Source organism: Aphelocoma coerulescens (assembly GCF_041296385.1).
Source record: "Aphelocoma coerulescens isolate FSJ_1873_10779 chromosome Z unlocalized genomic scaffold, UR_Acoe_1.0 ChrZ_unloc_scaf_3, whole genome shotgun sequence".
Classification (NCBI taxonomy): Eukaryota; Metazoa; Chordata; class Aves; order Passeriformes; family Corvidae; genus Aphelocoma; species Aphelocoma coerulescens.
Window position 1 is genome coordinate 624,721 of NW_027184088.1, and position 71,149 is coordinate 695,869.

The 71,149-nt window shown below is 48.1% G+C and overlaps 1 protein-coding gene and 2 long non-coding RNA genes across 3 annotated transcripts; 1 reads left to right on the top strand and 2 right to left on the bottom strand.

Annotated features, from left to right (window-relative positions):
* Positions 1–3,385: 3,385 nt before the first annotated feature.
* Positions 3,386–5,811, bottom strand: LOC138103992 (uncharacterized). Its single transcript, XR_011147911.1, has 3 exons — positions 5,521–5,811; positions 4,820–4,933; positions 3,386–4,442 (listed from the first exon to the last, which is right to left on the bottom strand). It is a non-coding gene; the product is annotated as an uncharacterized lncRNA (long non-coding RNA).
* A 16,913-nt stretch (positions 5,812–22,724) lies between these two features.
* On the top strand, positions 22,725–29,384 carry LOC138103980 (uncharacterized). The gene is made up of 6 exons (XM_069002657.1): positions 22,725–23,721; positions 23,975–24,162; positions 25,804–25,924; positions 27,005–27,589; positions 28,182–28,295; positions 28,673–29,384. The coding sequence occupies exons 1-4, from the start codon at positions 22,725–22,727 to the stop codon at positions 27,013–27,015; spliced, it is 1,317 nt and encodes a 438-aa protein (XP_068858758.1). The 3' UTR covers positions 27,016–27,589; positions 28,182–28,295; positions 28,673–29,384.
* Positions 29,385–48,698: 19,314 nt separating this feature from the next.
* On the bottom strand, positions 48,699–53,742 carry LOC138103995 (uncharacterized). The gene is made up of 2 exons (XR_011147913.1): positions 50,182–53,742; positions 48,699–49,568 (listed from the first exon to the last, which is right to left on the bottom strand). It is a non-coding gene; the product is annotated as an uncharacterized lncRNA (long non-coding RNA).
* Between the last annotated feature and the right edge of the window lie 17,407 nt (positions 53,743–71,149).

Consider the following 71,149-nt stretch of genomic DNA (forward strand, 5'->3'; position numbering starts at 1 on the left):
TGTTCCTTAACACAAATGGGCTTGCTGCTGTTGGCAGTCAGCATGTTGGAAGTGGTTAACATAAATAGCTTGAGAGACCAGGAGGCTCTTGCCCCACCAGACCAGCAGGAGATATGTAATCTGTCCTCTGGGCTCTCATATCCTCAGTGTGTATTGTTTTGTCATAAATTGCTGGAAGACCTAATTTATACCACGACTTGGGGGTTTTTTAGCAACATAAGGAAGGGAAAGCAAATCAAAAATGTTGCGGTGGACGTATCTGTAAGTCCCACCAAACAAAAAGGTCTGACCCTGCTCTGTCAAGGCTTGCCAGAGTAGTTTTCCTTATTCCCTGGAAGCAAACTGTAACCCAGCATCATGTACTGCAGAATGTCTGTAGGATGTTCCCTTGGAAAACTGCTGACAACCAGTTCATCTGAAATAAAAAGTTAAAAGGGACATTTTTCTGTAGGACCAGTTTTACTGGCTGGTACCGTCCTTCTCTCTTACATGTGTAAGTGATACAGGGTATTACAGAATAAAAATCCAAATACATAAAAGTCTCAGTTCCCTTCTCTGTGGCTGTCCTAGCTGTGCTCAGTAAATGTTACTTTACACTTTGCTAATTAGTAAATGACTCCTAATTTTCTGCACCACACACAATTTCATACATCACACAGGCTCTCCTGGCGTGCCCTTTCTCGTACACGAATTTCCAAGTACCAGATACCGGCCCAGGACTGCCAGCTGTGGGTGGTTCCTCCTCGTGCAAACGCAAGGAAGTCACTTAAATCAAATGTCCATCTGCCAACACTTTCAGTTGTGAGAGAGCTACAGAAGCTGCAGCCCACAGGGGAAAAATCAATGGAATGTGCATTCAAAGCACGGAATCACAGAATGTTTGTTGTCAAACAGAAGTGTTTGCTGTCAAACACGTGCTAAAATATTGTGGAGAACTGTGGCTGCATTCACTAGACAGACTGGACTAGTATGTGCAGGCTTTGAACAAGGCACAAAGGGAAGAACTACCAGTCCCACTGAATGAGGCACTGAATATTCATCACCCCAGGATATGATAATATAGAACAACAGAATCATTTACACTGAAAAAGACCCTTAAGGCTGATAAGCAACTATTAGAGCATTGGCTTTCACAGGTAGTGAAATGTAAGAAATATTATGTATTAGAATATGTTAGGAAATATGTGCAAATATGTTAAGCATAGCTTTGCTATGCAGATATTAACTAGTTAACATTATAACTGGGGTCAAAGTTACAAGATGCTCATATAGCTTGAGTTATAAGATACCAATATAACCTGAATCATAACTTTCTATACAACGTAATAGCTAGTATATGGTTAACTAATCACTTAATGCTTAAATAAACAGAAACTCGCCAGGTGAATAATCTCAAAAATAGAAAAGTATAGCTAGATAGGGAAGCAGCAGGATGTACTAATGAGAAGTTGGCAACAGTGGAACCAATTAGCCACAAAGTAAAGAATTTAAACCAGTTGGATCCAGAAAGACCTAGGAACACCATAACTGCGCATGCTCCAAAGTTGAAAAGTTCAAGATGTGAGGAAAACCTGAGCCTTCATCTGAAAAGACCCCCAAAGACCCTCATGATCACATTACACATGCTCTAAAAGGCAGATCAGGGGAGGAACTATGTTAATCTCTTCTAAAAAAAATGTAAATTAGTTCTCAGGGAAACTATGCACATACACTCTGGTTTATTAATATGCATAATGTTAAAGCATATAAACAGGAAGTTTGTGTAAGTGTGCGTGCCTCTGGCTATGAGCTATGCAGCCAGTGCTGTCCACTTGCTTTAAGTGACCTTTGTCCCCTATTAAATTTATAAAACCCCAAAAAGAGGAGTGGGCTTTGTTTCTCACAAGGCCAAGTTCAACCATAAAACAAATGTCTTGTTTTAAGTGTAAATCCAGTTATTTAAAGCTCAAAGTCTCCTTGAGGGAGGGAAAACACACTGCTTTCAAAGGTACAGGACAAATGCCCGTCGACATGGCAAGCCAGCCGGTGCTGCTGCTGGCCATGGTCCTCAAGGTGAGTCCTCCTGAGCTGCAGCTGCAGCGGCTCCTGCCTGGGCCACCGTGCTCCAAGGCTCACCGGCAGCCCTTGGCATTGCAGGACTTCCTGCAAAGCATCCCCAGCAAGCTCCTCGTCACCGACCTCTACGAGGACTGGACGGCTGCGATGCAGATGGCCAGCAGGGAGGACAAGATCTGTCAGCTCAAAGAGTAAGCGTGGGCAGCAGCTTCCAGCTCTGCAGCAGGCACTGCTGGAAGCCTGGCACTCTCCTGAAAGGGGACACTCTCCTGAAGGGGCTGTGTTTTCGGACAGCTCGCTCTTGCTGGCTGGCAGTCTGATTTTGGGGCAATGCACGGGGAGCGTTCCCTTGCGTGGGCTCGGGGGATATCAGGAGCTGGGCAGCAACGCCCTGCATCGTTCCCGCGGGAGCGCTGGAGCCCTGAGCGCTGGCCGAGAGTGCCTGCAGAGCTCCAAGTGAGCTACTCTGGATATGTGGCCAAAAAGCCTATTCAAAGTTACCACCAAGATGGCGTGGAAGTTGCACCCTAGGGGCAATCCAACCAGGTTTTTTCCTGCTATTGGAAGAAGCAGGACAAAATCTGGGAATTCCCCTTTACAATGAATTAAAAAGAACCAAAAGATACGCCATTGGAGGAACACAAAGGTGGGGTAATGAAGAATGGCCACCTGAGCGAATTTCAGAAACGTATGGACCGGCCACTTGGGACCAAGACAGAAGCTGGGGGTACAGAACTCCCATCTATATGCTAAATAGAATAATACGGCCACAGGCACTTATCGAAATAATTACCAACCAAACCTCTTCAGCTTGAGAGTTAGTGAGCACATAACAAAGTCAAACTAGAACTGCTATATATCAAAACCGACTTGCATTGGATTATTTACTAGCCAAAGATGGTGGAGTATGTGGTGAGTTTAACAACTCTGATGGCTGCCTGCACATAGATGATCATGGAGAGACTGTATTAAATGGAGCAAAGAATATCCGGAAAATCGCTCATGTTCCTGTCCAAAAATGGCACTCAATTACTACCGCCGAGTGGTGGGAAAATCTTTTTAGTGGCAAATGGTGGAAAAGGCATTAGTTATTATTGGATTCTCACTATTAGGCCTCATTTTTCTTCCCTGTCTAATCCCTTGTTTTATACAATTAATAACCTCTGTTGTCCAAAATATGCCTTTAATTCAAGACCTCCAAGCCAATCTTCCACCCCCAAAACCAGATAGATAGATATTAAACATCAAAGAAAAGAGAATGGACAGGAAAACTGCTGAAAAAGCAAAACAAATTTATGATAATTTCAGACATCTTAATACTATCCAGGAAGAATTATCAACCTTTGCCTAATGCAAAAGCCAATCAACCATGGCTAAAAGGGGGGAGTTGTTATAAATAAAAGTTGGAAAAGTTGGCTTTTGCATTAATGAATAATAGTTAAGTAGTTTGTGTTATTAATTAAAATTGCATAATTAAACAATTAATTTGAATTATAAAAGTTAAACTCTCTGAGTTTTACTATTGTTACACTTTTCAAATGTTCATGTTAAAGTTAAGCATTAATCAAATGTTCAGGTTAAACCGAAAAGTTCAGAATGTGCTATAAAGTTATATTCCTTTAACTAATCTATGAATTAAGTTGTGCTTCAGTAGAAAAGAAAACTCAAGAGGGATTTTCCAGCCAGCTGTATTTAGAAACCAACTGTTGGCCTGTCAGCAAGCTCCGTAGCAACGCTGAATTTTAATGAGGAACTTTCCCGCCGAAACCCTGACAGCCTGATGACTCCACCCTGAGGAGGGAGGACCAAGAGACTGACACCCCTAGAAATGGACGAGTGATTGGACAAAGAGACTTTACCAGTGGAGTACCTCGAAACATCATTCCTAAACTTGAACCAATTAAACAGACTCTTACATGGATCCCACCAATCACTTCGGACCTCAAGGGAGGAAGAGTGGGCGGTGATGGGAGGGGCCATGAGGTGATAAAACCCTGTGTCACAGACTGAAGAGGTGTGCTCCTGCTCGGGACTAGCTGCAGGAATGTGTAGTGTTGCGGGTGCTGTACCTTGGGTTCATAGCTGAATTAGCTTAAAGTGTCTCTAATTGCTGTAACCCAGATGAGTAATTTCAATAAGGGAATTTGGCCTGTGACTTTAATAAATTAAATTATAAAGTTTAAATTGAGTGTGGCCTCATTCCTGACACCACACAAGTATCAATCTACTTACATAAATACCCCTACACCTCTAATTATCCAACTCTACAGATCTATAAACAGAACTAAATCAGGAGGGACTGCAGATGCTGATGTTCCTAGGCTCTCCCTCTGTCTCTTCCTCCCGTGCAGAGCAGCTCTCCTGGACAGCGACAGCAGATGGGACATCTGGGAAGCAAAGGGAACACTGAGTCAGGATCGGGACGTTTCCCTTGGCAGCAGCTGCACTTCCATCAGGGAAGAGAAATCTCAGAGCCTCCCCAGGAGGCTTAGAAAGAAAAACCAGGCCCAGCGGGCCAGGCTGTGGCGAGCGCAGCCCCGGCGGGACCGTCCCGCAGCCCCGGCAGCGCGGCACAGCCGGCACCGCTCCCGGGCCCTGCCGGCACAGCTGCCTTGCCCAAGGACAGCCCCTGTGCCGCCCGGGGCAGCCGCGCTGAGCGGCCCCAGCACGGGCAGGGCCCGCTCCTGCCCAGCCGGCCAGTGCCTGCGGCCAAAGCCCACGCCAGCCTCACGCCCACCCTGCCTCAGCGGCCCTGGGGCCTCACCCAGGCTCTCGGGCGGCAGCAGCAGGTCCCCGTTCGCTGCTCTTGCTGGCGGCCTTCAGCTTCTCCCTGCTGCCTCCCGTCACTCTCCGGCTCTTCTCAAGGAATTCAGGGCAGCTGTGGCAAAAGTGGAGGCTTTGGAATTGGTTCCACAGCCTGGCAGAGTCACAGTCCCAGACCCCTCTGTGCTCCCTGCTGGCCCCCTCCATCCCCTCAGCCCTGCCATGCCCTCAGCAAACCCCCAGTCCTGCCAGTTCCTGCAGACCCTCAAATTTTTCTCACCCCCCCTCACTCCCTTCAGACCCATCGAGTCCCCTTAGACCTGCCACCCCCCTCAGCCTGTGCCACTTCCCTTGCGGAACTTCTGCCCCTCAGTCCCACCATTCATTCCCCACTTTTCCCAATTCCCTCAGCCCCACTGGTCCCCTCAGCTCCCTCTGAGCCCTCAGTTCCTGCCATTCCGCTCAGTCCTCCCAGCTCCCTCAGTCCTAACACCCCCCTTAGCCTGTGCCGCTTCCCTGTCCCCTCAGTCCCCACCATCCCCAGCAGCTCCTCCACACCTCTCTGCTCCACCATTCCCTTAGTTCTCCCAGTCCCTTCAATCCCCACCATTCCCTTCTGCACCCCACCATCCCCTCAGCCCCACCAGCACCTCAACATCACCGTCCCTTCAGTGTCACCTCTCCCCAGCCCCTCTGGCTCACCGCCCTCCAGCAGCTCCTCAGGGCACAGTGCCTGCGGCCGCCGGCAGCTCCCACTGCTCCAGGGACACCGGGGCTGCAGCTGCTGCTCCGCCCGGCCCGGCCGCCAGCTCGGAGCCAGCACAGAAAGAGGGGACAGAGGGGGCACAGGGGCAAAAGGAGGAGGTGAGAGAGGAAGCAGAGCAGGGAAAGAGCTTAAAAAGCTGCCTATATTTATTCAAAAATCAACCTATCTATCTAAAGTTCCATATACCTACAGACATATAAATATAACTGTGACCATTTATAACGTAATTAAACTTCTATAAATGCAACTGTGCACATCTATAAATACAACTACACATATAAAAAACAACTACAACTACTACAACAAATATACATCTACAACTGCCTATATCAATTTAACTACTCAGATCTATTACTACAACTATATAGACATAGAAATACAACTATATAAATCTATAAATACAACTACATAGATACATAAATATAACTGTACACATCTGTAAGTGGAACTACAGAGGGATTGCACCTGCCTGATCTCACAGGCTCTCCCTCTGTCTCTTCTTCCCACTCAGGACAGCCCTCCTGGAAATGTCAATCAGATGGAATCTGGGAAGCAAAGGGAACACTGAGTCAATATTGGCCCTTGTGCACATTTCCCTTGGGCAGCAATGGTCCTTCTTCTGAGGGACTGTTAAAGATGGCCTCAAGGCAGACTCTCACTTGGGAATTTGAAGGTTGCTCTTTAAAGAACAGGGATCCTTTCAAGTTTTCAAAACCTCCAAAGGTTTGAAGTGTCCCAATAGAGTCTCAGCACGCGCAGTGCAAATGGCACCCACGAGAGCTTGAAGCACAGACAGTCCCAGCTCCCACAAAGAAGCCCAGCCTTGTTCCTCCTCTGTGCTGACAGAGACACCTCAGTCCTCACTGAAATGGCTGAAGCTGACGGGTGCTGTGAGCTGAGTTACGAACCAGCGCCGTTCCCTGCCATCTACAAACTGCCCTCTGCAGTGAGCAACAGCGGCTCCAACTCGACCATCAGCTCTGGCAGGAAGAGCTGGGAGGGAAAGAGCTCCCCACGAGGCCTGCAGGCAGCACCAGCTTGGCTAAGGAATGGATCCAAAGTGCTCCCTCTCTCCTCTTAGGTCCTGCTGATCTGGGGTCATTCAGGCTTTTCCTTTTGTGACCGGATTTGTGATTTTTCAATGGGTTGGCCTCTGATGTTCAGCTCCTTGTTTTTCTTGTGTCTCAGGACAGATACCAGCAGACTGGTACTACCTTCAGTCAGTGATTTGAGACCAAACGTTTGGACTCCCAGCCTGACTTTTTGCCCTTTTATTTCCCCTGTTCCTTCAAGAGTCCCTTGGCCCAGCCTCTACCCTGCAGCAAATTCATCCAAGGACTTCAGCGCAAAATTGGGACAGCCAGGTTGGTGACACAGCTCCCACAGGCTGGGTTTATTCACTGCTCTCTGGCCACAGCACAGCACTCGGTGTCAGTGCCTCTGGAGAAGCGTGGAGGGCAGGGCTCGGGGAGGCTGTGCCAGGGCAGGATTTGACCTAAAGGCACCAGGAAGCACCAACCCTGCAGACAAGAACTCAGCTCTTCTCATCTCCCTTCCTGCCAGAGGCAGGCTCAGAGCAGCCACCTCAGAGCTCTCTAAAGCAGTGGGGGCTCTCTCCTTACCAGGCTCCTGGGGGAACTGTTCCCGCAGCTCTCGGTGCCCGGCAAAGCTCCCTCTGCTGCAGCCCTGTTCCCGGCCTCCCCTCCTGAAGACTCGGCAGCAACATTAGCATTCCCCTTGGAAGAGAGCCAGAAAGAAAGAAACCCAAAGATCACTCACTGTTTTCTTGGAATGACTTCAGGGATACGTCAGAGCCTGCCACATTTCCTTCTCTTGAGGAGGAAAATGCTTTTGAAAACTGCTGTGTGTGAGTTTCCAGAAGACAGAAATTCATCACACTTGGCAATGAGATAGTGGGGATCCCAAAAAAATCCCACTCACCACCTTGACTCTGCCCTTCCTGGCTAATAAATCTGCAGTGGGTCTGCAAACTAAACAAAACAGAGAAATTCTTTGGCAAAGTTGCATAATAATGCACAAAAAGGCCTGTGCCAGCACAGAAACTGAAAAGTCCGGACACGTCTGGGAAGAGGCAAGAGTTCAGAGCAAGGGGATTCCTAATCCAAAGAGGGAATCTGTCAAACACGAGGACTCATGGTCCCTGACTGCTTTTCCACACAGAAGAAGCCCCTGGGCTTAAAGGAGTCCTTAACCCTTTCATGTCCAGCATCATCATTGTCCTGCTCACCAATCACATAAGTCATGGGGCCTCAAAACAAACACATCTGCCCCCTAAAAGCTCCACTGCTCACACACTTTCATCCCTTGTTCCTAACAGTAAGTCTGGCCCCCAAAGGCCTTCAACAGTGGAGAAGATTGACTTCTCAAACACAGTCAAACAAAGCTGCCAAAGCTTCCACTTCATCACCACAAATGCCCCTGCACCGGGGATTCTTCCCAGCAAAAGGAGCACCCAAACGTGGCCACCACAGGCTCACACCTCTCATCCTCACTAAGGGGGGAGACTTTGTCATCCCTCTTCTTTTAGAAATCTTGCTTGATCAACAAGAATTCAATCACTAAATAATCATGAAATCAACTAAAGAAGCCTTTGCAGCAACGTTCAGAAGCTCTCAGCCCAGCCCCTTCATTCCCATCCAGTGGGGTTACCTGAGCAAAGGGAGACCTTTCAGCCACGGATCTCCTGATCTCCTGAATCATTTGCTCGACCTGAAGGCCCAGATCCGCTGAAGGCAATTCCTCTTGCCCAGGTGCATTCCGTGTCTCGCTGGAGGCCGTCGATGCTGCACAAGCAGCACTGCCAGCTGGAGCACTGGAGGCTGAACTGCCCGGTGTGGCTGCAGGAATCCAAACACATTGGTCAGGCTCCAGAATGTGGCTTTGGGACACAGAGCTCTACTGCTGCCTTGCAGTAAACATCACAGGAAGCACACAGCAAACTCAATTCCAGAAATGTATTCCAACTTCCCAGGGGATTGGAAGACTGATTTCTTCCTCTCAAATAATGTTTCTTCTAATTGATGGGTATGTATATTAAAGGATGGATTGTAAAACTGATCTACACACACACACACAAAGACTTTATAATCACAGCCTTTTCCATTTCCCCAGCAGCTTTTGGATGTGGCTGCTTCTGAGTTTCTCATCACAACCGACCACAGAAAGTGGATTCAGGAAGAGCCCAGATCTGCAGACACATGTGCTAAAATTCAACTGTGATTGTATCGTAAAAAGCAACCTTGTGGGTGAGGCTGTATTCTGCAGCTGCAGCAGTTCTGGGGAGGCACAGAGCTCACTGAAATTTAATAGCCTTCTTTGCAGGAGAGACAGTCTGTAAGCTCTGCAATATCCTATCAGCATCCTAGTTTGGGCTTCATTCAGTGAAAGATGGGAGTTCACCTAACACTGAGCAGTTGTGGACAAATGCTTTTTGCCTCACCACTGGCAGTTCCTTCCATTCCCATCAGTTGTGGGCAGCCAGGACCTGGGGCTGAATGTGCTGCTTGGCCCGGCCCGGCCTGGCCCGGCTACCTGCCCAGAGTCTAGTATGGCCAGAGGGGACAGAGGCAGCAGAGTGGGGACAGAGGTGGCAGAGCAGCAGATGCCTCGACAGGTACCAAGAGACGTACCTAATTATCCATTGACATAGAACATGTGAAAGAGCGGCCTCTAGAATGAAAACCTTAGCTTGATAGGTGTCACTATAAACATCTACAAGCAGAACTAGAGGGAGAGGGGTTCCAGCTGCCCCACCTTCACAGCCTCTCTGTTGCTATCTCGAGCTCTGCAGCTTCTGTGCCGGAGCACAAGGGGTTGTGATCTCTTAAAAGCATCTTCAAAGCGAAGCGGCTCAGCAGGATCAGCTACACACTCACACGCGTGCACGCACAAACGCACGGATAGCTTCAGTAATAAGGGTCGATGGCAAAGAGGCAGGAAGAATCTTTGTGTAGAGTTCCACAGGAGCAGTTCATTGCTTCCACACTGTGAAGAATTCCAGAGGCCAAGATGAGAACAATGGAAAGCTCAAGTTTAAGTACGGGAGTGGGGCAAGCGCCAGAAACCAATGGTCTGTGGGCATGGGGGCGGTACAAAGGCGGGACTAGGGAATGGAGACTAATAGTGAAGCTCTGGGGGAGTGGTGAGGGGCAGAGGCCAATGGGGGGAACCTGGAGTGGAGAGCTTCCTATGGAACAGGTAAGGCAGCAAGGGGGCGGAGCAGCCAACAGCCAACCGGGGAAGCAGAACTGGGGTAGATGACCGTAACAGAACAAAGCATTTTGGGAAAGGCTTCTCTTCTCACCCTAACTGGTCTCTGGTACTAGGGACTGTCTTACTCTAGAACTCTCTTTGTCCTTTGTGCCACAGGCTAACTGGCCACCACAGCTTTCCCTGGGCTGCCCCGCCCAGAGCCATCCTCCTGCAGAGGTTCAGCACGTGGGCATGGAGGAAGCCAAGGGCTGCAGAGCCCCTGCACAGCTGCCATGGAGCTCTTGCCAAGCCCTGCCCAGCACCAGCCCCTGCCAGCCCTTGCCAGTGCCTTGGGCTGACTCAGGGCGGTGTGGAGAGGAAGGTGGGCAGCAGAGCCTGGCACATCCATACCTGGGCTTCTTGGGCTGCCGGAGCTTCCTGCGTTTCTCCAGTCTTCTTTGGTGTGTCCTCCTCCTTTTCTTTTCCAGCTGGTATTCCCTGTCTACTGGCCAGGCCTCTGCTCGCTCTCTTTTCCTTCTCTTTTTCTCTTCCTGGGGCTGGCAGCCTACAAGCCTTTAGCCACAAAGTTGGATTAGAGAGGCAAAGGCGGGAGGCACGAGCGCAGCCCCTTCTTGTTGGAACCAATGTGGGCTCCTTTTACCTTCCTGACACAGAAAGGCTTGTCAGGGCTTCAGCCTTGGCCAGTGACTCTGGGGAGCTCTGCTGGGTGTTTGGAGACAAAGCTGGAGGTGCTGGAAGCAGAAATTCTGGAGGTGAGAGGTGGCAAGGGACAGCCTGGAGGAGGAAGGGAGTGATTTCCAAATGGCCCCCTTAGCTCCACAGAGAAGATGCTGCTTTGCATCAGCCCCCTCTGGCACAGTGCAACTGCCCCCAAAGAGACTGGAGGGAGCTAGGATGAGCTGGGGTCTGAGCAAAAGGCCTCTCAAGTGACAGCTCTCCCCCTGCCACTTTAATTTGCAAGTATTTTGTACATTGATGAAGCACGTGCCTAAGGCTGGGCAAGCAACGTGTGGAGTTTTCGTTAGCATGTGCCAGTGTGGGGGGCAGGAGGGAGGGAGGGAGGAAAGGAAGGGATGAATGGAGGGAGGGAGGAAAGGAAGAAGGGAAGAAGGGAGGGGGAAGGGAGGGAGGGAGTGTGCCAGTTTGGCCAAATTTAGAAATACAACCTCTGAGAGAAGGCTGGTTATAAACCACTCCTCCCCCACCAGGTTCAGGAAAAAAAGAAACTTTTTCCTTGAAGGAAAATGAAAGAGATAAAAACTATTTATTTAACAAACACACAGGAAAAGGATAATACTGCTAAATAATATAATCTCTCGCTGTGGAGAAAAACCTGGGAAAATTTTAGAGTCCTCCCTTTGGTCTCCCTCCTCCTCGGAGCTGGGACTTGGCCCAGGGCCAGGCCCTCTGTGCTCGGTGGAAACTCCTCCCGCTGTGTTCTGATATTGAAGCAGTCCAGCAGAAAAAGGGAAAAAATCAAAAATTCCCGGAAAAACAAAGTTCAACTCTCTGGAGGGGAAAAAAAGAAAAAAGAAAAATGGCTGAACAAGCAAGCAGGGTCCTTTCTCCGCTCCCACTCTCCCAGCCGCAGAACACAGAAGCCAAAAAAAAAAAAAAATGCTGAGAATGAGAGTGTGCTATCTCTGTCTGCGTCCTTGAGGGTTTTTTTTCTTCTCTCTCTGCTCAGGCTCAGTTTAAAAGCATAGAAAGGTATATACACCAATTTCTGGGCATAGTGCAGCCCAGATAGGGAATACAACATCAAGTCACTCCAAGACAGGATGGACGGACGGAAGGAAGGAAGGGAGGAAGGCCAAAGGCTGCAGAGCTGCGCTGTCAGGAGGAGGCACAGCAGCTCCTTGGCCCCATGACAAACTGCCCTCCTCTCTGGGACGCGTTGTGCCAGGCTTTGTGCAGCTGCCATAACCTCTGTTCTTTGGGCCTCCAGCACCGTGACCTCTTCTCCATCTCCCTGCCAGGTTGCAGGCAGAGAGGGGGGTGCATCCAGATCGCTTTCTGCCTGGGGCTCGTTGTCTTCTCTTCCTACAGCGCCACTTTTGTGTTCCTGGTGCATCTCTAGAAAGCAAAAGCATGTGCAGCAAAGTGACGACTTGGAAGACAAGAACAAAGAAACCAAAACCCACAGGCAAGCCCTACACTGCTTGGCCTCTTGATGCTGAGATTTCTGGGCCCCCGAGTCCCAGGCTGCGACAAGGCTCTGTTCCTGCTCCTACCTGTGCATAGCTCTGTGGGTGCTGGTGACTCGTTGGGGCCAGCCACCTCTTCCCCAAAGACATCACCTGAGTCCTCCAGCGTGATGTCCACCAGAGCATTCACCTGCACGCAGGAAAGCCTTGCTCTCAGCTCAGAGGCCCGAGAGCGTGCCAAGCAGCCCCTGCCATCACAGCTGAGCCTTGCCTCTGCACAGAAGGAAGGCGCTGGCTGGGGGGCAGCTCTTGCAGGCAGCTCCCGCAGCAGCCTTGGCTGGACACAGGGGGCCGCCAGGCACAGGCACCTCTGGGCAGCCAAGTTGCCTTTGGCCAGCAAGGCTGCAGCCGGCTGCCGAAGCCAGCCTTACCTGCTTGTTCTCGGCCAGCATGGCCTCGAGCTCCAGCTGCTCCTCCTGCGGTGGGCTCAGCAGCTTTGGCCCCAGGCAGACGGCCAGGCTGCTGCAGGTCATTCTGCTGCTGGACACGTGCTGGCCGATGAGTCGCAGCAGTGCCAGCAGCTGCCTGAGGAGGAGCAGCTTTGCTGCGGGCAACTTCTTGGCCCCCCTGAGGGAACAGGAAGGCAGCGTCCATCAGCAGGCCCACGTTGACCACGGCCGCCTCCAGAGCTGGCCCCAGGTGGGGGGCAGAACCAGGCTGTATGTTAGTTATAGAGGTTCAGTATTTAGATATCTGGGGAAGAACAATGTAAGGTTGACTTTTGTTTCCCAGCATTGGTGTAATTGTTCTGTTGGGTGTATGATACAGTTTTTTCCTCATAATTTTTCTTGTGACCAATAGAGTTCCAGTTCCTTTGGAATCCACCTACTTTAGAGCCATCAGTAACAATCATCCATCGTGTATGTCACAACTGTCCTTCAGTTTGCATTTTATTATCCTTTTCTTCCTTTGCTTGTTCCTCCTTCACATCCTCCCCAATGCTGCTTGTTCCTTTCTCACAACCTTCCCATGGACTTTTTCCCCTGTGTACGTGCTCAAGTCCTTCTGTCTTACGTGCTCTGGTTCTTCTATTTTATGGCTGATTCACGATATGTCCATTTTCTAGTAAAAACATGGTTTCCACATTTCCCCCTTTCTTTCCTTGAACCAGCCATATGCTATGTATTGATTTCTGCACCATTCTAGAAATGCAAGTGATTAAACATGGCAAAACAATCAATAAACAAATAAACACACCCCCTATGGTGAGGATTTGTTTGACAATATCTTTCAACCACCCAGTAAGCCCGAATCCTTCCAACCATGTGTCTAGTCCGTGTCCTGTCGTGATCTTTTTCATGTTCTCCTGTATTTCATTAAGCCTTCTATGGATGGATACAGAATGATCAGATAAATTCATACAATATGTTCCTTCAAAGTCCTCACAACCATGTCCCTGTGCTAGCAGCAAAAAGTCAATAGCAGCCCTATTCTGTAATAATGCATGCTTACACTGTCTGCATCAACTGACATGTCAGTGATAATGTTCGATGTGATGTTTTAATTGCTTGGCTGTCCAGCAAGCCAGCTTTTCTAGGTTACGTAAGGCTCTGGCTGCAGCGACACCTGGTGTTAAGAAGGAAGTAATAACCCATGATGGTGTTGACCAAAACTGAATCTTTCCATTACATTCCGGACCTAACTGAGACACACTTCGTCGTGACCATTCTTTGTAGGTTCTTTGTAAAGTTCCATACAGTGTGATTTAGTAAGTCTGTCTTGGAAGGTGTGAACAAAGTAAGTTTTCCCAAACAACATGGTCCTCCTATCACTCATGATGGTATCCCTTGCCATGGCCGATCCCCACCAATTAAAAATATGCCAGGTGGTAGCTGTTTAGCTGTATCATTGTTCCAAAGAGCAGCAGATGGATTGTTTAGTTCATGCACAAATCGGTGTGGGCAAAACAAATACTCATTCTGCTGGCACCCTATTTTCCGAGTTTGATATGGAACACATTGATGGTGCTTTGGGTGAGATGTTTTGGAAATAGCCATAACTTATTTCCTGGTCTTGCTGGCTGGTTCTATTAAAATGTGCCAGGACACCGTAAACATTACCAAATTCAACATAGCTGCCATTCTTTCCCATTGAACCTAACAGTGTAAGCTCTTGGGGCTCTATTGAAGTTGCATTACGTGCCAAAAGCAAGTCCTTCGTACAATTAGCTATGGCTCCTGCTGCTTGGGAACCAGCCGATAACGTAGCATGAAGCATTGTAGCATTACAGGCAGCAGGAATTGGTCTATTTATATATCCCTTAAATTGTTCAGGGTTAAAGTCAGGTATGCTTATCAAGCAAGTACGGAATGAATCCTGCTTAGTAACATCAGCAAAGGTAACCCACACATTGTGTTGTGGCACTACTTCCAGAATATCATGTGCTTTGACTGCTGTCGTAAGGTGTTGCAGTGACCGCTTGACCACAGCCCAAGCCAGCTCCAGCGGTGTGCGGCAGGAGTGGGGAGCAACCAAAGGCGCGAGGCTTTAAAGCTGCTCCTCTGGAGTCCAGCTCTGCCCAGAGGAGCTGAAGCTCCAGTTGCTGTGGCTGTCAGCAGCCCTCGAGGAAGGGAAAGATAAAAAGTAACGGGGAGGCTTGCCACGGGATACAATCCAAGCTTTATCTAAAGAGGATCCACAATGAACAAGCAAACCGTTGCGGGGTTACACCACCTTATAAAGGGGGGTTGAACAGGGGGAGCAGCCCAACTAGGGACCAAAGGCAGGATTAGAAGGGGGGGCGTTGGAGGGGAGTGCCTACACCTGGTCCAATGGTCTTGGTGGGTGGAGGAAGAGGGCTCACATGCCCCAATGGGGCGTGGAGGTTTAGAGGATTTCCAAGGGGGAGGTATCAGAAGGGGCAGGTTCTCAGGGGATTGACAGGGACCATATAAGGGCAATTTAGGGAGGGCTTGGGTGATGGGCATAGAACAGTCCAGAACTCTGGGGGCGGGGGTTTGGGTGATTGGCAGGGAAGGTGCCAGAACAAACAGAGAGGATAACCATATTAGGAGCACCAGGGGAGCGGTTTGGAATTTGGGCAGACCCACTGGGAATAGGGGTGGGGGAAATAGGGACAAACCATTGTGGTACAGAGAACATGCAGAAATATAATAAAACATTGCACCACCACAAGAAGGCTTAACAGTAAAAATGTGATCACTGAAATTTTCCCACGAGACCCCATTTTTCCTGCATTCTCTCCTTCCAGTGTGCTAAAAGCCATGACCAGTCATCCTCAGGTACCCACCAATCTTTAGCCTCTTTTGGCAAAGGAATCTTGTTCCAACACAAAACTTGTTCTACTCCTACTTTACATTCTTTTGCAGAATGTATTTCTTTACATTTTTTCGTAACAAGATTAATACTACTGCAATACCATCTTGCATCACAAGCATACACACAATACCCACGGTTTACACTTTCCACAGTCTGAATCAGGACATTTGAGCTGTAGCTGAGGTGAGATTTCAGTTTTCGGCATCAGCACACAGGTTGGCATCGCTGTCTTTCCCCAGCCGTGGTTTCACCCACTTCACAGGCACCCAGCATGATCCTGTGTCTGTGGAAACACATGCATACCCCCTTCCCCAGGTTAGTAATTGCATTGGTCCTTCCCATTGCCCTGTAGCCCCATTTTTTACCCATACTTTCCCGCTCTCCCGTGGAGTTTCATTCAAGTCTCCTTTTAGTCCTGCCCCGTGTTTTACCGCAGGAGGAACAAGAGTATCACCTAGGACACGTCGATAATTCATTACATAGACAGCTTTTTCCAAGCCGGCTTGAGGCAAAGGGACAATTCTCCCCCTTCTTCTTTGTGAAGCAATTGCTTCAGGGTATGATGGGTACGCTCCACGATAGCTTGTCCTGTGGGAGAATGTGGAGTCCCAGTGATATGAACGATACCCCATAAATTACAAAAGGTGGCAAAATTACGACTGGTATAACCCAGGCTGTTATCAGTTTTCAAGGTATGTGGAATCCCAAGGGCAGCAATAGCTGTGCATAAATGTTTTAGAACATGTTTCGTGGTTTCTCCTATTTGTACAGTGGTCCAGACTGCAAAAGAAAAACAGTCAACAGACGCACGAATAAACTGAAGTCGGCCAAACTCTGGAAAATGCGTTACATCTATTTGCCATAATTCCAAGGGTCCAAGTCTTCTAGGATTAACTGCTGTTCCCAATGGCTGATGAAGTTGTTGACAATCACTGCAAGATGCCACAACAGCTCGTGCATCAGTCCAGGAAATGTGAAATTGTTGGTGCGGGACCTTTGCTGATTGGTAAAAAAAATTGATGCAACTGCGCCGCTTATTAAAACTTATTTCCAGCAGGAGCAGCCCAGGCAGGAGAAACTGAGTAATCTGCTGGTGCATCGCCTTTGGCTGGGCTACCCTGACACTTCCAATGACTGCGAATGTGAGGGACAAAATAAACACAGTGTCCCTTTGATAAAGCAAAAAGCAAGCAGCGAAAAAGCAAATATAGGTCATGGTTATTCAATTCCTTTAACAGTGCATGTTCTAAGCGACAACTTACTCCTGCCACATAAAGTCAATCACATACAACACAAATTGGCTGATTATTCCATTTTTCAAGTACTACTGCTACTGCCAATAATTCTAAGTACTAAGCAGAGTGGCTGTTTGTTTCATGTAAAAATTCCTGTTTCCACTGCCCTTTCTCTCTCCAAACATAAGCAGCCTTCCCAGTTCTGCCCCTGGCATCTGTGAAAATTGTTGTTCCTTGAACCGGCTTAGAAGAACAAAGGGATTTTGAAATCATCTCAGTATTTGTTACAAATGTGAACATTTTATGTCCTGGCATATGAACACCGAGTTTGCCTGTAAACTCCAAAGTAGCAATTTGCAAGTCTCTGCTATGTTTTAGCATCCAATTTAAATATCCTCGAGTGGTTGGCACAATAATTTCTGCAGGCTCGGATCCAGGTATTTCTATTACCCGGTTTAGGCTTTTCATTATAATATGGGCTAATAATTCCACAGGTGTCATTATAGTTTTCTTTGGTTGTGCTGGCAAAAAGATCCATTCTAATATACACAATGGATCTGGCTGTTGGGCCTATTGAAACATAACTGCAAACACATGAGCTCTTTGGCTAAATATAGCTACTGCAATATTCAGATCTGGATTCCAGCAGGATGTATAGCCTTGTACAACTTTTTGCCCAATATTTTCAAGAGCCTTTTGAGCTGCTTCAGTTAAGTTTCAAGGAGCATCAACACTTGCTCCTCCTGACAATAAATTTAACAGAGGTAGTAAATCTGAATTGGTGATAACACATATTGTCTGAACCCAACTAATGTCACCTACTATTTTTTGAACATGGTTAAGTGTTTTAATAGTAGGGTTTAACTAATTTCTGTGGTCTTACTGTGGTTTGATCTATTATTGAACCCAAATATTTCCAAGGTGGCATCTGTTGCATTTTTTCTGGTGCAATAAGCAATCCCTTCATTTTTAACTGTTGCTCTAATTCTATACTAATTTGTTCTCTGTCCAATTGCATTCCTGCAATCAAAAGATCATCCATAGAATGATAAATAATCAATTCTGGATGCTGTTGCCTGAATGGTGTCAACACCCAGGCCACAAACAATTGGCACATAGTAGGGGAATTTTTCATACCTTGTGGCAAAACAGTCCATTTATATCTCTTGTAGGGTTCTTGCTTGTTAAGAGGGAACAGAAAAAGCAAATTTTTCTCAATCTTCTGGATGCGGTGGAATAGTGAAAAAACAATCTTTTAAATCAATTATCAATATTTCCCAATGTTTTGGAATCATATTGGGGAATGGTAATCCTGGCTGAAGTGTTCCCATGTCTTCCATTACCTTATTTACTTCCCTTAAATCATGTAACAAACGCCACTTTTGAGGAATAGTAAAAATAGGTGTGTTCCATGGACTTACGGATGGTGCCAAGTGTCCTTTCTGGACTTCTTCTTGCACCAGTTCTGTTATGTGGACCAGTTTTTCTGAACTTAATGGCCATTGATCTATCCAGATTGGTTCAGTCACTTTCCATTTAAGTTTTAATAGAGAAGGATGTCCACCCTCAATGGCCACCCCTAAAAAGGTGATTTTGTTACCAGGGTTGCACCCAACTGACTTAAAACATCCCTTCCCAATAAATTCAGTGGGATAGGCATAACATATGGCCTCACGGTACACTGGCTACCATCCGAAAGCCTACAGGATACAATATCAGCACTTATCCAGGTATTTTGCTGTCCACCCACACCCCCAGTCACTCTTTCTGCATTTCTTATGGGCCATTTGTTCGTCTAGTTGTTAATTCCAATTATAGTGACACCTGCTCCTGTATCAACTAACATTGTCAATTTGCAAGCACTCCCATCTTTCTATGTTAGCAAAACTTCGCATTGTGGCTTTGAATTTTTTATATCCATTGCTAGGTAAATTTGTGGACTACCAGTGGATCTGAAGCCACCTGTGCCACGCAGACAGTTGCTGCCTTAGGTACCAAAGATTGGAATGGTATCAATTGTCCAATTTTTTCTCCCTCCAGTATTCACACTGGAGGATTTGGAGCCCAAACCATGATGCGTATGACCGCCCTGACAGTCTGCGTCAATAACCCCTGGCAGCACAAACACTCCTTGACGGGAGGTTGACGACTGGCCCAGCAAAAGTGCACTTAATCCTTTCCCTAATGGTCCCTTTGCATTGGTAGGGACAAACTGCACTTGTGAGTCAAGCAATGTTACTTCCCGGGCTGTGGAAACGTCCACTCTGGCACTCCCTGAGGTGGCGGCGGAGAGGCGATCCAAGCAGCCCTCTGCTGCCTCCCTGTGTTGCTCATCGCACCGGGGCCCCCGCACTCTTCTTCCAGTTTCCCAGTGGGCTACCATCCTTTTTAAAATTTGACCTGCCCTCAAAGGCCCGATGTCCAGTTTTCTGACAACGACTGCAAACCCCAGAAAAGGTAACTTTTTCAGTTTTAGAAGCTCAGCACTGTGCTTTTACATGCCCTTGTTTCCCACATTTAAAACAACGCGGTCCCTTATCTCCCTGACCTTGTTTTACAAGCGGCTTTACAGCCGCAGCAAATGCTTCAGCCACTAAGATAGCATTTTCTGCCAGCATCCCAACTTTCTCACATGCCTCCATCATAGCTACTATGGAAGCAGTGCGAGGGAGTGCCATCAGAATTCTTTTGCATGCTGAATTAGCATTTTGAACTGCTAGGGACGTAAGGACAGAATCCCTTGCTGCTTCAGGAACACCGGACCTTTGAATGCTTTCTCGCAATCGATCCAAAAAGGACATGTATGTTTCAGTTGGTCCTTGTGTTACTTTAATGAAAGGTGGCACTATTTTGCCATCCTCAGGCATTTGCCTCAGAGCCTCTCGAGCTGCATGGGCTGACAGTAAAATCTGTACGTGCATTCAGCTCTGTACTTGAACATCAGTAAATGCGCCTGTTCCTGTTAGCATTTCTACAGATGCAAATTTCAAAGGGTCACCATCATCCCTGTCTAAGTCAGCTACAGCAGCTTGCTGACATAAGTCAGTCCACTTAGACTTCCACAATATATATTGCATCCCTGTGAGTAATAATTGCATTAATTGTTGACAGTCACAAGGACAAAGAATATTGGACCCAAAGATGTTATCAAAAAATGACTGTGTGTAAGGATTTTGCAACCCATAATCACAAACTGATTTTCTAGCTTCTTTAATTACCTCACAAACAAATGGTGTCCAGTGATTAGGTTTACAGCCCCCGTCAGGATTTGAGCCTCCCAACACTACTGGATAAGCCCCAGGAATAAATTCTCCCTCTATTATGGCATTCTGTATAACTCCAGCATTTCTCAAAATAGCTTGGCCCTGACCCATCACTTGGCCCTGATCCACCACCCCCTGATCCACCCCCCCCACCCCGTTTGTCTTCCCTCTCTCCTCCATAACTCTTCTGCTTCCATTTCCTTACGTCTAATCCGCTGCAAACGATCCCAATCTGACTCTCCCCCTAAACACTGAGTTACGTGGTTAAGTCTTTCCTCCCGTCTGATGTTCCGCACGTCTCTTTCCCGTAAGGTTCGCAGCAGTCTCTCCCACTCCGCGTTCTGTTGTTCTCATTATTGCTGTTCTATTGCCAGCCGTGCACTCCCCTGCTCCTCTATCTTCCGAAGTCTCTTGAGACCCCAGTCTGCTGCAGCCGGCGGCAGTGCGGGAACAACAGTAGGTGGTGGAGGTGGAAAAGAGAAGTCTCCCCATGGAGGGGTAGGTGGCAGAGGTGGATACTCAGTGTCAACTTCCATAGGAGCCGCCGGAGGTGGCTCAGATTGTGTTGGGGCTGTAGGCACAGCAGGTAGCTCCTCAGGGGCACTTGGATACGGTAAGGGAGGTTCAAAAGCCGTGAGAGCAGGGCAGGCTATTGGGGCTGCCGCAAATGCCTGTGTGGCCCCATCAGCAGCTGCCTACTCTGCTTTCATATCTTGCAAGGTCACACAAACTAATTTCCACGCTGTAGACAAAGAACGGGCTTCCTTATCCCCATTGCTAACCGCATCCCACAGGGGGTCATCCACTCCCTTCCAAGGTTCTGCATCAAAAGCCGTACTTGGCTCAGGTGCAGAGCCGTTTTGCCGGCACCATAGCAACAACCATCTCAATGTGGGCTCCTCATATTTCACCCTCTCGTAGAAAGGATTTTTAACCGTAACCTGACTATGGCCCCTTCTTCTGCAGAAACTTTCTGTCCCATAGCCACACCAGCTGCTCACCTCCAGGGTGTCCTGTCGCGACGTACTTTGATAAATCCTGGAGCTCTTTGCTCCCCTGACTCACAGTCCAGCTGTGCCAGAAGCTCCAGCTGGTCTTCTCCATTGGGGTGTATCCTCCCCTCCTTTTGAAGTATCATGTCTGGCATCACCATCTGCGGAGAGAAACAATGGACTCTACACAATTCAATGGGAATCAAGCAGAAGCCATTTTATTGATGAACTACTGTCCCTAATATACAATTCTTGCTTTCCCTACATGTGATCCTGCATAATTATTACTGCTTAAGGCCTATTTTCACACGCTACTTGATGCTTTATGATTGGTTCTTGTATGTGTGTCACATCATCTGTCGTGTATGTCACGACTGTCCTTCAGTTTGCATTTTATTATCCTTTTCTTCCTTTGCTTGTTCCTCCTTCACATCCTCCCCAATGCTACTTGTTCCTTTCTCACAACCTTCCCATGGACTTTTTCCCCTGTGTACATGCTCAAGTCCTTCTGTCTTACGTGCTCTGGTTCTTCTATTTTATGGCTGGTTCACGATATGTCCATTTTCTAGTAAAAACATGGTTTCCACAGAATACTATTGGTGGGACATTTTTCTCGGATGGACTCAATCATCCACAATGACCCAGCTCTTTAATTTCTTAATCCACCCACTTTTAATTTTGTCACTAACAACCATAGCCCTCACGGCTTTAAAAATATGGATGTGGTGTAAAATATGGACCTTAGCATCCCAAGTGTGGACAACATCACAACTGCAAAAGAATTTGCAAAAGATACAAAAAGAATGGGGGGACTTGATACACAGGACTCCTTTAAACACAGGACTCCTTTAACATATGAAATATAGAATTCTTTTAACACAGGTGCTTTAGTATAAAGTGTAGATTAGGAAAAGTTGGGTGTTGGCTGCTCTGCTCAACTGCAACTGCTTTTGCAAGACAAAGAGCCTGGCCCTGGAAAGGGGCTATGATGATCAGTGAATAGGAAATGATGTACCTAACGCTAACTGCTCTTGAAAAAACAGACCCGAGCGGACTAGGACAATAAGGGAAAGGAACGCGAGCTAATGGGTTTGGCTCTCCGCTTGTCTGCAGAACAGGGGCTGAGTCCCTGTGGGCTGAGCGATAAGGAGGAAGACGCACGCTAACTGCCGTTTTAATGACACACAGAGGAACGGGCACAAAGGGTGGAGAAATGGAACAAGAGAATAGGGATATAATCAATACACAGTTATACATGAAGTGGAACTAATATAGTAACAAAGTGTGTAACAGTAGAATTAAGTGTGTATTAGCAAAATAGACAGAATAAATGTATTAAGAATAGTGTGCTGTGTTTGTAACCCTAAGATAAGGAAACCCCAAATCATGCAGGACCCACTAGGACTGTAACTCTAGATAGCTAGTGACCAAAGCAAGGGCGGATGACAAACTTGTACACGTATAACAACGAACTTGTAAACGTAGAATGACAAATTTGTAAACGTATAAAAAACCTCGGTAAGATAATCACGTCGGACACGCATATGGAGGAGTTTACCCCAGCGTGCTCCCAGCTTGGCCAATGAAGGTGTGCTTTACTTTACACCTTGCTGTGTAACCTTTACCTTGCTGTGGAGTTGATTCTTTTGAATAAATCCAGGCACGGCACAGCGTGGGGACAGAGCCCGCCGCTGCTCCCAGTGCTCTCGCCAGGGGCTTCCCGTGCTGTGCCATGCCGTGCCGCTCCGGTCCGTGCCGCGCCCGGGCAGCGCCCCGGGAGCCGCCCCGCCCGCGCTGTGCCCGCAGCCCCGGCTTTGTGCCGCTCGTTCCCGCGCGGGGCCGAGCGCAGCGCCCCCCTCAGGCCGCGCGCCGCCGGTGCAGCCGCGGCCGTTGCGCTGCGGCCGTTGCGGCGCCAGTGGGCGACAGGCGCGATGGCCGAGCTGCCGCTGCCCGCCGGGCTCGACGCCCGCACCTTCCCCGCCAAGCTGTGGCGTCTGGCGAACAGCCCCCGCGTCCGCTCCGTGCGCTGGGACAGCCAGGGCCAGGGGCTGCTCATCGACCGCGCCCTCTTTGAGCAGGAGCTGCTCAGCCCGGCCGGCGTCCGGGGGCCGGCCCCGCGCACCTTCAGAGCCACGCGGTTCCGCAGCATCGTGCGCCAGCTGAACCGCTACGGCTTCTACAAGGTGCCGGGCCGGGCTGGCGCGGCTGTGCCGGGCGATGCCGGGGCGTGCCTCCACTACAGCAACCCCTGGTTTCGCCGCGACTGCGCCCACCTCCTGCTGCGCATCAGGCGCCGGAGCACGGCCAACAAGCACCGCAGGCGCTCGCCCTGGGGCTCCCAGCAGCGCCCCCGGCAGCGGCCGCGGCCGGCGGGGCCGGAGGGGCGCGGGCGTTTCCAGCCGCTGCCTCGGGAGCGGCCGCCGCTGCCGGCGGGGCGGCCTCCCAGCGGCTTCTTGCTCCTGCACAGGGAGCGGACGCTGCCGGACGGGCGGGAGCTGCGCAGCCGGCGGCCCAGCCGCTTCCAGCAGCCCCCCAGGGAGCGGCCGCTCCTGGCCCGGCGCCCGCCCTGTGGCTTCCACCTCCTCCACAGGGACCGGCCGCAGCCGGCCCGGCGGGACGGGCCCAGCCGCTTCCAGGAGCTGTACGGGGAGCGGCCGCTGCCTGCCGAGCGGGAGGTGCTCAGGATCCCGCCCTGCGAGCTCCTCGGGCTCTACGGGGAGCCGCTGCTGCCGGTCAGGCGGGAGGGGCTGAGCCGCCTCCAGGAGCTGTACGGGCTGCAGCCGCCGCCGGCCGGGCTCCCGCCCTGGGCTTTCCAGCAGCTCCACACGGAGCGGCCGCCTCCGGCCGGGCGGGAGCTGCTCAGGATCCCGCCGTGCAGCTTCCAGCAGCTCCAAACGGAGCAGCAGTCCCCAGCCTGCAAGCCATCAGGTAGGAAAAGAGTTCTCCCTTTGCTTTTCCCAAAGGTCGTGAAAAGTGACCGTTTGAAGTATTTCCCCACAACGCTCTGTCATTCTCAGACAGAAATTGTCAAACCTGCTAGGAAGGGGGACCTGGAAAGCCAGAAGAATCTCTGTCTGGTTTTCCTGTGTGCTTCCTGTGATGTTTACCGCAAGGCAGCAATAGAGCTCTGCATCCCAAAGCCACATTCTGGAGCCTGACCAATGTGTTTGGATTCCTGCAGCCACACCGGGCAGTTCAGCCTCTAGTGCTCCAGCTGGCAGTGCTGCTTGTGCAGCATCGACGGCCTCCAGCGAGACACGGAATGCACCTGGGCAAGAGGAATTGCCTTCAGCGGATCTGGGCCTTCAGGTCGAGCAAATGATTCAGGAGATCAGGAGATCCGTGGCTGAAAGGTCTCCCTTTGCTCAGGTAACCCCACTGGATGGGAATGAAGGGGCTGGGCTGAGAGCTTTTCAACGTTGCTGCAAAGGCTTCTTTAGTTGATTTCATGATTATTTAGTGATTGAATTCTTGTTGATCAAGCAAGATTTCTAAAAGAAGAGGGATGACAAAGTCTCCCCCCTTAGTGAGGATGAGAGGTGTGAGCCTGTGGTGGCCACGTTTGGGTGCTCCTTTTGCTGGGAAGAATCCCCGGTGCAGGGGCCTTTGTGGTGATGCTCTGTAGGTTCTAAGAGGCTCTGTTTGATGGGAAAGAAGAGAAGAGTGTGGGGAGAATTGCCACTGAAGGCAAAGGGTCCCGTGCAGGGAGGGGCATGCGAGAGGTGCCTCCCTGACAGCAGCAGCAGCAGTGGGCTCTGCCTGTTTTGGGTGGGAAGGCCAAGGCAAAGCAAGGGCTGGGCTGCAGCTGCTGCTGCTGCTGTGTGAGCCGTGCCGAGCGTGCAGGCGCTGCCAGAGCCGTGCTTGGGGATGGGCTGGAGCTGCAGCTTTCTGCTCCTTTTGTTTGACAGATGCAGTGTTGGGATTAGGAATCCCGTTTCTCTTAACTCTTGCCTCTTCCCAGACTTGCCTGGAGTGTCTGTGTTGGCACAGGCCTTTTTGCAGATTGTTCTACATGTTGGCCAGAGAATGTCTCTCTTTCTATTCATGTGCAGCCCCATTGCCTGCAGTAGATTTCTGGCTGAGGAAGGGCAGACTCAAGGAGGGGAGTGGGGCTTTTTGGATTTACCAATATGTTATTCTCAAGTGTGATGTCTTCTGTAAACTCTCACACAGCAGTTTTCAAAGGCATTTTATTCCCTAATAAAAGGAAACATTGCAGGCTCTGAACCATCTTTAGAATCTTTAGGATTCTGATGGACAGGCTGTTGCAGAGGAGATGAATATTCTGGAAGTGGTCATAGTGAGAATATCTTTCTGTCTAAAGGTAACTTGCAGGTGCTTAATCTTGGGCATTTCCTTCCTCAGTGGAATTAGGAAGCACAGCTTGGTTGTCTGGCTTTTCATGTCTTTTGGGTTGGTTTTTTTTTTGTACCCTCCAGATTTACAGACTTTTGGCACTGGAAAATTTGATGCTGGAAATACCCTAGGTCCATAAGTGTTTGCCTGGATCATCCATATGGGGCAGCAGCAGAGGGCTCCAAAAAGCACCGCCTTGTGTTGATGGTCTGAGCGGCTGGGTGGGGGGTGGTGAGAGTGCCAGGCAGAAATGTGTGCTTTGAGTGTGGCTTTGCAGCACCCAGCCCTGGGCAGTGCTGGCAGCGAGCTCTGCCCCTGCCGACGGCCATGTTGGGAAGCAGGAGGGCCCCAGGCTTTCTGCTGGCTGATTTCTTAGAGCTGGTGGGAAAAGCCAGGCTCCGGGTGTGACGGCACATCCCCTCCCTTGGTGTCTCCTGGTTTGCTGAGTTCATGGTTTGCCTCCAAGGTCATTTTGTAAGAGCTTCAGTTGCACCTTGGCCACACAAATCCTGAGTTTCAAACAATTGTCACATGAACCGTGTGGGCAGCGTTTCCCTCCTGATGGGAGTGGAGAAGAGTTGTTGTATCCCTGAAGTCATTCCAAGAAAACAGTGAGTGATCTTTGGGTTTCTTTCTTTCTGGTTCTCTTTCAAGGGGAATGCTAATGTTGCTGCTGAGTCTTCAGGAGGGGAGGCCGGGAACAGGGCTGCAGCAGAGGGAGCTTTGCCGGGCACCGAGAGCTGCGGGAACAGTTCCCCAGAGCCTGAGGAGCCTGGTAAGGAGAGAGCCCCCACTGCTTTAGAGAGCTCTGAGGCAGCTGCTCTGAGCCTGCCTCTGGCAGGAAGGGAGATGAGAAGAGTTGAGCTCTTGTCTGCAGGGTTGGTGCTTCCTGGTGCCTTTAGGTCAAATCCTGCCCTGGCACAGCCTCCCCGAGCCCTGCCCTCCACGCTTCTCCAGAGGCACTGACACCAAGTGCTGTGCTGTGGCCAGAGAGCAGTGAATAAACCCAGCCTGTGGGAGTTGTGTCACCAACCTGGCTGTCCCAATTTTGCGCTGAAGTCCTTGGATGAATTTGCTGCAGGGTAGAGGCTGGGCCAAGGGACTCTTGAAGGAACAGGGGAAATAAAAGGGCAAAAAGTCAGGCTAGGAGTCCAAACGTTTGGTCTCAAATCACTGACTGAAGGTAGTACCAGTCTGCTGGTATCTGTCCTGAGACACAAGAAAAACAAGGAGCTGAACATCAGAGGCCAACCCATTGAAAAATCACAAATCCAGTCACAAAAGGAAAAGCCTGAATGACCCCAGATCAGCAGGACCTAAGAGGAGAGAGGGAGCACTTTGGATCCATTCCTTAGCCAAGCTGGTGCAGCTTGCAGGCCTCGTGGGGAGCTCTTTCCCTCCCAGCTCTTCCTGCCAGAGCTGATGGTCGAGTTGGAGCCGCTGTTGCTCACTGCAGAGGGCAGTTTGTAGGTCCCAGGTAATGGAGCTGGTTCATAGCTCACAGCACCCATCAGCTTCATCCATTTCAGTGAGGACTGAGGTGTCTCTGTCAGCACAGAGGAGGAACAAGGCTGGGCTTCTGTGTGGGAGCTGGGACTGTCTGTGCTTCAAGCTCTTGTGGGTGCCATTTGCACTGCGGGTGCTGAGACTCTATTGGGACACTTCAAACCTTTGGAGGTTTTGAAAACTTGAAAGGATCCCTGTTCTTTAAAGAGCAACCTTCAAATTCCCAAGTGAATTCCCAAGTGATGGCCCTTTCAGGCCATCTTTTACAGTCCCTGATGAAGGACAATTGCTGCCCAAGGGAAACGTGCATGAGGGCCGATATTGACTCAGTGTTCCCTTTGCTTCCCAGATTCCATCTGATTGACCTCTCCAAGAGGGCTGTTCTGCATGGGAGAAAGAGACAGAGGGAGAGCTTGTGACCATCAGGCAGGTGCAATCCCTCTGTCTCTAGTTGCATTTATAGATATGTAGTTATATTTATAGATTTATGTAGTTGTATTTCTATGTCTATATAGTTGTAGTTACAGATCTGAGTAGTTAAATATATACTTGTAGTTGTAGATGTATGTAGTTTTTTTATATAGGTAGTTGTATTTATAGGTGTACAGTTGCATTTAAAGATGTGCAGTTACATTTATATATGTATATAGTTATAAATGGGCATAGTTATATTTCTATAGCTATAGTTATATGGAACTTTAGATAGATAGGTTGATATTTGAATAAATATAGGCAGCTTTTTAAGCTCTTTCTCTACTCTACTTCCTCTCACCTCTTGCTTTTGCCCCTGTGCCCCCTCTGTCCCCTCTTTCTGTGCTGGCTCCGAGCTGGCAGCCGGGCCGGGCGGAGCAGCAGCTGCAGCCCCAGTGTCCCTGGAGCGGTGGGAGCTGCCGGTGGCCACAGGCACTGTGCCCTGAGGAGCTGCTGGAGGGCGGTGAGCCAGAGGGGCTGGGGAGAGGTGACACTGAAGGGACGGTGACGTTGAGGTGCTGGTGGGGCTGAGGGGTGTGGGGGAGCAGAGGGCAGTGGTCGGGATGGAAGGGACTGGGAGAGCTGAAGGGAATGGTGGAGCAGAGAGGTGTGGAGGAGCTGCTGGGTGGGGATGATGGGGACTGAGGGGACAGGGAAGTGGCACAGACTAAGGGAGGCATTAGGACTGAGGGAACTGGGAGGACTGAGCAGGGTGGCAGGAACCGAGGGCTCTAGAGGGAGCTGAGGGGAACAATGGGGCTGAGGGAATTGGGAAAAGTGGGGAATGAATGGTGGGACTGAGGGGTAGAAGTCCCGCGAGGGAAGTGGCACAGGCTGAGGGGGGTGCTGGGTCTAAGGGGACTCGATGGGTCTGAAGGGAGTGAGGGGGGGTGAGAAAAATTTGAGGGTCTGCAGGAACTGGCAGGACTGGGGATTTGCTGAGGGCATGGCAGGGCTGAGGGGATGGAGGGGGCCAGCAGGGAGCACAGAGGGGTCTGGGACTGTGATTCTGCCAGGCTGTGGAACCAATTCCAAAGCCTCCACTTTTGCCACAGCTGCCCTGAAGTCCTTGAGAACATCCAGAGACTGATGAGAACCAGCAGGGAGAAGCTGAAGGCCGCCAGCAAGAGCAGCGAACGGGGACCTGCTGCTGCCGCCCGAGAGCCTGGGTGAGGCCCCAGGGCCGCTGAGGCAGGGTGGGCGTGAGGCTGGCGTGGGCTTTGGCCGCGGGCACTGGCCGGCTGGGCAGGAGCGGGCCCTGCCCGTGCTGGGGCCGCTCAGCGCAGCTGCCCCGGGCGGCACAGGGGCTGTCCTTGGGCAAGGCAGCTGTGCCGGCAGGGCCCGGGAGCGGTGCCGGCTGTGCCGCGCTGCCGGGGCTGCGGGACGGTCCCTCCGGGGCTGCGCTCGCCACAGCCTGGCCCGCTGGGCCTGGTTTTGCTTTCTAACCCTCCTGGGGAGGCTCTGAGATTTCTCTTCCCTGATGGAAGTGCAGCTGCTGCCAAGGGAAACGTCCCGATCCTGACTCAGCGCTCCCCTTGCTTCCCAGGTGTCCCATCTGCTGTCCCCGTCCAGGAGAGCTGCTCTGCACGGGAGGAAGCGACAGAGGGAGAGCCTGGGAACATCGGCGCCTGCAGTTCCTCCTGATTTAGTTCTAGTTCTAGATGTTTACAGTTGGAGTGGGAGAGCTAGAAGTATATGGATCTTTACATGTGTAAACTGATATTTGTATAGGTGTATATGTATGGATGTTGCTATATTACATCTGTAGTCATATTTCCATACTTGTTCAGTTGTGCAGCTGTATAGTTCTGTTGCTGGGCCTGTATGGATTTTTTATTGGTCCATTGATAGTTGTATGTTTATAGATAGGTTTGTTATGTATGGAATGTATTTTTCATGTTAGATGTCATGATACATGTAATACATAATTAAATCTGTATATTGTTATGGTTATATCTGTATTTACTTGTATTTATATATATATATATGGAGTTGTATAGTTCTATAATTTTATTTATTCTGGGTCTGGGATTCTTTAGGGAGGGATATCAATAGTTCTGTATTCGTATATGGGCTGTACAGTTATAGCAGTATGTAATAAATTACATTGTTAAACTTCATATTTGTGTATAGTGAGTGGTTGTAGAGGGTTGCAAGAAAGTAATGTTTTTAACTGAAGTTGATCTCTATATATTTACATAGCATGATTGTAACAATAAATTAGTTTTCTAAACTTCAACTGATACTTGTATGTTGATATATTGGCAGCATAGGTGTATCAATTTTAAATAAATGTCATTTTTAAACTGAAGTTGCTTTTTGTGTATTTGTACATTAGCAGTACAAGTGTAACAATCTGCAATAAATTCAGTGTTTCAACTGAAAGAAGGGTAGATTTGTGCTGTCCAAAGGACTGGGCAGATGTAAACAGGATGCTGCTGGAGGATTTTGGCCATGAAAATCTCCAGCCGTGCCCAGCAGATCCCCCCAGCTGCAGCCAGGCTGGGCAAGGGAACGGCACATTTGGGCTGGCAGCAGAGCCACACGTTGGCTACAGACTCGCTGCAGAGGCCTGCTGAGCAAACGGGACTCCCCTGAGCGTAGAACTGCAGCCAGGAGCCACCCGGGGAGGAGAAATCCACCCCCGTCCCACCGGGAGCTCTTTAGGGAGCGCTCCAAGTGTCCCTCTGAAGGTCATCCTGGAGAGCAGCAGCAACCTGGGATCCTGAGCCAGCTGTGCTGCCTTTGGCAGCACTTTGGCAAAGGGTCTGGAGCCAGGGCGAGGGAACAGTGACTGTAACTGCTGCAGGGCAGGGATGAGGGAAGGGCCATTGACCCAAGTGCTGAAATGCTCCAAAATCCAGAAGGATGCTGGAGAACAAGTTCTCACTGTTGGGGAAGATGAAACAGGAAAGCCTTATAAATATGATTGCCTGACAAAAGATTTTGGGAATATGAAAACTGTAAGCCACATCAAAATGAAAGCCACCTGTGAGATATAAAGTCTTAGTTACTGAACAACTGGAAAACAATGGTATAGCCGACTGAAGGTAATCCCCTCTTGATTGAACAATATGCTCTGCTTGCACACAGGTCCAAGGGTCAGAGCAGACCCTACTAGCTCAGCTGAAGGGGTCCAAGGAGTAGTTTTTAGAAGTTAAAATGTAACACTCTATGGTAATGTAATAACTCTTATAGGCTGTATGTAAATGCTATAGGATTTGTACCTTGTATTAGATTGGCTAGTGAGAATATTCAGTACAGAAGATGATTTATTGTATTGTAACAAGGACCTCGCTCTCTTGCTCTTAACTCTTTTACTTAGCTCTCTTAGCTCTCAGCTCTTAGCTCTTGCTCTTTACTCTCTTGCTTTTAGCTCTTAGCCCTTAGCTCTCTTGCTCCCTCTCTCTCTCTCTCTTACACCTTGGGCCTGCTTGGAGCTGCAGCTGGCAGCTCTAAGCAGTGCCCCTGTACCCACGCCCTTTGCAATAAACAGCGTGCTCCAAAGATCTGCTTATAGAGATCTCTCGTCTCCGGCCGGCCGTCTCCGGCTGGGCCGCACCGACCAACCCACACCCACCACAGCTTCCACACTCACAAGCGCTGAAATGATGGAAGCCCTTTGAGTGAAGTTCCCTGAAGGAACTCGCAGGGGAGTTGCTGCTGGGATCAGCAGGACCAGGAGACAGCAGGATCTGCTCATTTTGCTGGATCTGTTTCCAGGACACAGGCTGTGATTGCCCTGCTCACACAAACCCCGTGCCCATGGAGCCTGCAGGGTAACAGCAATGCCCTTCCAATGAGAGGCTTTGCAGCTGAAGTCACTGCCCTCGTGTTTAGGGAATGAATGCCTCCCGTGCCAAAGCACTGGCAGGTCACCAGGGCTCCGGGAGGCAGAGCCTTTAGAGGGAAAGAAAGATGAGGCACCCACACACCTGAAACTCCTTCAGTTCTCTTAGTTTGTGGAATGAGAAATAAGAAAGCTGAGGAGAGGGAAATGCAGTCCTCTCAGAAAACATTGGAACAAACAAGTCTTGTGGGAAAAGAAAAGTAGGTAAGAACTTTGCCTTGTTTTCCTGGGCTGTGTCTTCTGCAGAGGAGACAATGGCATGTACAGCTACCAGGAACAGGAGGCACTGCAGGGAACTGTGCACGTGCTCAGCAACTCAACCCTACTGGTGCACTCTGATGCCCAAAAACTAGGCCAGAAAACAGTACTCCATAGTATAAGGCCTACAGAGCAGGTATTTGTTTATTCAACGGCGGGAGTGAGTGGGATAACTCCACCACAAACTCACTTGTCCATTCTTCAGCCAGTAGTAGCTTTTCTACTTTTTTCCTTAATGTGCACATTGTACTTTCCTATCCTTCATATTGCAACACATTTTCTAATTCCATGGTTTTGCAAGCCCTTGCAGCACATGTGTGGTTTCTGCATGAGGTGGTCATCAGCCTCCTGGTGGTCGTTTCTGATGAAGGCTCGTAAGTCTTCCTCGGGCTTGAACTTCTCAGCCCTGTTCCCTGTGCATGCTCTCTAAGATTGTCTGCTCAAATAGCCAGTGGTTAGCTTTTGCAGTTAGCCTGTTCTGCTAAATGTGCTGATTTCTCCAAGTGCTTCATGCACATCCCCTGTTACAGACTACCTACTTCTTTCTGCATAGCTACAGCTTTTTGCAGAGCTCAAGCAAGATCTTGTTGCCTTGGCATCAACTTTGTAAGGACACAGGCAGCAATTGGATCTATGTAGCCACACATTAATCAAGTATTGTTAGCAATAGGATCTACGTATCCGCTCCTTGGGGAAACAGGTATTTACCTTTGGCCACACCTGGGCCTGTCTGGGGGTGTAGGATCCAAGACAACTCCTTTGCTTCCTCCTTGAGGCCTGGGCAGGCTTGGGGAGAAAACCAAGAGGAGAATGAAATCAGGTTCCCTGCACTAGAAGTTCTGTCAGATGCTCCTGCAGCACTGTCCAAGCCGGGCTACTCTCACAGCGCCCTCGGAAGCCTCGTGGCCGGCAAAGGTGGAGGCACCGCAGGATGTCCCCGTTCCCAGCCGTGGCTCTGCAGGGCTTTGCTGGGACAGCTTCCCCCAGCTGATGTGCGGATCTGGATGAAGGAGAAAGGAGTAGGGTATCTGGAGATGTATCTCTCTTAATCACTAGAGGCAACCTTTTGTAGTAATGATATGGTAGAGTGCTTAACTTAGCCTTTTTTGGATCACTTTTCGGCAGTGCTGCATTACAGTAAATTCCACTACTCCGTGCTGGGGTCCGTGCTGGCAGCGGGGCCGGGCCGAGCAGCGCTTTCAGCCCCAGGTCCCGGCTGGCCACAGCTGACGGGAGCGGCGGGAAGCGCCGGTGGCACCGGGCACCAGGCACCGTCCCCCTCAGGGGCCGCGGGGCTCAAGGCACCGGGGAGCCGCTGAAGGGCCGGGAAGGCTGAGGGCACCGGGGCTGCCGCAGGGACAGCGCCGCCCAAGGCCCCGCGCTGCTGAGCTGCTGCTGGTGCCTACGGCACTGAGAGGCCGCTGAGGCGGTGGGGGCTGAGGGGAAGCAGCGGAGCTCTGCAGGAGCTGAGGGCGATGGCGGCGGAGGCCGAGTGGGCAGGGAAGAGGCGCGGGCTGAGAGGGCTGGCGGGGCTCAGGGCACCCCGGACACTGCGGGCGATGGCAGCACTGGGGGCCGATGGGCTTGGAGGGTCTGAAGGGACTGGGAGGGCTGCGGGTGTGCTGAGGCTGTGGCGGGGCTGAGGGCACGCTGGAAGTGACTCAGCATTCCCTTTGCTTCCCAGATCTGCGTCTGCTCTGCGTTTCCAGAAGGGCCGCTCTGCGCGGGCCCGAGCAGGCGGAAATGGGCCGGCCGCGTTCCCTCTCTCTCTTATCCCACCCATCCGTGTACCCAGTTACCTTTGTGCCTGTCCACAGCTATGTTTCTGTATGTCTCGAGGTCTGTTTCTGTACATACAGAGCTCGATAGCTACACGGTCCTATTTCTTGACTTACACTTGTATGGAAGTTTAGATGGGGACACTGGTGTTTGGATAGTTATGTAAAAGTTCACTCTGTGTAGCGTTATTTTTATACAGGTATCAATAGATTTATATGCCATAGATTGTTATATTTATATATGTATACAGTCCAGTGTACACACGTGTAGTATTGTACAGTTTAGTTCCTGCTCTGAGGACATTGAGATTATTTGGCTCTTTATATATATATACATACATATACATATATATCTATAAATATAGAGGCACTACTTTGTAACCTGTAACATACTTGATTGTGGGAACTGAAATGGACATTTGTATCTTTATCTGTAGTCAGCAGAGTTGTACCATTCTGCAGCCAGCTTTTAACTGAAATTGGTCATTCTATATAAGCAGTGCAGTCGTAGCAATCTGTAATAAATTTCCCTTTTAAGCTGACATTGGCTTTGGGGTGAATCGTGCCGCAACCGGGCCAGGAGACACTTCAGAGACAGAGTCAGAGAAGCGGGTATTTGCTTTATTCGGCGCGCCGGGTGTGTGGGGATCGCTCCTCCTAACACACACCTGGTGCTCTCTACAACACAGTATTAAGGGTTAAATTATGAATATTCATCACATTCCTTGGGACAGGTGTGGTTATACAAATTATTTCTCGGAAGTCATTAGCATATGGGCCACGCATGCGCTGTGTGTCCTGCTGGTCGCGCTGAGGAAGGCCTCTCCTCTTCCTCGGGGGTCTTTCTGATGAAGGCCAGTACTCATCCTCGCAGTGAACTTTTCACCTTTCTCCCTGGACGTGCGTAGTCCTTTGAGGAATGATTCAGCATTCTCTGAGATGATCCTTGTCCCCTCTATCTTGACAAGATTAGGGTGAATTCGGCTTCTCAGGCTTTGTAATTAACATCTTCTGTCTGAACTAACATTTGCTGTCTCCCAATAGTTAACTTGTGCTTCCATGAGTTAGTTATTGACTGCCCCTTCTTCAGGGGCCCTTCTCCTTTCCAGGATTAGTGACCGCACTGATGTTTGTCCCTATTTCTTCACTGATCCTTATGCTTTGGCGAGTCTGTGACGGGCTGTGGCACCCAATTCCTCACAGGTCTGTCAATCTGTGGGTAATAGAACCTGTCTTGTCTATGAAACATTTGTCTGAGGTTATTTATCTGTGAGTTGTGCTCCATCTCTAGAACCCCTTTTCAGAGACTGAAAGAGTTCATGCCTCAAACATTGATAGAAAAGAGTTTTGCCCATTACAACAAAAACTGTATAAAGAAGCTACAACCAAAGAAGCCTCCCTGAAGGTACCTGACTGGGACTTTGGACTGTAAGTTAAACCACTAAGATTAGATAAAGAGAAAACCCATTCTTTAATTATTTCAGGCCTAGGAAAAAAACCACAAGGCTGAAGGAGAGGAATGCATCCACAAGAGAGCCAAAAGCAGCAGAGTGTCACAGTTGAGACGGATGTGACACTCAGGAATCAATCACACCAACTCTGTTCAGAAGGCAAACAGCATCTTTAATTCTACAAAGCCTCTTTTATACAGCTTCTTGGCACTCGTGCTGTGTCCCCATTGGCTTCTATGTTAACACCCTACAAAACTACTGGTTACTTGCAACTAACAGCCATCTAAAACAATCTAAAGCAAATATCAGCCTCCCTAAACCAACTGTGCTTTCTACATCTGTTTATGGTTTCTTGCTTCTGTTGATGCTATAATTCTCAAGGGTACAAAGTGATTGTGTCCAAGTCAAGCTCTGTGAAACTTTCAGAGCAGCTTGTCTGTTTCCACAGCAGAGATTCTTCCCTGGCTGAGTTTGGGGCGGGGGAGACCACAGCCTGCAGAAGCCAGGTTTACACAGACTCCCCCCTGAAATGAGGCAGGGGGGAGGAGGTTTTGGGAGTAACCTCTGGTCAGAGGCAGTGAACACCCATCCTCCCTTACACAAACTGGCCCAGCTGTGGAACCTCCAACCCCACAGGCCACATCCACGGGACATTCACAGGAGAGGAAGCTGAGGGGGTGTCATAATCTGTAACGACCAAGGCATGGAGTCAGACTGGCAGGGATATGGAGACATTTACTGAGAGAAACAAGCTGGGTTCATAGACTTCTTGAAGGCCCAGCATTTCCTTAGGTGGTATTTTTCACTAAGCGACCTATCACGCATTGCCACGTCAGCAACACGCTGTCTTAATGTGCTTATATGGGGGAGATCCCGCGCTGCCCACTCCTCTGGCAGGCTCCGGCAGGCTCCTCTCCGTAGGGCGCCTGCCGTGTGGCATCTCCTCCCTGATCCACGGAGAGGTGATCTTCCCCTTACTCTGTCCCTGTCACTCTCTTTCTGTGCCCCTCACCCTCTCTCTCTCTCATATTTACGTATCATCATCAAAGAAAACCCATACTGTTGTCACTGGCATATGGTCTCGTTTGCACCTTAATTTGGGCAGAGGCATTTCTAAGAACTTTAGTAACGGGATCGTGACACTAGCACAACCCCATATATTTCAACAGAAGAAGTAACTCTTTGTACAATTCTGAATGAATGACTAACCACCAAGGGACAAATCTCTACTTCAGTTCATTATTCACATTTTGTTCCAACTATGACAGCACCTTACAATGCTTAATCTTCATACAGAAATGTGTTTCTTTATGCTCCCTTACCTGGCAAACCAAGTTGCAATCTCCCTCCTACTCCAGTGTGTTTTATTTTATATTCAGCACAAAAATCAGAAGAGAAGGCAAACATTAAGACCACAAAACCAATATTTAAAAATAACTGAGATGATTTCTTTCATTAATAAATACCAGAACCTCGCTGGTCTCGGTTTGCGTTGGGTCTTTCTCGTTGGTTGGTTGGTTGGTTGGTTGGTTGGTTGGTTGGTTGGTTGGTTGGTGGTGTGGTTTTCTCTTTCCTCTGGAGTGGCTTAGCACCAAACAGGAGATCTCCTGTGTTTAGACCACCTCTGTAATAACCCAGCCCTGAGTTTCACTTACTGTGAACTTGGACACCGAGTTTAGAAACAATTCCAACCTACAGAAAATTCCATCTGGAAACAGGGGAGGTATGAATGACGCACGGTCCCCAGGCGTTGTAAAACTGGAAACATTTATTAACTGTGTACACAGCTTTTATAATATTTTCACTATCAGATTAGGATAACAAGTGCCTGGATAGCCAACAGTATAACTGTTCATGTGTCTGCTAACCAATTATGTAAGTGACCACGTTCCTAATATTCACATCAGCTTTTTTTTCCCCTAAAACAAGTGCTTGTATAACAATTTTTTCTGCAAACTACTGTGGTTCTGCCATTTTAGAAACTCTGTTCCATCTCTCCTGCCTTGACCGAATGGTCCTTGTTCTTCTTAACCAAGCGCTCTTTGCTCTCATTACTAAGCGTTCCTTGTTTTCGTGCCCCACAGAAACACCATGGCATTAAACTGGGAAGATATGGAAATAATAAATTAAACATCACTGTTACATTTCTTTGAGCTCAGCAAAGGAGACTTAAGCAAAGAGATTACAGATTTCAAGGCAAATTAGGATAAAAATTTAGAGTTTGAAGAGACAGAAAAAAGGGATTTGCACTGATAAAGAAAAATTCTCAGGCTTGAAATATTGAAATTCAACGCAATAATTGTTCATCATATTACTGGGGTTTTATGCTTACTTAGACAAGACAGAATTGAATTTACAACTGAATTGTTTGAGTGAAATCTAAACCTTAGGTAATTTTTTTTCAGGTCCAAACATTTAAACTGAAGCCGCAGGGTTAGCAGAGTTAAATACAGGAATTTCAGTTTTCAAGTTTTATCTTGTATGTAATCAAACTTGCTAATTTAGCTCCTGACTCTTTTTTCAAAGTCACAGTTTTAACACTGCATAGCACAATTCCCTGGTGGTTTTAAAGCAAAGGCTGTTTTGAGTATGCTCATTCTCCCAAACTCTTTCCCACAATTAGTTGTAGATACAAAAATGCTGCTAGCAAGGATTTTCTTGCTATTTTCTAAGTCCGTGAGAGACTTTTCTCTCTCTCACAGAAGAGGTAGTAGAGTTATGTAAACAACCAAACCACCTGCAACCTTGAAAAGTCTTATTTATGGTACAGTAGAAAAATATTTTGACAATGGATGCTTTAGGATTTTAGCCAATCACCCCAGGGGTGGCTGATCCTTGTCCAATTAGACGATGAAGGAAAAAAGTCTGTAAAAGAGTTTGTAAAGTAATTAAAGAAATCAATCTTGCTGCACAATTCCTGCCTGCTGGATCTTCTCTCCTCCTCCTCCTCCCTATGGCTGCGAGACACAGTGATATATCCTAGGGCCCAGGCCTGCGGTAGTAATTAGTGTATCTTAATAACCTTAGTTAGACTTATGGGATCCTTAGACTTCAACATGTTCTATAAAAATGCTTCAGTCTGGATGCGACTGGCAGTGCTTTCATTCTAAACTGCAATCTGCATCTTGGGTGGGGAAGAATTTATACAAACAGCAAGGCAACTCAGATAAACTTTATTGTTTTTAAAAGTCCACCTCTTAATTAAAGGAGCAACACAAATATCGCTATCTCTCTGGCTTTGCAGCTTCTGTGCTGGAGCGTCAGGTGTAGCGATCTCTAAAAGGCGTCTCCAAAGCGAAGCCGCTCAGCAGGATCAGCTAAGTTCACACACGCGTGCATGGATAGCTTCAGTAATGTGGGTCGACAGCAAAGAGGCAGGAAGAATCCTTGCATAGATTCCCACAGGAGCTGTTTACTGCTTCTACACTGTGACGGGCTCTTGAGGCGAACAGCCAGAACGGTGAAGAGCTCAAGCTTAAGTACGGGAGTGGGGCTAGCACCACGAGCCAATGGTGTGAGGGCACAGGGGCCGTACAAAGGCGGGACTAGGGAATGGGGACCAATGGTGAAGCTCTGGGGGAGTGGTGAGGGGCAGAGGCCAATGGGGGGAACCTGGAGTGGAGAGCTTCCTATGGCATGGAACAGGTAAGGCAGCAAGGGGGCGGAGCAGCCAACAGCCAACCTGGGAAGCAGAACTGGGGTAGATGACCGTAACAGAACAAAGCGTTTTGGGAGAGGCTTCTTTTCTCACCGTGACCTAGACAGAGCTCTCTGGTACTAGGGACTGTCTCACTGCAAACTCTCTCTGTCCCTTGTACCACAGGTTAACCCGCCACACACAAAGACTTTATTTAAAAACATACAGATAGCATTGTTTGCTTCTAGGAGTGTGATAGAAAACTGTAGTGCTGTAAATTTTAATCTTAACCCATTTGCATTACAAACCACCTTTTAATATGGAATGTGTTTTACTGGACAATTACATGGTTTCCTTTTAGGACATTTATATATCCTGAAGGAAGGGTCTTTTTATCAAGAAGAGAGACCTCTGGCCACAGAACACTCTTGTTCTGGTGTTTGTGGGATAGTTATTACTCCGGAGTGCTGAGTAAAAGCAAGTACACACGCTGGTGGTTAACATGTCAAATATAGAGACAAATTTCTTTATCGAGTAGATAAACTCCAAGTAGATCCTAGGTGAACAAACAGATAGGGAGAAGTATTTTCTCTTTCGTTCCCCTATGTGGGACACACACTTAAAATAAATTTACTAAATGTTTGTCTACCAAAGGGAAATCACTGTTAAAAAAACCCCAATGAATTATGCTGACAACCGTGTCACCAGCAAAATTTCCCAAGAAAGATGAAGTTAATCAATGAGAGGCTCTCTTGCAGTTTAGGATTCCCAACAGCTCTTTCACAAGCACCAAGAATCTGCTTTCTCCCTCTCATTACAAAAAGAAATCCACTGTGAGAGACCAATTAATTTTAAAATAAGAATGTCTCAACATTGCTTGGATTTCATCTGGAATGGCTGGTTATAAAGCTGGTTTTACTAACATTAATAGCAAGTACTAGGAAAGCTGGGCAGATCTTGGCAGTGACGGCAGGTGACACCAAGTGCACGGAGAGGCTCTGGTGCCGGGCAGCTCCCTCAGGGGGAACAGAAAGGCTCTGGCTCTGGGGACATTTCTCCAGACAGCCTACCGGGGCTGAAGAGAGCCTCTATCACTAAGAGGATCTCTCCAGGCTACCCCGCCCAGCTGCTGCTAGGGAAGAACTTCTCCAGAGGACCCAGAGATTTTCCTCAGGCGATCAGACCATGGCAGGGGCCATGCAGCACGGAAGGAATTCCGGACTGCATCAGTCCGCCCAGCCCAGCCTGGAGCCCTAGAAATGACCTCAGCTCGACGCTGCTCTCCCTGGCCCCTGCCCCCCGAGCCCAGCTGCAGCCTGCTAGAGCCTGCCGGAGCCTCTCTGTCCCCTGAACAGGAGCACCGCAGCCCTGACCGACTGCCTCCAAGCGCTGCCCCCAGCCTTGCTCCCGGCCCCAGCCCTCGGCCTCTCGCGGCCGCTCTTTGCCACCCCGCCCTGCCCGGCCTGGCAGCCGATCAGGGCAGAGAAAGCTTCCACAAGCGGGCTGGAAGCGACCCCGCACTGGCCCGTGGGGCAGAGTCCCGGATGCCCGCGAGAAACTGCCCGGGAAGTGGGGCTGTGGGAGGAGCGCTGGCACGCCGAAGCAGGGAACTGCGCCACGAGCCGGGCGCCAGTTTGCTCTGGGTTTCTTGGAGGGATCAGGGGCTCGCCCGGAGGGTCAGCCCCCATCGACTTTTTGTCCCTGTGGTCCTTCTTCCCTGTCCGCACTTCCTCTGCCCTGCTTCGCCGCGACAGCCCGGTGCTCCGGTGTTTCCCCAACGGAGCTGAATCACTCCAACGATGAGCCAGCAAGCACTCCAGAGACTAAGTCAGTGAAATGGTTATTTGCTTTATTCGGTGACGGCTGCGCAGGGGATCTCTCCTCCTAACACGCACGCCCAGCTCAGTTACAGTGAAGTTTATATGGACATAGTTCATACATCTGCATTACTTTCCCTAGGATAGGAGGTTATATGCAAATTGCTTCCTAGCAATTATATGCAGTTATATGCAAATTGTTATAAACGAGGCGGGGACTTTTTGGGTGGGGTAAAAGTCTGCTCGTTTATTTAAAAAGAAAAACCAGGAGCGGAGACTCGAGATAAGCCCGAGTCCCACTCGGCAACCCAGAATAAAAACAACAGTGCGACGCACAGGGCACTCCTTCGGACTCAGGTTCATCAGGAAAACCCCCACGAGGGGGCTGAGCACCGGGGCAGTTTTTACAGTCTCTGTTGATGTTGTGATTGGTGCAGCTGGAATCCTCCCTCTGATGGCTCGTTGCTAGGGTCCTCATTGGTGTTCAGCTCCGTCAGTCTTTGGGGCGTTGAGTGATTGGTTTGCCCCCTAACCAATAATTCTTCAAGATGTGTACCTCATAGATTATTAAGTCATCTTAAGAACATTCCAGAACGTTCCCCTCTTCTCTATAGACCCACCACTCTTCCCCATTGGTGTCACCATCTAGCGATCACATAGCAGCATTACACCCGTACAGTCGCAATAATAATTAACTTATTAACTGTATATAACAAGTAACTATTAGCTTCTTTTTAACAAAAAAAACCTTTTAACCATTTATTACACAAATTAGCATCTCTTAAGTGCAAGCGCTATGTTCTCTGGTGGTCGTCAGATGAAGGTTCAAAGTCTTCCTCTAGCTTGAACTTTTTCCCTCTTGCCTCTGAGCATGCGTTGTTGGGCTTTGTACACACTGTGCTGCCTCAGCGAGCTTCACTATTCCCTTGTGTTATGTGTTGCTTCCCCTTTATCATGATGTTCTTTGCTAGACAGGATGTTCCTAGCTTGTTAACTGTGGTATGCTCTTGTTACATTTAGCTGCATCTCTTTTGAACCCCATCTTTCAGAGCAGCCATTGCCTGCACCCAGCCCGCAGCCGCCACCGTGTTTCCCGCGTAGCCGCAGCACCAGCCCGCAGCACAGTGTGATCCCATTGCTGTTCCCTGCGGGCCACTCACCATCACAGCTCTGAGGGACTCCCGTCTCCGGGAAGACATGCCGGCTGAAGAAATGGCTGAAACCAGCTGAAGCCCATTACTCTCTTTAACATTCTTTTCTGGTTGTCTGGATTTTATGCTCTGCATTTGACCGAGTCACACATTCACTCCCCCTATGCTGGGCTGGCTAATTAGGGAGATGCTTATGCTCACTTAATGAACTCAATGAGAATCATTTACATTACTGATCCACTCAACCGTAGTAGAGGGAGTTGATGTTACACAGGAAATCTGACTTAGTGCAGTGATACAAAACATGTATCACATAACACGTTACAGATCTCAGTTAGACAAAACCCTTTCCTTGAAATGAAGGTCACTTTCTGGTCCCATTTGTTTTGAGATAAAATGAGGGGTTTTTTTTTTAATTTGCACCAGCTGTGTTGCCACAGCCTGCATTTTCCCCTGAGCTTGATGCATGTTTTTCTTGAGCATCTCACTCATGTGAGCCTAGCACATGGACTGAGAGTTGCAAATGCAGCTAAGGCCAACCAGTTTTCAGTCAAATGTGGAGGAACTGTATCGTTTGTTTGGTTCAAACACCAACCTGAAGAAATGGTTTAGCTTCTGTCTGGAATGAGCCCCTGTTCCCTCCGCAGCTTTGCCAGCACTGTGAGCTGGCTCTGTAATGTGTCATGGCAGTGCTTGCATTCCTTGATCCAAGGCTTTCTTTTTAAATCCTCAAAGACAAGTGGGGAACAAAATCCCTGTGTTGTGACCCAATGAGTTTGTGCCCTCTTTAGTGTGTTGAAGAAAACTGCTGAGATAAATAAAGGAATTTGCAAAGGATTCCAGTTAATTAGAGGCATAGTCCCTGCAAAGCTGGCTCGTTGAGCTCAAGTCAGTTCTAGCTCCAGAATTCCACAAAAAAGGGAGTGACATCTAGGTCTAGAAGTCCTCAAAAGGCCAGCGTTGTGTGTGTCACAGTGCATAGTGCAGCCTACAACAGCCTTTACAGCAATGCAGAAGAGACCCTGAATTCTGGCAGGACTTTGGATGATGGATGTCAGGGAGAATGAGAGAAAAACTTTCTAAGTGGCTGGAAAGGCCAAAGGAAGAAGTGAACTGCAGAGCCAGGAGCACGTGGAGGAAGAGATGTCTCATTCTATAGTCATGACCTCAAACTCTGCCTGAGGAGTTCTTGCTTCCCAAAGAAAACTTACTAAGCTGCTGCTTGTAGATGAGGAGTGTTAATTAAATACAACACATAACTAAATAACAGCATCGCCTTCCTCTTCACCCTTTCTGATAGTTCTGAACCATTATTTACTTGGGATCTTCTTGCTGAGCCAAACAGGTAGCAAAGTTGAAATCCAGAAAATGAAAAAGCTGTTTTTGTCATCTCAGCTTGTTCACATATTGTTTAAATCTTCATTGTCTTTCTGAAGACTGCATTAGACAACAGAATGGCAAAGCCAGGGCATGGCCCTGTGTGACAGTGGCCCCCTGTGATGCAGTGCCCATAGGAAACAGAGGCCATTGTGACACGGGGCCCTGCCCTGACGGTAGTTAAGGAGCAGAGAGCCCTGGGGTGCCCAGTCCTAGGAGAGCAGCTCTCTCGGGAGGCAGCAGCTCTCCAGGGCAGCAGTGACAGGTCTGCGGCAGAGGACGCCAAAGCCAAGCATGGAGGAGGAGCGGCCGGCAGCAGAGCCGGCACAGGCACGCCGCGTGTCTGTATCAGCTTCCCCGAGCAGGGGTGCAGATGCAGGCACAGGCCACCAGCAGCATCCGGCATGGCAGGACCAAGCAGGGCTGTCAGTGCAAATTGAGTGCCACCAAAGCACTTTGTGGCACGGGCCTGTTTTGAAGGAGGTCATCGTGTCCTTCAAGAGGAGGCCTTTGGAGGAGCCGCGCAGGAGCGTCTGGGCCCACGGCTTGTGGGAAGCCACCCTGCTGCAGCAGCAGGATGGCCTGGAGCACAGAGAGCCACAGAGGCAAGGACAGGGCTCCTTGCTGAGGCTCTCCGGGAGGCTCGATGACACACCTGGGCAGGTGAGTGCCAATGACACCATGGGACAGCCTGAGACCGGACGGGACAGGGCCACCAGCCTCCCATGGACGATTGGCTACACCGCACCACAGCAGCCACAGGTGACACATCGGAGATTCACTGAGGGCACCCTAAACAATCAGGTGATACTGGAGAGGCTAGGAGCCCAAGCTCCAAGCAGTGAGCCAGTGGCCTGGACCGAGGAGCAGGAGTGTGGAGATGCCATGGGTCCAGAGCTGTCTGAGGAAGAGGAGTGGGAAGACGCCCTTGATGTTCAGCTGTCTGAGGAAGAGGAGTGGGAAGACGCCCTTGATGTTGAGCTGTCCGAGGCAGAGGAATGGGAAGATGCAATAGACACAGAGCTGTGCCAAGGGACAGATGACATTGGGTCATCTCCGGTCCACCACCGGCTCAATTCCTTGGGCCTGCAGGACAACAGGGGCTCCCACCCTGGTCCCAAGGAAGGCCCCAGCTGCCACATGGATGAGGGAACAGTAGCAAGTACCACAGCACGAGGATCTGAGGACAAGGAATGTCTCTCAGGTGAAGACCATGAAGGAGAAGGTAGCACAGCCACTGTCACCTCAGCAGCTCAGGAAGAGCCCTCTCAGGTGGGGGAGCAGGCAGCAGCTCACCCAGATGCAGGCCAGGCCCTCACCTACACCATCCCTTTCTCTACTTTCCTGGACACCCTGGTTGAAGGGAACCAGACGTGGCGCAGGAAGGCGCTGAGCGTTCTGTGGAGGGCCTTAGCTGCTGCCCAAGGCAAAGGAGAGCAAAAGAGGCAGCACCCAGCAGGCTGCAAAGAGGCTCTGCCAGAGCCAGCCCAGTCCATCAGGGCTGAGGGCCTGGACAAGGACCACCCTGTGAAAAAGGGTCCTGGCCGGCAGCTGGAAGAAGCAGAGCCAGACCTGGAACTGAGCATGAAGGAAGCAACAGAAGCAGGAACACCTGCAGGACCTGCCTTCAGATCTCCTTCCCCCACAGTCATCGATGCCCTGGCTCGAGAGAGACGGACGTCCGTCTTCAAGAGTGCCCCAAGGGCTCTGCACACGGTCTTCACTGCAATACACAAGACAGGGAAGCAGGAACAGCAGCAGCCCACAGGCCATGCACTGGATCAGCTGGACACAGGCCAGTATTTCAGCAGTGAGGTCCTGAGCAAGGCTGCAATTGTGATCGAGAGACCCAACAAGCAGATAGAAGAGCAAAGGCACCTGGAACACAGCACGGATGCAACACAGGCAGTAACAGCCAGAGCAGCAGGAGCAGTGAGCCCGGCACATGCGCCGCACAGCCCCACAGCTGATGGCCTGGCTGTCCAGGACACAGCCCAGTACATCAGAGACGAGCTCCTGAGCAAAGCTGTAATTGTGATGCGGGGATCTGAGGGGCTCACGGAGCAACAGAGGGGCCTGGAACAAGGTACTGCTGAGGGGATGAGGGTAACAGCCCCAGTAGAAGGGACAGAGAGGCCAGGACATACCGAGCAGAGTCGCACAGATGATGCTCCGGTATTCCTGGATGCAAACGACTGTATCCGGACAGAGGTTGTTAAAAAGGCCATGCTTATGGTCCAGAAACCCTTTGAATACCCAGAGGAACCGCAGGATGAGGAACTGAGCCCAGAGGAATCAACAGGAGCAGAAAGACCTGCAGGACGTGCCCAAAGCCTTCCTGCACCTACAGTCATCAAGATCCTGGCTCGATGGAGGTGGCAGAGCCTTGTCTGGAAAGGACTGAGGGCTCTGCACTTAGGCTCCACCACCACCTCCGGCACAGGAGAGAGGAAGAAAAAGAAGAAGAAGACAAAGCACCTGACAGCTGATGCCACAGATGTGCTGGACACAGCTGGGTGTATCAGGAGAGATGGCCAGGACAAGGCTACACTTGAGCTGCAAGCATCCAGCCAGCAGATGGTGGAAGAGCAGGACATGGAAAGCAGTAGGGCTGTGTCATCAGCAGTAACACCCACTGCAGCGGGGGCAGAGAGGCGAGCACGTGAGTCCCACAGCTCATGCTCCTGCTTTCCTGAATGCAGCTGACTACATCCGGACAGAGGCTGTTAAAAAGGCCATTCTTGTCGTCCAGAGACCCTTGGAAGAGCTAGAGGAACTGTGGGAGCCAGAACAAAGTGTACACAAAGAGCCGAGACCAAAAGCCAGAGAAGAACACACAGAGAGCCCGGCACACGTCCTGCACAGCCCCAGAGCTGATGGCCCGCTTCTCCTGAGTACAGACCAGGACATCCCAGCCCCAGCAGAAGGGACAGAGGGCCCAGGAGATACCGTGCACAGTCAGCCAGATGATGCTCCGGTATTCCTGGATGCAAACGACTGTATCCGGACAGAGGTTGTTAAAAAGGCCATGCTTATGGTCCAGAAACCCTTTGAATACCCAGAGGAGCAGCAGGATGAGGAACTGAGCCCAGAGGAATCAACAGGAGCAGAAAGACCTGCAGGACGTGCCCAAAGCCTTCCTGCGCCTACAGTCATCAAGATCCCGGCTCGACGGAGGTGGCAGAGCCTTGTCTGGAAAGGACTGAGGGCTCCGCCCTTGACCTCCACCGCTACATCCAGCACAGGAGAGAAGGAGAGGAAGAAGAAGACGAAACACCTGACAGCTGATGCCACAGATGTGCTGGACACAGCGGAGTGTATCAGGAGAGATGGCCAGGACAAAGCTACACTTGAGCTGCAAGCATCCAGCCAGCAGATGGTGGAAGAGCAGGACATGGAAAACAGTAGGGCTGTGTCATCAGCAGTAACACCCACTGCAGCAGGGGCAGAGAGGCGAGCACGTGAGACCCACAGTCCCACAGCTCATGCTCCTGCTTTCCTGAATGCAGCTGACTACATCCGGACAGAGGCTGTTAAAAAGGCCTTTCTTGTGGTCCAGAGACCCTTGGAAGAGGCAGAAGAACAGTAGGAGCAGGAAGGGAAGCATGGACGGGGCAAGGGCAGCCAGAGGCAAAGCAGCAGAGACAGAGAGCCTGGCACATGCCCTGCACAGCCCCACAGTCCGTGACACACCTGTGCTGGACACAGCAGAGTACCTCAGGAGTGGGGTGCCCCTCCCTTCTGTGTCTCCTTCTCTTGTAGGGCTGTAACGGTTAGTGGCCAATATATATATTCACCTATATATATACACACATACCCATGTCTATATTCATATATACCCACCTATGTACAGATCCATACATCTATACCTATATAGATATACACGTATATAGCACCCCTAGGAGTTAGTAACTCTCAGCACATAGATTATTTAAGGATCATCCGTGACTATGGTACTGGTATGTGAAGTTTATCTACACTCTCTGCAAATTTCTCTAGTGCGTAAACAGCACCCTCGTGTAGCTAAAGCTGACTTCTTCACCCCCACTCAACTTCAGAAATGTCCTGCATAGCAGAAGCAGAGTTGAAAAAATACAGGAATTTGTTCAATAAATGCATGTTTTCCGAATGTTCTGAAGTCTGCAGGAGCTTTTTTCACCGCAATGTACAGGAATCTGGGTGTTTGCTTAGATGAGACAGACAAGAGTGTTTGTACAGTGACTGTAAGTTTCCTTCATGAGGAAGCCTCGGTACTGTTCCATTTGCTTTTCTGAACGCAGCCTTCTCAGTGTTCAATGCAATTTATATCCACAGCAAGGCAAAGGATTTTTCTGGTACATTTGTAGAGCCAGGATAACAAACCGATTTGGCAGGTTCAAGTCCTGAAGCCAATTCTGCAGCTCCTGTCTTGTGGGGAAAACCACTTCCCCCCCACCCCCCCCCCCCACCCCCCCCCCCCCCCCGCGCCATCTGTGGTTTGTTGTGGAGAACTGGAATTGGCATATTCTAATCCTGAGGCCAATTCTGCAGCTGCTGCTGTGTGGAGATGGTGTTGTCCCTATGCAGGCTTAACTTTAGGGGAAAATGCCTAAATGCCTGTCCCGGGTGGTCAGTGCAAGGTAAATGTTTTATTGTCCTTCCTTAGATACTTTGTTAGTCGTCTCTCTCCCCCTGGGGTGGACTTGGTACAAAAAAATTGGGATACGGAGCAATTGGTTACTAAAAAGATGATTGATTACCAAAAAAGTGATTGGTTATCAAAAAAGGCTTTAGGCAATGGCATTGCTTGCTGCCAAACTCGATAATCACTGGAACAAAAGGAGCGATCTGATAAGGCAAACTGCTCCAGGGCGAAAAACAGAAACCTACTAAAACCCTGGGAAAAAAAGAGCAACTCAAATGCCTCATTCACAGACTGCAACTCTTGGAAAACTTTTAAAAGCAGTCTCACTCCCTGCGCTGAACAGTCAATTGGAGGAAACCCCTCTGAAATCCTGTGGGAAACAACAAAAGTGGTCCAATGAGCACTTCATAGAATAAAAGCTCAAACTTCACCTAAATGAATTAATGCAATTAGCAACTTGTTTCACTCTGAAAGGTTTTGCCAGGGAAGTTTGTTTCTTGTCTTTTTTTTTTTTTTCTAGCAATGACAAACATCCCTGCGTTGAAGATAAGGAAAACAGTTTGGGAGCAGAAAAACTGCAAGCAGCAAATTCACTTTCTTGTTATAGGAACCTACCAAGACATGAGATGGAACTGCATGAAAACCAGTGAAATTTAAAGTGGCATTAGACTTGCTTGCATTTTCAGTTTGTTAATGTTTGTAATTAGTTTGTGTTTTCATTGCAAGTGACTTGCTAGGAAATCAAATATTAGTCAAAGTATTCTACATATTCTTAAGTCTGATTTTTGTCTGACTTGTTTTGTCTTTTTACTGAAAAAACGTTGTAGCTAAGGTCTTATGGATGTATAATTTGTCTCAACCAATTTTATCCTGAGAGCTGGTCTAAGAACTTATACATATTTGAAATCATACAACTATGTATTAACCTTCCCAGTTCTGCCTCGGAAGGCTTCAAAATTATTAGCATTTGGCTAAATTTTTCGGATTTACTAATTAGCGAATTAAAGAGTCTTAAAAAACACAAGCAAAAGTTACATGCAAAAGGACTGAATCCCCCTTCCTAAATCTGGAGGGGTAGCCATGGACTGCAAATAGGACATGAATAAAATACAAAAAAGCCTTCTACCAGGTCTCAAACTAATGGGCTGTTGAATTTCCTGCCCTATGTCCTAAAAGAGTATTTTAACTTTGCCTCACTTCTCCTATTTATGCCAATCAGTGTAGTGACTACAGCACATTCTGCAATGCACGTGCTTCTCCCTTGCAGGTGCAGAATGTGATGAGAGCAATTTGCTCACTGAATTTCAAAAGAAAAAAGCTACTTGAGATGATACAACTAAATTGAAAAGGGAATGAATTTCATTTCTAATCCCACCAATAATAAAGCCACAGTTTCTATTTTGTGTCAAGATTAAATTACAAGAGTGCTATAACCTGGCTCCTGAAAAGCATAGTCCTGATGGAAGGATATGTTTGCATGAGAACATTTTGTGGGAAAATGGTTTGTGTGTTAATTTTGGATCATAAAAACTAATCCTTCATAATGCATAGAATTGTCCAGCAGAGTAGGAATATTACCAATGAAATTCTTCTAACTATATGTGAATGCAGTTAAGCAGAAAACACACGTCCTCGACAAATCCATTCACATTTATTCCAGGATGCAAAGTTAATAAATTATCCTACAAGAGCTAGAAATCCTCTTGAAACTCAGCTGATGGAGACATGTTAATACATGGACCTGTCAAGGATACACTTCTGTGGAATTTAAAAATGAAGACCCGCTGTACAATTCTGTAACTAATTTCAAAACATATTGAACCACCATCTAAGAGATACAATATTGTGATATCCCTCACACCCACTACGCATTTAAAAACACCGATTCCTGGGATTCACGGGGTGGGGGCACTGACTAATAAGAATTGGGGTTAATAATTACAACTGAATTCATATTTTGAACTACTGAACACTGTATGATTACTTATGTCATTGCTTCTGCTGTTTCTATCTTTTCTCCTATAATCTTTCTTCATCACCCCTGTGGACGCCAGAGAGAAACGATGGACTCTACACGAGTCAATGTGAATCAGGCAGAAGCCATTTTATTGATGAACTACTGTCCTTAATACACAGTTTTTGCTTTCCCTACACGCAATCATGCATATTTATTACTGGTTAAGGCCTATTTTCATGCGCTACTTTATGCTTTATGACTGGTTCTTGTATGTGTGTCACATCGTCCGTCGTGTATGTCACAACTGTCCTTCAGCTTGCATTTTCTTACCCTTTTCTTCCTTTTTCTCAGGATTATGCTACACTGCTTGTTCCTCGTTCACATCCTCCCCAATGCTGCTTGTTCCTCTCACACAACCTCCTGAGGCTGAAGGAGAGGAATGCCTCCACAAGAGAGCCAAAAGCAGCAGAGACTCTTCCATGGCTAAGTTTGGGGTAGGGGAGACCACAGCCCGCAGAAGCCAAGTTTACACAGACTCCCCCCTGAAATGAAGGGGGGGTGGGAATAAGTGATGTATTTAAAACAATATGTGGCCAGGATACTGTCTCTTGTGAAATCTCATTGACAGGAAGCTCAGCTAGCACAGACCCTGCCTTTGGACTTTGTTGTTCATAACATCCAACCAGGAGATTGGGTCCTGGTTAAGGGGTAGAAAGAATTACCACTGGTGGCTAAGTAATGTGGACCTTTCCAAGTGTTACTGACCACAGAAAAAGCCGCCAAGACAGCTGAACACGGGTGGACCCATTGCGCTCGGGTCAAGGTCTCGGAGACCCCGGAGATTTGGACATCTCAGCTGGAGGAGAAGGACGGAAGGCCACAACTGACACTCCACAGGAGTGGACCGGAGCAGTAGCCAGTGCGTTGACATCGGGGAAGCCCCGTGTGCCTACCCACAGACTCTCTGCTAGAATAGTCTGTATGGGCGTCTTCTCGGATCTCCAGTCATTGGCAGGCTAATCCTCACCATCACTGCTTTCTTTATGTTAAGCTGTCTCTGTGCCCTCACTCACCCCAGGTGGTGCAGAAGACAACATGAGAATTAGCTTAAGATACTAGATTACACCATTAGAATGTTTCTCTTAATAATCTTACCTTTGTATTGTCAGTTAGGTTTGGGCCAGAGGTGGGAAAATAGTTTTCTTAGTCCTAGGAGAAGAAGTAGCAAAAACCTTTAGCCTTAGCAATTGTTGGGTCTGAGGAAGGCCAGGAAGGTGTGAAGACTGGCCATGAATGGCATCGCAGGTTACCTGCAAACTGGTCAGGGATATGTTGTGTAGGGTATATCAGACCGTTGTTCTTTTGCTACCACAAGTTCAGGAAAATCAGTCAGGAATCAAAGTATGTGATGATCTAATTAGAGAAAAACAATCAGTTGATGCATCCCTGGCTGGAGGGAGTACCCAAAAATGGGGAAAAGATGAATGGCCACCTGAGTGAAACATACAATACTATGGACCCCTAATGAATCCACTTGGAACCCTAATGAATTCATATCAGGTGCCAGAGGACCTATTTATTATTTAAATCTGATAATTAGGTTACAAGATGTCTTTGAAATAATAACCAGCCAACAACTACCGCTCTTGACCTTCCTGCTGACCAATCCACTCAGATGAAAAATGCGATATTTCAACATTGGGTGGTATTAGATTATCTATTAGCAGAAAAAAGGAGGAGTGTACAGAAAATTAAATGACTCAAACTGCTGTTTGCAAATAGATGACAATGGAAAAGTAGTGAAGCAAATAACAAAGGGAGTAAGAAAGTTAACTTGTGTACCGGTCCAAATGTGCAAAGGATGGGAATGGGACATGTTTTGTGGTTACCTGGTGGACTGTGGGTTAAACAAATGCTTTTTTTCCTCTCACGTGCTGTAGCAACCCTGATCTTTTTACCATTCATGATCCCTTGCTTAGTGCAACTTATTCAGCATGTGATCAAGCGGATGCAGGTAGCAGCCATGCCTACAGATCCAGAAATGGCTAAGAAAGGACAGAAAATGATGTCACTGCAAATAACTGCAAAACCAAAAAAGACCCAAGAACAGAAATTTAAGTCAACAATAGCTGAAGTTTGTAAAGACAATTATTGAAAATTAAGAGGAGGGATTGAAAGGGATGAGAGAAATTTGCCTTTACAAACAAACTGTGGGTCTGCTAGATAAGACCAGGTACTGAGAGATGAAAGAAGCAATGGGAAGAACGGTAAATTCCATAGGAATTCCACTGATTGACACAAGGAAAAGAAAAGGGGGGTATACATTAGAAGGGCGTCTGTATTAGGCGATTCAGGAAGCCTGTACCTCTCAAGTACCTCAGCCAATAGGGAAAGAGACAGGGAAATGTGGCTGGGAAATTAGGATAAATAGGAGGCTGAGTCCTCTAACAATCTGAGAGACACCAGGGGAATGCCCCATGGCCTCTCCCTTTATTTGAATAAAATTACAGGACTCCTCTGTCTCCTTTTTGGACATAAACCTCTGGTGTTTGTGGATGGATTTTCCTGACAGCCACGAGGATGTGGCAGAGGCATTCCCTCCTCGGCAGGGGAGAGCCGACCCAAAGAGCAGTTGGGAAGGAATCTGCTATCGTACCGCGGCTCAGCTGAGAAGCGCGTTTCCGAGTAGGCACGGGAACTTCTCTGTCTATGCCACAGGGGGAAGAATTGGTCAAATGTTCTTTTCGTAAGTGGGAAAGATGAATGGTGAATGTGTGTGTGTGTGTATACGGGGACACCCAGGAGAGTTTGCTGAATGTGTGAGATGGGTTTGAAAAGCACGAGTTTCTGATTACTCCTAGTTGTGATTGTGGTTTGCTGGGAGGGGATTTGACAGCTGGAGTTGGGAATGCGAGTTGGTGTTGTGGGGAGTAATGGGGAGGCTAACACTGTTGTGAATGCTGGAGTGAACCCAGAGGTGTGGGCAGTCCCAGGGAAGTATGGAAAACTGGATATGGAGCCTCTCCACATTGCTCTGAGGTGACCTGGACAGCTGGTGTCCAAACAGCAATACCCTCTTTCAAGGGACGGGAGGAAGGGAGGAAGGGAGGCAGGGAGGAAAGGAGGCAGGGAGGGAGGCAGAAAGGCAGGAAGGCAGAAAGGCAGGAAGGCAGAAAGGCAGGAAGGCAGGAAGGCAGGAAGGCAGAAAGGCAGGAAGGCAGAAAGGCAGGAAGGCAGGGAGGCAGAAAGGCAGGAAGGCAGGAAGGAAGGAGTTGCAGCCAGTTGCTGAGCTAAAGGTGGGTCTTTTGGAACTGTGTATGTCCCCTATAACACTCCTATCCTGATAGTTACGGTGCAGGACCTGAGAATAGTAGGTGAAACTATTAAACCCAGGCACTCCAAGGTACCAGACTGCTACAGTGGGGATACTGTAACACGATGTATCAAACAAGGAGGCCTGTGGGAAAGAAATATATATGGACAGATTCTTGATAGATGTTTCAGAGATGGTTATTTCTCCAGACGCATGGCTGAGGATCTGCCGAGGAACTGAGGCAATCACGGGACCCGAGGGTCCTTTCCCAAGCAGGGGAACACAGAACAACCAGTGGGGAACGAGGCTGCCCAGGGGCAGGGAAACCTTGTGCCTCCCCCCCAGGGCCCCTCTCCCAGGGCTGCATGGCAGGGGGAGGGACCCCAACATTTCATCCGTTTAACAAAAGAGATTTAAAACTTAACATTGAAAACAACTGGATAAACATAACGAGAACAGTTTTAAATTAAATGAGGCACCCTCCTGAGTCTTTAAATGTCCAAACAGATTCTCTGGAACGTCTTAAGGCTGACAGAAGGGATACAGGACTCTCCAGGCATGCTTTGTGGGGAAACTGAGGCAGGAGAGGGTTTAATTTCTTCCTTCCCCTTTTTCATCTCCCACTCAGCATTGCAAAGGGATTTTTGGGGAAACAATTGGCAAAAGCATGGTTGGAAAAATGGATTGGGAATACACTGGGGGTAATAGGACATAGGGTAAAAGGGAAAGGTGGGATTAGGAAAGGGAGACTGTAGGGGGGGCTTATAATGGAGATATTGTCTAACATGACTACGATTTTTAGCATGTATACTGCCTTTTACAGGAACACCATCAGGCCCAGTGACCTGGGATGCTTGTAACCCTTTTCTACCTTGTATAATTTTGAATTCCACCACCTCTCCGTCTCCCAAGCTTGGGATGCATTTTTCAGGGTTATTCTTTTGAATAGCAATTCTATGCACAAATATGTCTTGCTGGTTGTCACATGTTGTTATAAAACCATAATTTTGTTTAACATGATACCATTTCACTATTCCTAAAACCTTAGCTACGGTGATACTTCCCTTTTTCCAAGTGGCTGCTGTTTTCTGTCTCGCTGCATTTTTGCTTTCTCTTTCGCTTTTGGTTGCTCCCGTGTTGGAATTGTCGGGGCTGCTCGTGCCTGTGCGCTCTTCCCGGGGTCGCATTCAGGGCCACGCGGGCCGGGCTGGCCCGCGCTGCTCAGTTCTCCGTGCGTCGCCTCCTCTGCTCGCAGCTGCGCTGCCGCTGCCAGGCGCTGCACCCACGTCTCGGCCGGGCCCCTGAGTGATGACCCCCCCACGCCCTGCTCCAGCGCGTGTCTCTGCTCCACCGCCACCACTGCCAGCCGCCGCCCGCACGCCGCCCCTCTCGGTCGGGCTCGCTCCACCACACGCCGTGCGGGGTCGGGCGGGCACTGCCAGGTCCTGCCGCTCCCGCCACGCCTCGCTCCGCCACCGGCACTGCGGCTCGCGTGGCTCTGCCCGCGCGCTGGAATTGTCTCGCTGCTGCTCGGAGAGGGCTCGGTGCACGTGGCCTGGGTCTCACAGTCCCTGAGCCAGGCTTCCCTGAGCCAGGACACAGCTGACATTGCTCAACAGTCTCGGTAATTAAATAATAGTCACAAAAATATTCTTCCATCGGCAAATATTTTGACTCAAAAATTAACTGTGTCCAAATGGTGTTCCAAAAGTCTTTGGTAAGAATTAAGTCCCAAGAAACGTAGAAAAAGTTCTTAAACAACCATGCCAGGAAGTGTTTCAGTCCCTTTTGAGCTTGAATCAAGCTACAATTTACAAATCGTTGTTCAAGAATCTTTTCAAGTTTAAGATAAATGTCCATATGCGGCTCTGAAAGCCAAGAGTCTTTCCACAGTTCCTCCATAGTTTAGATATGGAATAGCAAAACAAAAAGAAGAAGAGGAATCCAAAGTTTCTTTACTCACACATCAGTCGCTTAGGGATTGGGGATCGTTCTGCTCGCAATTCCCCACCATTTGCTACAGTGAGGATACTGTAACACGATGTATCAAACAAGGAGGCCTGTGGGAAAGAAATATATATGGACAGATTCTTGATAGATGTTTCAGAGATGGCTATTTCTCCAGACGCATGGCTGAGAATCTGCCGAGGAACTGAGGCAATCACGGGACTTGAGGGTCCTTGCCCACGCAGGGGAACACAAAACAACCAGTGGGGACCGAGGCTGACCAGGGGCTAGAGAAACCCTGTGCCTCCCCCCCAGGGCCCCTCTCCCAGGGCTACATGGCAGGGGGGAGGGACCCCGACACCAGACCCTCATACCACTGTCTTGGGGTGATTTTATGATAATACTGTGTCTTGGGGTGACCTTATCATGTGTATCCCATATCACTGCCTATGCCCAGAAATTAATTCCTGTGCCTTTCTATGCCTCTAAACTGAGCCTGAGAGGGGGAAGGAAAAAACGGAGCAAAACTTTTGCAAAGCAGTTTGCAGCTTGTTCAAGGTCACACACGGATAGCAATTGGTTTTCCCCACTGTGGCAGGGGAGGGAGGAGGGAGGAAGCACCCGGCTTGCTGTGCCCAGAACAGGTTTTTTTTGGCCAGTGGTTCAGCTGCTTTGTTCTCCGGAGAGAGACTGAGAGTTGAATTTTTCCTTCTCTGGAATTTCGGATTTTCTCCCTTTTCTACTGGACTGCTTGATTGCTTTAACATCAGAACACATCGGGAGGACTTTCCACCGGGCACAGAGGGCCTGGCCCTGGGCCAAGCCCCAGCTCCGAGGAGACCAAAGGGAGGACTCGGAACACTTTCCCAGGTTTTTCCTCCACAGCGAAAGATTTTACCATTCAACATTATTTTCCTTTCCCGTGTGTTTGTTAAATAAATAGTTTTATCTTTTTCACTTTCTTTCGAGGAAAATTTATTTTTTCCCGAACCTGGTGGGGGAGGGGTGGTTGTGCCTTCTCTCAGAGGATATATTTCTAAATTTGGCCAAACCAGTACACAACCAGTATTCCCCTACCATCTGCTTATTGCCCAGAAATGGGTCCCGCAGCTTTAAGCTGGGTCCAGGAGAGGGAGGAGAGAAGCTGGGCAAATTCTTCAGCGCCGTTTGTATTCAAGGACTCACACGCTCCCCCGTGTTCTCACCGCTGCAGAGCCGAGGGAGCACCTTCCTGTTTTTAGCCAGCCTCTTAGCTGAGCCAAGAAATTTTCCTACAGCGGCATACCAAAATCCTCCAGAACTACTTCTTCTTCTGGAACTGTTCGGCTTAGCTGTGATCCGAGAACCAGATGATCAGACCCTGTGGACCAGCAGGGAGGCTGCGGGGATGCCACATCCCGGCCTCGGACCTCGGGAGGGGCCGAGCCAGCTACAGAAAAGCACTCTGAATACACCAGCTTCCTCTGCATCGAGGAGGTTTATTATCTAACATTGCTCATTTGTTTCCTGTGCCTTGCCGGCACTCTGCTTGTTAAATAAAGAGGTTTTTTCACTTCTATCCAAGAAATTCCTTTCATATTGGTGGGGGAGGGAGTGCTGAAACCTGACTTCTGGGGAGGAGACATTCCTTCCAGAGCGTTTCCCCCTACATGTGTCTCAAACTGAGACAAAATCTGGCACCCAATATGAGGCTTGAGAAAGTGAAAAAACCAGTAATAATTACATCCTGGTTTTAAGAACTTTGTATTGGAGTACAGTGGTCAGTAGCCACCATGCTGTTTGATGTAATAATCTCTCTCTGGTCCCTAGGCATGTTTGTCTATCCACAGACAGGGGTATTTTTGTCCCTGGCATATAACTTTTACAGAGCAGGGATATGAACCAGGATTGCTCTGTTGATGTGCTTGGTAATAATGGTTTTATAGAAGGTTAACAGAGGTACTGGGAGCTGTTGAAATGTATATGCTCTGCTGTTTCTCCATCCTAGTCTCTTTGGGGGGTCTGCTTTGGGGGTTTGTTAGTAATTACACCCAGTCGGTTAGGGGAAAAGTAGGGGATGATGTTTCCCAGCCCTTCATCTCCTTCTTCTCCTTCAAATCTGGTACATCACCTTTTGAGAATGTTCCGTTTTCCCTGGATGCTAAAGATACCACCTTCCTGGTGTTTTATCTGGTAGGTTCCCTCTATACAGTCTGCAGCTTGTCTAGAATCAGGGCTGAGATTTCTAGCAAGGCTGACCGGACACCTGCCCCAGGTGTGGAAAATTCTGAGTGGTGTGGGGTATGGGAGGACTAGGCCAAACCTATGAATTCTCTGCCCCAGTTGCCTGGGGGAGCTTTCCCCCTGAACAAATTCAGAACCCAGCTGAGGTGGGTAAACATCTGAAAGAGAAGTGCGATGCCAAGTCTAGTGAGAAGAAACTCATTGCAATCTGCTGGGCCCTGGCTAATGCTTATTGCACACTGCCAGATACTGTAGGGCAACAGGTACAGACAGAGGGGCAGGAAGATGAATCAGCAAACACCCCAGTCACTCAGGCTGCAGCTAAACCAGACAGGGAGCCTAAGCCAAGAGCAATTGCTCCTGTCCAGAAAAGGAAACACAAAACTAAATCCATTTGCCCAGTGGGTGATGATGGGGAGCCAGGATCCTCACAGCCAGCAGAGGAATCAGAACCAGAAATCATTATTGAGTCTTTGTCCATAGAAAACCTTCGCGGCCTAAGAAAGGATTACACCTGACGGTCTGATGAATCTATATTAAGTTGGTTGGTCCGCATCTGGGACGCCACAGGTGATAACACAATTCTGGCTGATACTGAAGCGAGGCATTTGGGATCCCTGTCACGTGATGCGGGTATCGACCAAAGGATAGTAAGGGGGCCCAAAGCTCTCAGTCTCTGGACATGGCTCTTAAGAAGTGTGAAGGAAAGATACCTGTGCCGGGAAGATCTCCAGGTGCAGCAAACCCTGTGGAAGATCACAGAACAAGGCATTCAATGCTTGAGAGAACTGGCAGTGGTAAAGATCATTTTCTCAGATGACCAAACAATTAAGAGTCCAGACCTGGTAAAATGTACACCAGTGATGTGGCTAAAACTCATACGACTTGGGCCACAAGAATATGCCTCTGCTTTAGCAATGATGAAGTGGAATGAGGGCAATGAGACCATGATTGCTACGGTGAGGAAGCTCCAGGCATATGCAGATACTGTGCATGGCCCAACACATGCAAGGATCTCAGCTGTGGAAACAAGTCTGTCAGAACGCCTACAGAAAATGGAAAACAAGATTGAGGAGACTCACCAGAAACTCAGGAGAGATTGAAGAGAACCTTCTCCAAATCTCATCGGTACAGACCAGAGGCCCTGTTACCAGGAGCAGACGTCCCCCAGCTAGGGAGAGAGGGTACACCCCAAGAGCTGAGCTGTGCTTCTTCCTGTGTGACCTCATGGGGAAAACATGACGAGGTGGGATGGAAAACCCACGTCTGTCCTGGCAACACGGGTACGTGAATTGAAGGAGGGCAAGACTCAGAGAGGAAGTTCCACCAGAAAGGAAGTAGCTCCAGCTGCCCGTAGCCAAGCTGTCAGGCATAATGGAAGGGAAGGTGACATCTCCAATCCCCTTGATGGAACCTCTAGAACGTATGCCCAGGGAGGGAATGATAACCAGGACTAGAGGAGTCCTGCCTCTAGCCAGGTAGAGGCCAGGGAAAACCGTGCCTTTTGGACTGTGTGGATTCATTGGCCTGGCACATCAGAACCACAGAAATACGAGGCCTTGGTTGACACTGGCGCACAGTGTACAATAATCCCATCACAGCATGTGGGGGCAGAATCTGTTTCTATTGCTGGGGTGACAGGGGAATCACAAGATTTGACCCTGTTGGAAGCTGAGGTGAGCCTGACCGGAAATGAGTGGAAGAAACATCTCATTGTGAGTGGCCCAGAGGCCCCGTGCGTAGACTTCCTCCGGAGCGGGTATTTCAGAGACCCAGAGGGACTCAAGGTGGGCTTTTGGAATAGCTGCTGTGGAGACAGAGGGCATTAAGCAATTGAACACCTTGCCCAGACTATCAGAGAACCCATCTGCAGTAGGACTTCTGAAGGGGAAAGAGCAACCATTTCCCCCTTTTCTGTTACTTCCATCTTTTAGAAGAGCTCAGGGAGAAAGAATGGAAAATAATTCTGAAGCTGTCTTTAGGAATATTACACAAAGATCTTCAAGTCCAACTAACTAAAACAAGTCCAAGCACTCCTCAAATTCTTTCTTCCCTCTACCATCTAAGGTATTTCTTACCAGTCCTATTTGCACAAACAGTCTCACTGTATGTGTTATTTTCAGTGTAGAAAGCAAAACAAAACAAAAAAGAGAAAACACCTCACACTTGTCAGCATTAGTCAGCAGCAGCTCACTGGCTCCCTCTCTTGGGTACTCTTTCTCTGTTTTTTCTGTCACTTTTCCAAAACTGTTTCCATACTGTGGGACAATTTCACACTTGAAATTCCCTGCTAATTTCAATTTCTGCATGTTCAGGTGCTTGTTCACAACTAACTTGCAACTTGATCCAGTTCCACAATGCTGAGAGCATCATCAGATAAAAGACAGGGTTAACAATCAGCCAGCCCCAAAACCCTGTATGCTTTATTCATAATTCAGCCATCTGAGCTTTTACTTCACAGCTCTGTCCTGCCTTGGCTACCTCTTACAATACTATTCCAAGTGGGCAGCCTACACCACCACTCACTCCTTCCTCTGGGGGAGCAGGGGACAGTTCCCTCCCCACCTCCCCACCACGGTGTGTCTGTGTGTGTCTCTCCCCCGCTTCATATGAGATATGGACAAGACAGCCAACCCCTGATTCGTACTTCCCAGAACAGAAATGTGTTTTCCAGATGACACAACACATGCATATTCTACTCACTACAAATAGCTTAAACTTTGTGCTCTGATCACCTACTCCCTACTGATAGCACAAACTGCATCTCACCCTGTGAGGACCGGGTGTCCCCTTTGTGGCCAAGGCTCTCATCTCTGGAGACTGAACTGCTGCAGGCAAACAAAGGTCCATCTGTCAACAGAGAAGCGGAGTTTGTCAATAGAATCTCTGCCATTCTGTGCTTTCTTTTGTGCTGTTCGCTAGTTTCAAATATACTGCTAATACACAGTAACAATTCAACCTACAGACTTGGTCAGGAACTACCACGAGCACAGGTTTCATTCAGAGATGGTCTGGTCTCTGCCACCTGACTTAGCCTCAAAAATTACGTAAGGGATTTCATCGAATAACCACTAATACTACACAAATACTGCTCTTTTCTATTAAAGATAAAAAATACTGCTGCAGAAAAACCCTCAGAAGAAAGACATTGAATGTGCTGATTACAATTAAGCATTACAGTGATGTTAATTAACACACGTGGACAATGCAAAAGTCACTGCACTAGGATGAATTCCACACATGCACTATTTATTCTAAAAGATGCATGTGAATGTTCACAGTAAAAATAAGGTGGATTTGAAAAGCCACGTATCCACAGCACAACTTTTCCTTTAAATGCCATTTAAAGCCCATCCTTTGGACAACACTCAACTAGGCACAACAGGAGCCTTGTTAATGCCCTTCCTCTACCAGCTGAGATACCAGAGTCTCAATAAAACCTCCGCTGTCCTTTTACACTTCCGGAAATGAATTCACTTTTAGAGGGATTTCTTAGTGCAGATCATTTGGAGTGAAGCGTGTTTACAAATCAAGCAGACATAAGCAGAGGGATCACAACTAACCCCCAAGCTCATTTCTCCCCCCCTCCACCATCTTGTGCCAACATTAAAAGTCACACAGCCAGATAAAGTCACAACATAAACTGGCCATGCTGCAAAGAAGTATTTCTTACGGAGCTAGTGTACAGCTAAGGTGATTCCTTGAACAAATTCTAGTGCAGACAGAGTGAAACTTCAGGACCATGCACAGTAGAACAACTCATCTGGCAGAACAGGCTGACTTAAAAAATCACGAAACCCTCCACTTGCTACTCCCAGTTCACTGCATAAGGAGTGCAGGTACACAGCTGAGGGGTGTGTTTTTTGCAAGAAGGGCCAGGTGCCCAAGTATTTTGTGAGGTTACTTACTACAAACCAGAACATGTATGACCTGTTGCTTCAATCAATTTCAGGTCATCTCTAGCCTACCCCAGCAATCAGAGACAAAGAGGACTGTTAAATAATTTTAGAAGCCATCCACAACTATCAGCAAAGTACTCGCACGTAGCACCCTCAGACAATAAATATTAATAAAAACAAGGAGCTAACTGGAACAATTCTTCTCTCATTCAAATGCCGCCCAACAGAGTCAACCCATCCATGAATGTCAAACTATAGGTTTTGCCAAATTAAATTTGAAAACATATAGAAAGGTGCTCCTTAGCAACTCCTAACACGAGTTAACCAACAGCAGTTAAGGAGGATGCCATCTGCCTTGTCTGCTGTAAATGGAAGATGCAGTCACACATGAGCTAAACAAAACCAAATATTTACCATAATCCCAGTCATTCTGCTGGAACAGTCACCAGTGGTTCCTTTGCTATAAACCCAGGGCTATAGATTTGCTAGAAAGACCAAGTACCAAAGCATCCCTTGAGGGCCCCTGCTCCCCATCACCCCTGGGAAGAAAGTAACAGAGTATGTTTGTAAAGTCAATCTTTCAGAATTGCCACCAAGAAACCCAAGAAAACAAAAGGCAAAAACATCCCAGTTTAACAATTACTTCTTTTTTCACCACAAAAGGGAAGTAACTGACTTTGAAATTACTGACTTTAAAGAGAGGTTAACTTCTCTTACAGTAATAACCCAAATAACATGGTACTTGCAACAATCTCAACAAAAAATAAATAAAAATCAATTAAAAGTAATAAAGATAACAAATAACTTCAATGCTTAGCAGCCAGCTGGATGGTAACTTTCAAAGGGATCAAAAAATTTGACATTGGTATTTTCAAGTGAATTACTGTTCAGTCAGTCTTTCCACAGTACAATCTACCTGGACAACAAGCTCCTAAGAAAGAAAATACAGTAATGCCACGTAACAACAAGCCTGAGATATATACTTTAGTCCCTTTTACCAGACTCTTAGTGCCTATGAGGAAAGACAAAAGCAATAGCCTACACAAAACACACCAACTAACTTCACTAACTTCAAAACAGTAGCAGCTCCAGCTAAAACACCCTTCAGGTGTCTGCTGAACAGGAGAGTTCTTCTACGTAAGAACAGGACTGCTAACTAATTAAAAAATATAGTATGTTCAGAAAATTCAAGCTGGAATACATTCCTCCAACTGTGTATCAGCTGTAACATATACAGACTTGGAAATACATAATCCCTTAATGAATGTTGATTCTTGGTGTATTTTCTAGACACAGTACTTAACAAAAGGGATACCTTTTTCTTCATCCTAAACTAAGCATGTCTCTCTGGCTTTTCATCTATATCCACCCACCTAGCTTTCCCCATAGCTTATTCCTTTTTTGGTTATGATGCTCTGAGAGGACCTGTGGAAGACAAAGTTGGACTAAACCCCCACAAAATTCTATAAGACTGTGGAATCATTGACTAAGGCAAGTCCCAAGAGAAACAGAGAAAACAGACTACAATCATGTGAGAAACAGCACAGTGCTTCCAGTCACCATTTGACTGGGTATACAGTAAGTATTCTGCTGTATCCATATAAAAGCAATCCTTCAGTAACATGGACCACAAACACCGTGACAGCCTCCTAATGGAGACAGATGAAGACTAAGCTTAAGTCTAGGAACAGATCTGGAAGATGAAATTGTTTTCAAGACAAACTAAAGCACTCGTGCAAGGACAAAACACATTTTACCAATGTGGGGTGGGGAGTGGGGGGCAGGGAGGGGCAGGGGTGGCAGTTTGGGGGTTCTGGAGATTTGGGAGGTTTTTTGCCCTGGAATTTCTAAAACTGAGTTGGTTTAAAGAAAACACAGCAAATACTCCAGACCTCAAGTGAGAATTGTGAGTAATGAGACAACTCTTTGTTAAAAAAAAAAAAATTAAAATAATTTATTGAAAACAGAAAAGTGAAAAAATTACAGAAATTAGAAAAATATAAAAATTTGGGATCCTATGGATCGATAGATGGTATGCCCCAGGAGCGCAGGGATTTTAGATCTTCTGGCTGAAACAGCACTGGACCTCAGGTAGAGAAAAAGGACTTACAGTGCTGGGCTGGCTTTTGGCTGATCCAAAAGCAAAAAATTACTAAAGGCTCCTTACTAGGAGTAGGGCTTTCCCAGCACGGATGTCTACCCCAGCCCGCAGGGAAAGAGAAAAAAAGGGCCCTGTCTCTGGCTGGCTCATTGTTTTATAGTGTCTTTGCTCCACCCCAGTCCGCCCACAGCCCGCCCACAGCCCGCCCACAGCCCGCCCCTTCAGTTTCAAGTGATTGGTGCTTTCCCTATTGACAGATCATCTCCATCCACCAATGGCTCATCGTTGTCAGAGGGGTGGTACTAGTTGAGATAAGGGTGCTACAATGCCTTCATTAAAATTCAGGTTGCCATGGAGCTTGCCTACAGGGTAATGGCTACGGGGCTAAAAATAGCTGCTGGCTGTTAGAACTGGGGTTTTTGGAATTAGCCTTGGAACCAAAGTACAAGTAAAAACACCTAAGAAAAGTATTAAAATACATCCAACACATCTTAAAACACTTGTAAAAGTATACAGTAAACACAGGAAAGATAACTCTTATGGTGTACAAGTGGTTTGAAGTTTGAAAAGGGAGCATTAAGTTGGGAATCTTAACTGGGAAGGGTGCAACTCTCTCTTAAGAAACTACTTTGAACAGTTGAAAACACTGATAATGGAACTTGATTTTTGTACCTGGGCTGATGGGTTAATTTTAACATTCAATTTAAATATATTTAACTCAAAATTAATTAGTTAAAGCACTTAATATGCAAAGATCAAGCACAAATAGGGATTTCATGTATGACAAGAATAAAATCCTGTACTGAGGTCTTAACAGCTTTTCTAGCTTTGTCGTAAGAACAGCCCGTTGTATGAAGAGCCAGACTGAAGGCAGGGACTAAACAAAGCTTTGTCCCAATCTTGCTGACATTCTGCAGACTGCTTCTAAATGATGTCTCCTTGCTAGACAGCTGGACTGAGGCCAGGCTTAGGACTGTACAGTACTGGGATCAAACTGCTTTTGAAATTTGAAATCCCAGTAGCTGCAAAACTAGCAGAATAAATATTACTTCTCTCACAAGTCTTCAAGGGCAGTAGTTTTTTATTTCCACCTGTTCTGCTAGAGTTGACCTTTCATAAACCTCTTGCTTGTAGGATAAATAGCTTTACCACTCCCTAGCCTGCTGACATTTGAGCACTCAAAACAGCTTGTTCCTGATACTGCTTTCGAACAGCACAGAATACCCTGCAGAGACTAGAAAGCCTCTATTTGCAGAATATTAACTCATGCCCAAAGTAAGTTCTCACAGACCCTGACTGAACATGTTTGCCTGACTTCATAAATGGTCATCCTATGCATTAAACACGTGTTTTACCACCAGTGGTAACTTGACTGGTCACAGACAGCCCACATTGATTTTGCTGCTTCCTTTAATCGATCCTTTTGTGCTTCAACAGGCATCTCTTTAAATGTTAAGCACAGAAGTTGAAGCACATTAGCAAAATCAGGCACTTGGAAAAAACATTGAACTAAATGGTAAGGACTGCTGTGGAGAGTAACAGAGACCATAGAAGAATAAATCTCCTCCCTTAAAAACACAATGAATAGATACATACTTTATCTTCTGGAAAGTACTGGTTTTCTCCTCTAATAGCACACAGCCACTAGATGCAGAAACACTGAGGGGGTGCCAAAATACGCTCAGCAAGAAAGCTGGGAATGTCCTACTACTGTGACAACCCATGAAAAAGGGAAGGATCAGCCTGTACTTGCAAAGGCTTTGAGCTCCTAAAGCAAGGTACCACTAAAACTGCTCAGGTAACAAATCAAATCCAACAAGTTTCTTTTAACTGCTTCTGTGCAGGGCTGGAGAAGGCACAGTCATTCAGCACATCCTTTTAACAGGCTGTATAAGCTCATTACAAAGTTAGTACGTTTATTGGGTTTTTAACATCTTACTATACTTTTACCAAGATTTTCTGTAAGACATTCACCCCAGTGTATAAAAAAAAAATTGTGTACGCAGACACCACCATTTTCACACAAACTCTACAAACAAAACTTCATTCCACTATTGTTAATATGATGACAAAGTTCTATCTGAACTAAACACTAGCTTTACCTTTCTCCTTTGCAATCCTAAAATTACTTATCCATGCTTAAAAGTTAAAATTGGAAAGCTAGCATATTTGTAACTTAATAATGAAATTAACTTTTTCTTCACCCATTATTTCCACAGCTCCTACCTTAATTTTTTTTTAAAGCAGAAGTACTTCCTGCAAATTCAAAGTTACCTTCTTTAGACTTTGCAGCATTAGAATAGAGTAATCCAAAACCCACTGAGTGACTTCTGCAGTGAAGATGAAATTCATTATGTGCTAAATGGAATTTCAGTACAATCCATAAAAGCTACAAGGCAAGTAGGTTTCTGAAGAAGACATTAATCTAGCCTGTCACCCATAAAAACCCAGCATTCAAGACTACATATGCAGACAGTAGCCCACCCCCCCCCCAAAAAAAAAAGAAAAAAAAGCACAGGTGTCCTCCCCAAAACACCAACCCTCTGAAATTGAAAATGTTTATAACTGTAACATCAGATTCTGAAGCTTTTCAAAGCAAACAGAATAAAACAAAGAAAAGCAATTACTGTTTTTTCAGTTAACAGCTCTTTGTTAATAACAACAGAATCCAGCTGCAAAACTAAAGTTCTGATGTGAACAGCAATGCTCATCCAGCTGATCTCAAGCATTCAGAATCCAGCCTTAACTGTGGACTGCTTTGCAACTGAGGGGTTGGGGAGGGTGCAGGGAAGTATTTTTTGGTTGGTTGGTTAGTTGTTTCTTGTGAAATTACCTCTTGTTGTAGAAGTATCAGAAGAATGCCAAACATTTTAAGATGTTAAAATAATTAAGTAATAAATATTAACCCCAAAAGAATCAAAAGCCATTTCAGTACAAGCCAACAAGTTAAAGCTCTGGTGTTTTCTTAGTACTCTTCTCTAGCTGGATGCTGCACAATTTCAATATGCACATGTAAATGCAAGACTCAGAGACACTGGTTTAGCATTCCATATCCCATAGCTCAGTGTCTTCTGGATTATAATCACCAATGGTACATGCTTAATTAGGCTTTATTGTTTTGATATCATCCTATTTAGAGCCTGAAAACTAATCAGTATCTCAGGTGAGAGCCTGAACACTAATCAGTATCTCAGGACATGCTTCTCCTCTCCATCTGTGCCGGTACTTCCCTGCTATTACTTGAAGCAGTTTATTACAGTTTGATGCACGACAAAGCAGTTCCACAGCTGAGACACCATGCTATTTCATTAGGAATACAAATAGCTCTTTTCCCCATGCAATATGAACTAAATAAACACACACACAAAATGCCTGCTTTTGCTGGCATAAGTAGTAAGAAGTATAAAGATCTTCTCTTCCTTAACAGCTCTGGAGCTGGAGAAACAAAAATCTTATAAACAAACTGCTGCATGTGCCAGGCAAAGAAATGACTGACCAAGCTTCAGCTCTGCAAACAAAGGGATTCTAATTTTCAAAGATAAAATTCATACTCAGTAGCCGCTGCAAAACAGCAAACTTCAGCCCCATTTCATTGAAAATAAGCTAGTTTTTTAAAGGCTTATGCTAGTGATAGGTTATAGATCACAGGGAAGTCTACTTCTAGTACACAAGAAAGGAGCTGATTTTACAGTGCTGGCTTCTATCTCTTCAGCTCTTTATACAGATGCCTGGGCATTTATTGCTTTTTTATTGTTTAACCCGCTGTAAAAGACCTTGTAACATGCACAAGTCAGCCTCCAAACTCCACTGGGGCTGCAAGAAAGGCAAAAAAATTGTTGGCCACAAGGATGAGCGAAGGGAAGTCCAAGGAAGCAGGGCAAGAAGGAACAGGAAAACCAAGCAACTGGCCCGTATGAAACCAAAAAACCCTCTATGAATAAACCCAGAAGCAAGACAAACAGGATGCATAGAGTGGCAGGATGAAGTTTAGTGTAAAAGCAGCTGTAACTTTTTTCTCTTTATTTTAATTTGCGACATTAAAAAAGATGCAATTACCTAAACATTAGGGCTCTAAACAACAACAAACCCCCAGCTGCTATACTTTTGACAAGGACAGTGAGTCCATAAATCAGACCGAGCTGGCTCTAAGGCTATGGTGGCACACACTATAAAGACATCCAAATCTGACTGGACATGGCTTCTCCTGCATCAGCCACTGCCATAAAACAGATTATAAGTGAGATTGAGTAATTACAGAAAGCAAGAAAGGCATTCCATTTACACAGCTCATTACCCAGGCTATCTAATGAAGTAAAGCCATGTGAAAGATCATTTCTTAAATATTCTTTCCCTCCTTTCTCACACATACCGAGAAATACATGTCTGGGGACCGTGCTTTGCACACCAATACACCACATACAGAGATTTAAAGTAAGATAGTAATTTGTAACACCGTGTTCTCTGATAAAGGCCAGTTCTGCCTTGAAGGCACAACTCCCTCCTGAAGCAAAGTCTCAGCAACCTTCAACAATGAATCCACCATCTCCTGAAGGACTTTCAACCACCACCCAGGCCCTGGGCTTTATTTCCATCTCCTCATGAAATCCAGTGTCCCTACTCAGACACATCCTAGAGTTTTCAACACTGTACTTCAAGCAACACTCTGAAACACCTACTTAGAAGAACACAGGCTACAAATCTGGGACAAAACTAAGGGAATGTGGATTAGTCGATCAGAAGGGAGTAGCTTGTGTCATGGTAACGTCTCTCAATCGTCTGTATGAAACTCTAGAACAGCAACATTAACGTTCCCATAAATTATAAATACACAGAGAGTTTACACTGCAGAAAAACATCACAGCACAGATCAGCAAGTGTGCTCTGAGGAGACAGTGCACACTTTACGTGAACGTTGTAAGTTTTCAGAGATCAGAATCAACTCCATGAAGACCGTAAACAAACAGAAAGAGAAGCAGTCTTAGCACACTGGTTGGAAAGTACACATTTTCTAAGTTTATATTTCAAAACCACAACTGTCAAAATAATCATTAGGCTGGCGGGGGGGGGGGGGGGGGTGAGTGTTCAGGGAGCTGTTTAGATAAGAAATATCACAATCCGTGAACTTTATTTTTAAAGTGACTGCCAGCTGTTACAGATTTTCAACAACTTTCTGGCTCCAAAGAGATGGCAGTGGGGAATCAAGTTTACTGAGCCTTTTTGTGGGGTCATATTCTTAGGTTACAGGTTAAATGGCCAATTGAAGAAATTCCCTTGAATCAGGGGGATGGGGAAGCTGAGATTAAATGATTTACTAAGAAGTGGTTGTTAGAAGCAATGCATACCACTGGCCCAACGCTTATTGTGCCTACCAAAGCAGGATGAGAAGATAGGAGACTATTGATAAAGGGAAGGAATCTTAACCAAAGATCCTGTTTTTAACCTAAAGCTAACTCAGACCAGTCTCGAAGTTTGAACTTAACCCAGGGACATAAAGAGCATGCGCAGGGAGGAAAGGTGAAAAGTTCAGCATGAGGAAGACCCCTTACTTCATCTGAGGAAGACTCTTATTTCATCTCGGAGACCCCTGCCCACGACCACCAGACAACACTGCGCAAGCGCAAGGCGGATGTAAATGACTTTTGGGCTCATTGTAATACGAGGCGAGGCTGGGCGGGGCTGGGCAATGAATATGTATAGGTGTATTGGGAAACTCAATGAATATGGGACTTGTAACCCGATAAATACCAGGCTGAATGCAGCTGTAGGTAGCATGACTTTGGAGGAATTATCCCCCACGCGTCCCAGAGCTGGAATAAACGTACCTACTTTACTCCTTATTCCAGTAGTGGAGTCTTTCCCGCTCATCACCCTCACTGCCCCAGTTCTCTAGAGGCACTTACTAATTGCATGCAATAGCGTAAGTTTCATTTTGAAAACGCAAGTTTCCAGCACCTCTGGCAAATCCCACCTTTTGAAGTTCGGTATCTTTTAAATGATGGCGTGAGAGCTCAGAAATACCACTGCCACAAAACCAACTCCTGACCAAAACACACCAAACTTCCACTGTGGCTTATTTCCAACTATCTCCTGCCAATGTACATGCTCACCCTTCCACACCAAAATATCAGCCTGGGTGACACTCCTCAAACTCTCTGACGACCAGCAGAGGAATTTAAACGAAACTGTGTACCGTACTGACAACCAAAATCATAAGATCCGGGAGAACAGTACGAGTTTTCTCCTAGATTACCTACGACCGGCTTTTTGTGTGTTTACCTGCAAAAACCACCTGCCCGGGGCACGAGGTGATAAAAACCAGGTTCGGAGGCGTCACCTTTCCGCCCCAGCGGACGTGGAAGTGCTGCAGGCAGCGTTCGCCCGCTGTCCGGGAAGCTCTCGGTGCCGAGGCCCCGCCGGAGCCCCCGGTGCCGGCGGGAGCGGAGCGGGAGCCGCGGAGCGCCCGGCGGGGCTGCGCTCCCGCAACTGCTCCAACTCGCCCACAAGTTGAGCGCCGGGGCACGCGGGGCGGGGGGGAAGGACGGGACGGCTCCGTAGCAGCAAAGAGCCGCCTCCCGCTGTCGCTACCTGCTGAGGAAGCCATCCCCATCGCCGTCGCAGGTCTGGAAGAGCCGCCTCATCCTCTCCTCCTCGCCCGTGCTGGAGGTATCGGTGCTGCTGCTGCCGGCGCTGCTCACCTCCGCTACAGCGGCTGCCGCCATCACGCGCCCCGCTCCGGAGGAGGAGGAGGTGGGGAAGGAGGAGGAGGCGAGGCTGCCTCGGGCGCCCGGGATTCCCAGTCCTGCCGCGCCTGCAAAGTGCGAGCGGCAGCACAAAGCGGGGTGGGGGCCCCGCCGGCCCCGCACTCACCGCCCGCGGGGGAAGACCCGGGCCGGGATCCCGCCGGGGCTCGGAGCAGGGACAGGGCAGATGAGGCTCGAAGCTCCCCGCCTGCGCACGGCATCGTCCTGCTTTCCTGCCGCCGCTGCCCGGCGCCGGGATCACGGCGGGACCCACCGGGAGCGAGCGGGCGGTGCCGCCAGCCCCGAGCCAGCCGCCCTCACTGCCGGGGGACGCATCCGGCCGCCGAGTGCGGGCCCCCAAACCCGCCCCGAGGCTCGCTTGCTCCCCTTGGGCTGGGCAGGGCCGGCTCCCGGCTCCGGAGGTGCTGCTTTGGCTGCTGCTTTGGCTGCTGCTTTGGCTGCTGCTTTGGCTGCTGCTTTGGCTGCTGCTTTGGCTGCTGCTTTGGCTGCTGCTTTGGCTGCTGCTTTGGCTGGTCTGCGGAAGCCAAGCCCAGACAAACCAACAAACGCCAGCGTTTTCTGTAGCCCTGCGTTTGCACTGGAGGCTGTTTGGTGGGGTATGGTCAGGTAATGCAGGTAAAAGCATTCTGAGGTGCCCCTCTTGACTCATCCAGTTCCTTTTGTTATAAATAAAGTATGTAATTCGTGCTATTATGTATAAAACTGGAATGTAATCAGACTCTACAGAGACCCAGTTTCAAAATCCTGGCTGAGAGAAAAATTTCACAACACCAAAAGTAGTTCTCTCACAATAAGTGAGGATTTCACCTAGGTGGGGTTGGATCTTATCACCGAGACATTTGCACCATGACGACTTGGTCACCACCTTCTGATATCTACATCTCATCTAATAAGGAATAGGACATTCTGGGAACTAAAAATAACTGTTCCAGGAACCAGAGATGGTCCATCCATCAGCAGAAATGGCCCTTCCATCAGCAGAAATGGCCCATTCATCATCCAGGATGGACAATTCATCAGACCAAGAAAGGCTTTGTGCAGCCCAACTCCGGGGACAAGAAAACTTCATGAATATGCTAAAATTACTAGAAGAATAGAATTAATTCAGACTCTGCCCAAAAACTGTATAAAAAGGGACAAGCCAAAGCAGCAGTCGTGAACTCAGGAGGTCTGGTGCAATAGAGATCAGATCTGTGCCTGTTCACCCAGCTCGGACCCCGGGCTCGGAGCTGCTTTTCTCGATCGTGGCTTTCTGTGTGACCGATCTTTAGGCCGCGGAATAAAATTTATTTCTTTATTAAATTTAATTTGGCTGAATTTCTTTACTTCAAATGGTGACCCCGACGTGATGCGATTTGGGGTATCACGGACCCCTTTTTCGGTCAGGAGGCGCCCCGCTAATTTTTCTAGCGGCCTGGCCAGACAGGGGATCCCGCAGACCAATCGTATCAACGAACCTAATTTAAAGTGGCACCTCGATCGAGAAAAGGGAATAAAACAAGCTCTCAGGGAACTCGGGGGGGACCCAGGGTGGGATCCCCGGAGCCACGGCAGGGTAATTCACTCATAAAAATCTACGTGCACGAAGAATCCACGCAGGAAAACGGACCGTAAGTATTGCGTGGTTGAGTGGGGGCGACCGAGCGTGTGTGTGAGACGTGATATTGTCACAAAGCGAGTGCGGACCCCAAGATCGCAGTTCCTCTCCTGCGAGGGAAGAGGTCGGTCACGGGGGAAGCGAAAGGAAAACCTAAATTCTTTTCCACACGTCAAGCCCGAATAAATCGAGAAATTTGGGGGATCAGTCGCAGACGACTAGGGGGAAGAGTACGTCCTTTATCGAGTTCAAGGACTGGTAAGCCCCCTAGTCTCGGACATA

Bases quoted from the DNA above. Each gene is read 5' to 3' on its own strand.
- LOC138103980 (XM_069002657.1), top strand. From the start codon at position 22,725: ATGGCCGAGCTGCCGCTGCCCGCCGGGCTCGACGCCCGCACCTTCCCC. The intron at 23,722-23,974 runs GTAGGAAAAGAG...GGATTCCTGCAG, and splicing joins CCCAGCCTGCAAGCCATCAG to CCACACCGGGCAGTTCAGCC. The intron at 24,163-25,803 runs GTAACCCCACTG...TTCTCTTTCAAG, and splicing joins AAAGGTCTCCCTTTGCTCAG to GGGAATGCTAATGTTGCTGC.